General features: G+C 38.0%; 2 protein-coding genes across 14 annotated transcripts; one reads left to right on the top strand and one right to left on the bottom strand.

Moving 5' to 3' along the window:
- Positions 1 to 36,981: 36,981 nt before the first annotated feature.
- Positions 36,982 to 38,989, top strand: LOC104119581 (acyl carrier protein 1, chloroplastic-like). Of its 2 annotated transcripts, XR_011414297.1 has the most exons (5): positions 36,982 to 37,162; positions 37,554 to 37,667; positions 37,777 to 37,896; positions 38,152 to 38,390; positions 38,524 to 38,989. XR_011414297.1 is itself a non-coding variant. In XM_009631130.4 (4 exons), the coding sequence occupies exons 1-4, from the start codon at positions 37,061 to 37,063 to the stop codon at positions 38,275 to 38,277; spliced, it is 462 nt and encodes a 153-aa protein (XP_009629425.1). In that variant the 5' UTR covers positions 36,982 to 37,060; the 3' UTR covers positions 38,278 to 38,456. The 2 variants fall into 2 exon arrangements, 1 of the variants encoding a protein (XP_009629425.1); XM_009631130.4 differs by lacking the exon at positions 38,524 to 38,989 and having other exon boundaries at positions 38,152 to 38,456.
- A 94-nt stretch (positions 38,990 to 39,083) lies between these two features.
- LOC104119579 (protein transport protein SEC24 A-like) lies at positions 39,084 to 65,634 on the bottom strand. Of its 12 annotated transcripts, XR_004503267.2 has the most exons (17): positions 65,439 to 65,634; positions 64,785 to 64,831; positions 60,182 to 61,321; positions 59,942 to 60,080; positions 58,685 to 58,875; positions 57,622 to 57,729; positions 57,341 to 57,544; positions 56,950 to 57,181; positions 53,236 to 53,385; positions 52,997 to 53,153; positions 52,637 to 52,764; positions 52,213 to 52,535; positions 51,942 to 52,130; positions 46,892 to 46,994; positions 46,097 to 46,796; positions 45,891 to 46,009; positions 42,457 to 42,683 (listed from the first exon to the last, which is right to left on the bottom strand). XR_004503267.2 is itself a non-coding variant. In XM_018778812.3 (16 exons), exons 4-15 carry the CDS (start codon positions 61,301 to 61,303, stop codon positions 42,450 to 42,452), a joined length of 3,177 nt encoding a protein of 1,058 aa, XP_018634328.1. In that variant the 5' UTR covers positions 61,304 to 61,332; positions 64,478 to 64,592; positions 64,785 to 64,831; positions 65,439 to 65,633; the 3' UTR covers positions 39,084 to 39,713; positions 42,444 to 42,449. The 12 variants fall into 12 exon arrangements, 9 of the variants coding, with proteins under 9 accessions (XP_018634328.1, XP_033508270.1, XP_070052313.1 ...); XR_004503265.2 differs by lacking the exons at positions 45,891 to 46,009; positions 46,097 to 46,796; positions 46,892 to 46,994 and adding exons at positions 39,084 to 39,504; positions 39,595 to 39,713 and having other exon boundaries at positions 42,444 to 42,683; positions 65,439 to 65,633; XR_004503266.2 differs by lacking the exons at positions 45,891 to 46,009; positions 46,097 to 46,796; positions 46,892 to 46,994 and adding exons at positions 39,084 to 39,504; positions 39,595 to 39,680 and having other exon boundaries at positions 42,444 to 42,683; positions 65,439 to 65,633.
- Between the last annotated feature and the right edge of the window lie 6,455 nt (positions 65,635 to 72,089).

The following is a 72,089-nucleotide window of genomic DNA, read 5'->3' as shown; positions in this document are numbered from 1 at the left end:
ATTATTTTGCAAATAGATTACTAAAGGCAGTAACGAAGTCTTCTTTTAAATTTCAAATCCCATATCTCATCCTTATAAGTTATCAATCATTATATAATTATTACAACAAGAAAAAACATAAATCATAACCCGTCATTCTACATATGTGCGCAAAGGTCCATAACTAATTCCCTGTATATGTAATGTTCTAAGGGCGAAAATCATTTACCTCCCACAAGTTTACTTTAAAAATCAAACTCATCCTCCAACTTCGAACAATTATTATTTTCATCCTTTCATCCTACGCAATATCTATTTTAACCTTGATATTTTTAACTCTCCATATATGTAATATAAATTTTATATTATTTAGATATTTTTTTAATGCGGGTATTTATTCATAAGTTAAAAATATTATATCTTATTATATAATTTAATCTAAGTTCACTAACATTATACTCCCTCTGTTTCAAATTATGTGAATTCATTTGATTGGGTACGGAGTTTAAGAAAATAAAGAAGACTTTTGAACTTATGGTGTAAAATGAGGCACGTATATTTTGTGTGGCTATAAATCATTGCATAAAGGTAAATTATTTCCAAATAGGAAAATGGGTCATTATTTTTGGCACGGATTAAAAAGAAAATATGTTCACTTAAATTGAAATGGAGGGAGTATATAAAATAATTATATTATGAGTTTATTACAAAATGTATTGCTACGTTATTATTATTATTATTATTAGTTTAATATTATGTATATTAAAATGCATATAATGTATGTCGATGTGTGTGTGTGTGTGAGAGATTTTAAGTTCCATTATTCTTATTATTGTATATAAATTTTTGAGTTTTGATTGTTATTACTAGATTTTTTTAAAATTATAATTAAAGTTCATGTAAAGTGTAAATAGATAATTTTTGCAAATTTATTATAAAATTTACCTCTATTTTACGCCCATTATTTGTTTTATTACCTGCATTGTATAATTTATAAAATTTTCACTCTCTTTTATTCTCAATTTTGTAAATATATTGAGTTTTGATTGTTATTAATAAAATTATTGATACGAGTAAATTATTTATTGTAATATTTTATTTTTGTCATTTATTTCATTATTAAACATTATTAACTTATATGGTTGACTACTACTTCTCACTTTTTTTGGTTTCGGAAAAGTTTTTTTAATTTGTCTATAGGTAAGTCGATAACATAAATTAAAATAAAAAAAAATATTATTATATTAAAGAATAAAAATAAGAGATAAAAATTATAGAGGGTAAAATAGGTATTTTAAGGAGTCACCTTTGATATGAGGAGTAGAATGATAATTGTTCAAAGTTGAAGGATGTGTTTGATTTTTAAAGCAAACTAGAGGGATGTAAATAATTTTGTCCATATTAAATGGTAAGATTTCTTTTATTAAATTAAATATTCATTCTCAAGGCCTCATCAGTATGTCTGACATGCTCAGTTATTCCCCAATTCAATTCTTAATTCTACTATAAAATATAATAAATAATTCTTTCCTTACCAACTTCAAGGAATACATATATTGAGATGAACTATATAATGTACCTGAGTACTAACTTTTGAGTTGACGAACTGTCCACTTCTAGCTCTCGATCTGTTGCCTTTCTTTTCAATTGCAATCGACTGCGTATTAGCTAATGACCCAAAACCTCTTTACTGTTTCTCTTTAACCTAAATCTCCAATACGTGGGCCATCAGGAAAATAAATATGGGCCTAGACCACTTCTTCATAATTACTTATTGTCTGAATTATTTTATTGGGGAAACGATACAATTATCCATAAAAACAGAATTATTTACCATTACTTACCCATTTACATTTTTACCCATCAAACTAATTACCTTTTCTACCTATTATCTTTTTTCTCCTTTTCTTTTTTATTTCTCAGCTTCTTGTCTTTTTTCCTTTTCTTTTTTCTTTTTTTTTTCTTTTTTTGTTTATTTATTTTGGTCCAAATCATATTATTATTATTATTATTATTATTATTATTATTATTATTATTATTATTATTATTATTATTATTATTATTATCATAATTTAATTTCACACTCAAATTTTTTTTTTGCTTTTTTTTGTTTTTTATTTCTCGTTCCTTTTTTAATTTCATTTAACTTCTTTTTTTATATTATTTTTCTCTTCATAATCTAATTTCATTTACTGTTTTTATTATTTATTTATTTATATTTTTTTATTATACAATAAGAAAAAGTAACTGATATAGTAAATATTTGTTCACCTTTTTTTTTTTAATATAACTAGTATAATATACATTTTGTCTTTTTTTTATTTTTTTTATTCAATTATTAAACTGAAATAATATTAGTTGCCACTTGATCTAATTCACTGAATATCACACTTACTGCTACTGAGCACCATAAATTATATAATTAGATTCTAAGAATCAACACGTGATTGCCATGTAAACCTTGATCTCCTTCCCTACAAATATTAGTACACACTCTACTATTAGCAATAACACAACCCGTTATGGAGCAAGAAAACACAATCTACAGCCACCAAATCTCCATATATACTAGTTAAAATAGAAATGATAATAAAATATTGAAAAATACAATAAAAGTATAAGTAGGAAAAAAGACTTCTAGTACCATATGATACCAATATGGTATACATGTATACCAACAGAGTATATGATTGCTCTAGAATATTACTACAACTATCTGCGATTATACTACTATACCAAAATATTAAAGGATGCAATAAAAGTATGAGAAAATTACATGCTCGCATTGCAAGCTAAATATTCACAAAGCAACTTGCTCATTCCGTATATTAACAGGGTATATAGTTGTATGTGATCGTTCCAACAATTACTTATAACTATAAAAATTATTACATAATACACATAATCTATGTCCATCGGCATAAAAAAATTTCAGCACTGCAAATCATGTTCATATAAATAATTCCATAATAGAATTCACTTTAAAATGTGGCTAAAACAACCAAAATAATGTTCAAACTACCATATGATACCAATATGGCATATAACTATAACAACATGGTATACAATTTTACTGGTTAATTTTCGGCAACTATATGCCTATACTACTATTACATAACACACATGCATAAAGAGAAAAATAAAAATAAAAAAAGTATACCACATATTAATATAATAAAGTATTTTAAGATATTGTACTATATTGCTATTATTAAAAGAAAATCAAATAGTGTATCAATTAAATGTAGCTAATACAACCAAAAAAGGAATCAACTAGCATATGATACCAATATAGTATATAGCTACACTAATAGGGTATATAGTTGTACGGGTTCATTCCAACAACTGCATATAACTATAAAAACTATTACATAATACACAAAATCTATGTCCATAGGTATAAGAAAATCAAACACAGCAAAACATGATCATATAAATCATTTCAGAATAGAATTCACTTAAAAATGCAGCTAAAACAACCCAAAAAATATTTCAACTACCATATGATACCAATATGACATATAATTATACCAACAGGCTATACAGTTCTACTAATTAATTCCCGTATAACTATACTACTATTATATAATACACATGCATAAAGAGAAAAATCAAAAAATAGTGTACCACATATTAATATAATAATATATTTCAAGATATTGTACTATGATACTATTATATAAAACAAACGCATAAAAAAATTAAAATGATTACATAATTCACACGCATAAAGGATAATTAAAAAAAAATTAAAATACTATACTATTCTACTATTACTAAAGAAAAATCAAACAGTGTACTAATTAAATATAGTTAATACAATCAAAAAAGGTTCCAACTAACATATGATACCAGTATAGTATATAGCTATACCAACAGGGTATACAGTTGTACACAAAGAGTTTTAAAAAGATTTTTTTTAATTCAATTATTAAACTGAAATAATATCAGTTGTCATATAATCTAATTAACTCAATTTTGTGTGTCATCGATTATACTAAAATTTAGATATGTTATTTTGCCTTCAGCTTAATCACTTTCGTTGAATACGAGTTCTACTAAAAAGTTTGTGATGACAACTCCTTTTTTAGGCAGAGATAGATGGACGGGTAATTAATTTTGGTGGAATAGGTATGTATTGTAATTATTTTTAAAATGGGTATAAACGGGTAATCATTTTGACTTGAGTAGGTGTTAGTATAAATTGCTCAAAAATAAATAGATTAACTGGGTTTTGTAAATATATATAAAAATAAATTATTAAGTTTCCACTCTTTAAAGAGTTAACATAAGATACAGCTAATAAGGTATCACCCTTTCATGTATTAGCAATACTAGAATCATAGTTGATTCGTTATTGAAGTTTAAGAGATTTTTTATTTTTTGATTTAAGTTATATACATTAATAATAATATAAAAATATTTTATACTATTAGTATAGTATTTGTTTTTTTTATATAACTTATGTTTATTGTAATTTTATTAGGTTACTATTGATATTTATCATAAAAAATTATTTGCATAACTAATTTATAAATGTCGTGATTTTGCATATTATAGAAATAAACTTCTTTCAATTTAAAAAAATAAAAGATAAAATAAAATAGATACACTAAACTTCTTTTTTACAGGTAAATACTTGCATAATGAAAGAGAGAAGAGCTTGGCATTTACATCGAACCCTTTACTATTGAATCAAGGGGAAACGGGGGAAAGGGGAATGGGTAGGCGTGTAATAAATTTAGGCCCTATAGGTAAAAATTACAAATAGTTTAAAGATAGGCAAAAGCGGGTAAATAATTTATCTTTTGTAGGCATATAGTGTAGTTTCCCCTATTTTATTACCCATTTAACATATGTAATGATAAATTAAGCCCACTAACTACTTGTTTAGTACATTATCTTATAAATTATAATAATTTTTCTTCAACTACCTTTGACTAATAACTACAAATAAAAATTAATTCTTCAATTCCCCAATTAATAACTATATCAAAATATTTTGGGTTATTACATTCTCCCTCATTTAAAAGAACATTCGTCCTCGAATGTTAAGCGAGCTATACCCTAGAAAAGAGAGGTATGAATATTTCGTCGTTACACTCATCTTATCTTTTTATATTTACACCATATACGCCTCGTGTAACTCATTTGGAAACTTATTAACAACTACAACTATCCAAGAGTCAGAATCTCTACTCTAGTACCTTAAATCATAATTAGATATGTTGAACACTTTCTAATCATCTCATGTAAACTTTCGTATAAGGAACTTCCTCGCACATGTCAATCATGAATACCCTTCCGTGTTATTCTAAGACCATAACAAATAACAAATCTAATATCATTTACCTGACAATTGTGCATCACATAGCACAACACCAATCAGTCCATGCACATATTAACGTTAAAGTCAGACATCAACAACACTAATAGAGCGATTATGGTGTCCCATCCCTGAACAAATATCACACATTTTCTATATACTCTATCCACAAATAGGATCTCCTCACTAGGATCGTCACCACATATAGAACATTAGGAGTACTAAATATGACGAAACTCGTCAATCCATGCCCAAGTTCACTTAAATGTCAATATTACAAACCATAATAAATTCGCAACTATTTCTCTGCCCTAACTGTGATCCTACATGCCCTATAAACACAATCAATAATAGTAGGCTCTCCACTTGGGTAAAATTATACATTTTTGAGTTGTCACGTCATTTCGTCAATATTCAAGCTTTCTCAACCCATACATTACTAGATACAACACATATCATGATGATTGTCAGAATGGAATACTGAATTCGATAACATTCATGTTAATTCTTTTCAAGTATTTGAACTCTTCGAATTATCTATCGCTCTTTAATATGGTGCATGACAGTCTTCATACTGTACGTCTTACCCTTATTTTAATAATTAATCATGCCACTATTCGCTGAGTTTCATACTCAACCTTTTACTATATTGGTGCATTAAGTGTTATACTTAAGTCTTACTTTCTCTCACATATCAAAATTTATTAACGGACCCAAAGAAGTCAATGTTGTACACTTTACATTACATAGTGCCACTATCAAGGTCATACTCAACGCACTTAAATTAAAATAGTCATACCACAATTATACTTATAACATTACCATCACGATATCACTAGTAATATTGAATCACTTAAAAAGGAATTAAGCTTATAATCATACAAGCACCTTCCTCAGAATGTCTTTCACACCAAGCCTAACAGTCTAGTGGTGTTTAAGCTATTATTACCTTATACTTCTTACTTCTGCATTCAATTCTTTTATTCTCCAAATCAAACTCATAACATGGAGTTATTTTAAAATATCATGCTTATCTGGTTTAACTGTTGTACATAATCAGCTGACCTAGTCTTAAAGACTAGGTACCATCACAATGCCTATGGTGGGATTTTGGGTCGTGACAAGTTAGTATCAGAGATCTAGGTTCATAGGTTGTATGAGTCACAAGCAAGTTTAGTAGAGTCTTGCAGATCGATACGGAGACGCATGTACTTATCTTCGAGAGGCTATGGAAATATTCAGAAAATTCCACTTCTTTCATTCATATCGTGTGAGTTTGTTGATTTCAAAGTTTGAGCCTTTGTATCTCTATTCTCTTACATATGGTGAGGATACGCGCTACAAAATCAGCTGAGTAGACACTCGCGTCCCCTGCTAGAGCCGCGAGAGTCCAGGGCCAAGGTAGAGGCAGAGGAAGGATACGTGCCGCAGCTAGAGCACCTGTCAGAGCAGCAGCTGAGGAGCCACAAGTAGCTCTGATTGGGGGATAGGCACCGGAGGCGCCTATTACTACTCTCGGACTTCAGGAGACTTTAGCGCAGTTCTTGAGCATGTTTGGTATATTGGCTCAGGCGGGATTGATTCTGGTTGCACCAGCCACTTCACAGACTGGGGGATGAGCTCAAACTCCCATCGCCTATACTCCAGAGCAGCAAACTCATATTGGTCAGGTTCCGAGTGTTATGCTGGTACAGCCTGCTATTCCAGTTTAGCCTGATGTCAGGCCATGGGCATCAGAGGAGGAGTAGAAGAGGTGGATCAAAAAGTATGATCCACCTACATTTAGTGGCACAACTACCGAGGATGTACATGATTTTCTAGAAAAGTGTCAATGTATTCTCCGCACCATGGGTATTGTGGAGGTGAGCGGAGTCGCTTTTACTATATTTCAGCTATCAAGAGCAGTGTATCAATGGTGGCAGGCTTATGAGGAGGGTAGGCCAGCCGATGCAACATCACTCACTTAGGCTCAGTTTTCAAATATTCTTTTGAGGGAGTTTGTTCCCCAGACTCTCCGAGATGCGTGGAGCACAGAGTTAGAGTAGCTGCACCAGGGCACTATGACAGTGTCGGAGTACGCCATCAGGTTCAGCGAGCTATCCCGACATGCACCTGCTTTGGTTCCTACAGTCAGAGAGCGAGTCCGCAGATTTGTCGAGGGGCTCAGTTATGGTCTTAGATTGTCACGACCCAAAATCCACTAGTCGTGATGACACCTAACCCAACCCGCTAGGTAAGCCAATTAACAATAATCCAATTCAAATGAGATTTACTGAGAAATAAATGATCAAATAACTGAACTTTATACAACAACCAAAGGACTGGTAGTACAAATCATGAACTTCTAAGACTTAGATTTTACAAAGCTGGTATGAAATAAATACATCATCTGTTGCAAATATACATAAAAAGATTTATAAATCTAAAGCTACCAGAAACAAGAGACTATTTATAACCAGAACGCATGTACATCTTCAATTTCAACTCCCTCCATACACAGTAACATCAGCTCCAAAATATGCACGTAAGGTACATAAGTGTAGTATGAGTACAACTGACCCCATGTACTCAATTAGTAACAAACTTAACCTGAGGTTGAAAGCAGTGACGAGCTTGAAAAATAGTCAGAGTCCAACACCAATAGCCAAGAAAAACTTGTAACAATATAATGAAAGCAGTACAAGTAATAACTCAAAAGATATTATGTTCAGCTAGTTCACAGTTACGGAAAAATAGACTTGTTTTTCAAGTACAACAGTAAAACCCAAGTCTTTCACCGAAATCACCAAAATATGAGAGTATATCAAAAACTATGATTTTCCCAAACTTTCAATAACAAATAAGATATTTCATTATAAGATAACATGAGGAGAGTATATCTCTATGCTTACATGTCAATATGCATGACAAGTCATCAATTATCATATACCGTCTAGCATGAGGAATATACATCTTGGTGCCTACATATCAAATGTACCTGTCAATCATGAATGTTACAATACCGTATGGCATAAGAAAGATACATTTTTATGCCTACATGTCAATATGCTTGTCAAATGAATGGTTCCATGGTGATAATCCCAGATGCTCACACTCTTAGAGTACTCAATATGCCTGTCTCAAACTCCCACTCATCATAACAATCACTCAACATTGTACGATACCTGTGCTCACTGCTGGTGTGTCAGACTTCGGAGGGGCAGATCCTGCCCAAGCGCTAACATAAAGCTATTATGGCATGCTGTGGCATGCAGCCCGATCCCATAATAAGTCAATAACTCATGTTGCAACGTGTAGTACGATCCCATAAATGAGCAAATAAGGCCTTACTGCAGCATGCATCCCGATACCATAAATAAGCCAATTAGGCCTGCTGTGGCATGCAACCCGATCCCATAAATATCACTCACAATCCGGCTCTCAGGCCCCAACTCAGTCGTCAATCTCTCCAATCTCACGGGCTCACAAATGTCATACCACTCAGCCCAAATAATGATAACATAATATAACAGTAAAGGATAACAGAGATTGAGATGTGATATGCAAATGCATGAATATGACTGAGTACATAATTGCAACTTAAGCAAGTAACTCAACAACAAAGATGACCTCAGTGGGTCCAAACATGTAATGACCCGATCGGTCATTTTGAGCTTTAGCATATCATTCGGAGGTTTGAGGCCTTGAGTAGCTTCACTTGTACGTGTGGGCAGTTTCGATTTTCGGGAAGTTTGGAGTTGATTTGGAAAGAAAATTCTCAATCCGGAAGCTTTAAGTTAAAAGAGTTGACCAAGGTTTGACTTTTGAGTAAACGACCTAGGAATTGGGATTTGAAGGTTCCAATAGGTTCGTATAATGATTTTGGACTTGGGCATATGTTTGGGTTAAGTATCAGATGATTCGGGAGCATTTTGGCGCTTATTGTGGAAAGCTGGCATTTTGAAGTTTTTAGAATTTTCTAAGTTCGAGTTGAAGTGGGTTTTGGTGTTATTGATGTACGTTTGGGATTCTGATCATTGGAATAGGTTTGTATTGTGATTTGTGACTTGCACGCAAAATTTGGCGTCATTCCGAAATGTTTAAGTATTATTCGGACGCGTTCGGCGAAGGATGAAGATTTGAAAGTTAAGAGAGTTTAAGAAATTGAGTTTGATCTTTAATTCTTGGTTTCGATGTTGTAATTTATGTTCTGAGCCTCTAAACAAGTTTTTATAGGATATATAAACTTGTTAGAATGATTGGACGGGGTTCCTCGGACCTCGGGTGAGTTTTGGGGTGGTTTCAGACCACTTTTAGACCATTTTGAACTGTTGTTATCTGATGCCAGGGGTGCTCTTCGCGATCGTGGAGGTCTAGGTCGTGATCGCGAAGAGCAAAGTGCATTCCAGGCCTTTGTGAAACGCGATCGCGGAGGGTAGGCCGCGATCGCGTATAAGGATTTTCTGTTATCAGTAGTCTGACTTCGGGAACTTACATCTTGCAATATATAACGAATTTAGGGATTATCCAAAAGTGAAAGTTGTAGACCTTTGAATCTAGTTTTTTTAAAAACTAAACCATTTGTCATTTTGTATTTTGTACCAAAAGTTATGACCATTATATTGAAAGGTGTCTGTGAAGAAGAAAACATAATTTGTACATCACGATCGCGGGATTTTGGCCGCGATCGCGATGAAGGAAACGATGATGGAACTTTTGTTAACTATGATCGCATGGATAATGACCGAGATTTCAAAGAAGGAGGATTGCAGGTGTATTAAACATCTCAGTTCGGGATTTTGAGCTTATTTCTTCACTTTTAAGTTCTTGGAGCTCATGTGGGGCGATTTGGGGTGATTCTTGAAGATCTTTTTCACCATATATCATAAGGTAAGTCATTATTACTTGTTTCGAGTTAAATACATGGGTTATACATGAATTTTAACATGGACTTTGATAGAAATTGTGAAAGTTTTGGAAGAAAACTTAAAAATGGTATTTTTCAGATTTTGACCTCGAAATTGGACATGGAATTAGGAATAAATTATATATTTGAGTTCGTGATGTTATAGATAATGTTTATCTTCAAAAAAATTTGGAATCCGAGCGCGTGAGCCCGGGGGTTGATTTTGTTAACTTTTTGAGCGGAGTTGGAAATTGTTATGAATTGTTAAATTATGAGTATTGGAGTATATTTTTATTGGTTTGCATGTTGTTTGACAAGTTTTGGATCGATGAGCATCGGTATGGGGTGTTAGAGAGGCTTGGAGCCGGTTATAGAACTTCGAAGTGAGGTAAATCTCCTTTCTAACCTTGTGAGGGGTAATTTACCTCGTAGGTGTTATACTTATTACATGCTACATGTTATGGGGGCTACGCATGTATGAGGTGACGAGTGTCCGTGCGTATGCTATAGTTCCTGATTATATCCGGGTAGACTTAGATTCACGCCATGTTTTAATTGTATTAATTGAGTTATTCTTGCCTATTTAATTACTTTAATTCACATTATGACCTAAGACTAGACTCGCTATTTTAGATATTTGACGAGCTACTTGATTAGCCGTAAGAATTGTACTTCTCTTTCGGATTTTTCCCGCATTGTGCGTATTCATCGGAAAGTTTCTCTTGAATTCCATAACTCACGCGTATATTCGTGAGTTCATAGACCCATAAAAGCTTCACACTCTTATGGTATCGGGTCGTTCGCCTCGGTAGGATATTGTAACACACTCTTATGGGATCGGGTCGTTCGCCTCAGCAGGATATTATAACACACTCTTATAGGATCGGGTCATTCTCCTAGACAATATCACGTATCATATTCTTATGGGATCGGGCCGTTCACCTTGGTATAATTATGTATCACACTCTTATGGGATCGGGCCATTCGCCTCGTCAGTTCTATGAAATACTTTATGAGATCGGGCCACTCGCCTCGGCAGAATTGTGCGAAATACTTGATAAGGAGTCCGCGTACTCATGAGTTTCCTGACTTGAGATGTGACCGTTGATTTGGTATTGACCATTACGTATTCCATTTGAGGAGGTATCCGATAATTGAGGACTTTTGTGTTTATTGTTCAGCTGTAGACCGTATTATTTGCCTATATTTGTACTCATTATTTACTTACCATGTTTCATACTTGTCTACTTTATTATATTTGATTTAATGGACCACTAGTAAGTGTCAATGTCGACCCCTCGTCACTACCTCTTCGGGGTTATGCTAGATACTTACTAGGTATGCATTGATTTACGTACTCATGCTGCACTTCTGGAATAAATATGTAGGATCTGACAGGTTCATTTGGTGGTCATTTGGGAGCGTAGGCGCAGCTACTGAGGGGACTTTATGGTGAGCTACATTACATGCTACGATTCGCAGCACACAGTGTTTCCATCATAATTATTTACTTTATCCTGTCTATCTTGTATTCTAGACAGATGTTGTATTATTATTGTACCTCCTAGTAGATACTCATGCACTTGTGACACCGGGTTTTAGGGTGTTCTAGAATTTGTTTATGGTTTGATTTACATTGACACACTATTACTTTATATTGTAATTAAATTGTACGTATCTACGATTTTTAATGCATTGATCTCTCTATCTAATAAGATTCATGATTTCAAAAATAATAAAATGAATCAATAAAATAATATATTGAGATTTGGGTTGTGGCACAACAGAATAAGCACATAGCCTAAATATGGTTTCTAACATGAATCACAGCTCAATTAATCAAACAAGTAGGGAGAATATGGATGTAACAAGATATAATAGCAAAACAAGTCCGATCATAGTCTAATAGTGAACTAAAATCATGATTTCCCCCGTGCACGCCCATAGGCTCATCACCTAGCATGTGTGTCACCTCAATACATCTCTTATAACATAGTTCCCAGGGTTAAATACCCTCAAATTCAAGTTTAGATATGTTACTTACCTCGAACAAGAAAAATCCAATACCGAGCAAGCCAAACAATATTCTAAAAATGCCATCATGTGCATAACAACCTCTGAATGGCTCGAAACTAACCAAAAGCAACTCAAATACATCAAATAATGCCAAAGGAAACAATCCCAAATGATAAAGGTCGATTCTTTACATATTTACTAGAAGTCAACCAAAGAGTCAGATTCGATCCTGCACCTCGGAACCTGACAAAACTCACAAAATCCGACAACTCATTTAATTACGAGTCCAACCATACTAATTTTACTCAAATCTAACTCCGAATCAATGTTCAAAACTGAAAAATTCACTTTAGGAAAGTTTAGACAAAACGAAGATGGAATCACGAAATATAATCAAAACCGAGTATAAGACACTTACCTCGATCCATGTGGTAAAAATTGCCTCAATCTGATCTCCATAGCTCAAAATATGCTAAAATGTTTGAAACCTTCAAAAATAGAGTACTTATAATCACTGGACAGATGTATATGTCACGATCGCAGAAATACCATCGCGATCGCGAAGAACAAAAATTGCACTGCCCTGAAACACTCTACGTGTTCATGAGCCTACCCATGCGAACGCGATTCCCACATATGCCAACTCTCCCCGAACGTGTCACGCCTCGAACTTGGGGGGCGAGACCGGCACCGGGTGCCTTACCTATCCTGCATACCAACTTGCGACTAAGGGATTCTGAACATATAATGTCATACTTTCGCCATGGGCCACATTGCAAGACAATTTGCGAAGCAAAATATAAAACTGAATGTATACCAAAGCTGACTAAACATCAATATAAAGCTGGGCGGGCAAGGCCGTCATAACTACTACAGCTAACAAACCAACAAAATATACATACAAGGCCTACAAGCCCAACATACTGCACTAACTGACAGGATATGTCTACAAGCCTCTATTGATGGATGTACCGTAATCGGAACAGGGCACCGACCTACTCATAACCTATATACATATATACACAAGATGTACACAAAACTCCTAGACCCGGCAACTCCGAAGGACGTGGAGCTTACCGATAAAGCTGAACTCGGGCAACACCTACTGAGGAGGTCTACCCGCCTGCCTGTCTGAACCTGCATGCATGAAATGCAGCGTCCCTAGAGAAAGGGACGTCAGTATGAAATAATATACCGAGTATGTAAGGAAACAGAATAACTGAAACTGAAACTGAAACTGAACTGATAATATAATAACTGAAAGTAAGTGGGAGTTAAAGATAATCTGAAGATATGCTTACCTCCTGATACTGACTCAACTCTCTCAATATAGTAAGTAAAATAGTTGTCCGTCCCTATAAGGCTCGGTATATATACAACTGCTCTGCCGTAGTAGGCTCGCTCATAGGCGCTCGGCCATACTAGGCTCTGTATCTCGGCCAACTGGGCTTGCTCATAGGCGCTCGGCCACAGTAGGCTCAGTATATAACTTACCATCTGATTAGAGGTTGCCCAATAGGGGCCTGCCCATCGATTATAGCTCGATGGTGGTGAAAATACTGTAATACTGTATATATAGGCTCTCTGCTCTCTTGACTGGAAGAAGACAATACTCAATTAAATATGAAGTCCCGATAAGGAGAATACTGTAATTTATGAGACTAGGATAATGTATATAAATTCGGGAGTATGAACTTCTCTTTATGCCTCGTTATCAAACACATGTAATTATGAGATCATGCCAAAATGAAGGAAGGACTTAGCCTTAACATACCTGAAGTAGGGAAAAGTCCGTATGATATTCTTGAGAAGGATTGCATCGTACTCCCTTAAAATTGTAAAATCTCACGTTGCTTAAGATGCTATGAAATCTTTGTTTGAATTATTGAAGATCCGTACCTTACTTGTTGAAGATCACGTTGTTTCAGATCGCACCATACTTAGAGTCTTTGCTATTTTTGAATTGTTGAAAGATATGTATCTTTCTTTCAATTAAAAAGGCCTTATGTTTGAATTGGTGTGGGGCCCACTCCATGTGGTGGATTAACCACACCCCTTAATCATTGATTTTTGCCGCATAACCCATAATGACTAAGAGTCATATATTTTGGTGGTGGCTTGCTGCCTCGTGGAGGTGGGGGAGGTTTTAATCTTTATCCCATAATTCATTAGTTAATTAGATAATATTCTGTTACCCAATAATTAACCAATTACCGCATAATTAAGAATTATCTCAACTTACTTAAAATACTACTCACTTTTAATATACCTTGTACACCTTATTATTATGGTCATATAGTACCTTGTATGGCACTAGTCCATAAATACCGGGTATTATGGCTCGTACCGTATTTTATCCCAAATCAACAACCTTCAACGAAACTCATTTTCTTTGATTCGTTTACCCTTTATCTTTCACGGTACTTACTTATTGCTTGTTATAAATAGCATAAATGCTTATAACCTTAAGAAAATCACACCCCTGAGTCTACGTCAATTAACTGAAGACGAAACTTTAACGCACGAAAACGCGAGATGTAACATCCTTCCCCCCTTAGAAATATTCGTCCTCGAATGTTTACTCTTAGAGACTTTGGAAAAATTTTGCTAGTCTCCTCCGTGCACTAGACTAAAACCAACCTGTACGCAGCCAGAAAACATACTATACATGCCACACATGGCCAATGTCTATAATTAGCAACACTTGGCTTCACACAGTTGTCCATTATAAATTCTGAAAGTCAAAAATAAGAGCTTACCTGATGACCTACTGGCCTGAATAGAGCTGTGCTAAGGTATCCCACCTCGAGCCATATCTTTAGTTTGAAATAGGTGGGGGTATTTAGACTTCATTTCTTCCTCCGCTTCCCACGTCATCTCTTCCACATTCCTGCTTCTCCATAAAACCTTCACGGAGGCTACCTCCTTATTCCGTAGCTTGCGGATTTGTCGGTCTAGGATTTCAACCGGAATTTCCTCATATGACAAGTCCTCCGTAATCTGTACATCATCTGTGGGCACCACTCGGGTAGAATCGCCAATGCACTTTCGCAGCACAGACGTAGAAAACGGGATGGATAGACTCCAATTCTGAGGGTAATTCTAACTCATATGCTACTTGGCCCACTCTCCGAATGATCCTATAAGGCCCAATATACCGTGAACTGATCTTGCCTTTCTTGCCAAACCTCATCACCCCCTTCATGGGTGACACCTTTAAGAATACCCAGTCATTAACCCCGAACTCTAAGTCTCATTGCCACACGTCAGAATATGATTTCTGATGACTCTGGACTGTCAACAGTCGCTCCCGGATAAGCTTTACTTTCTCTACGGCGTGTTGAACCAGGTCTGGCCCATGTAACCCAGATTCTCCAACGTCAAACCACCCTATAGGAGATCTGCGCTTATGCCCATACAAAGCCTCGTACGGAGCTATCTGGATACTGGAGTGGTAACTATTAATATATGCAAACTCGATAAGAGGTAGATGTTCATCCCAATTTCTTTTAAAATCCAACACACATGCTCGTAACATATCCTCGAGCGTTTGAATTGTGCGCTCGGATTGTCTATCAGTTTGTGGATGAAAAGTTGTGCTGAGATTCACCTAACTCCCTAGACCTTTCTGAAATGACCTCCAAAAATGTGCTGTAAATTGGGCCCCACGGTCAGATATAATAGATACTGGTACTCTGTGTAGCCGCACTATCTCCTTAATATATAACTTTGCATAGTCTTCTGCTGTATATGTAGATCTGACCGGTAGAAAATGAGCTGATTTCATGAGCCTATCGACTATCACCCATATGGAATCGAACTTACGATGAGAACGAGGTAAACCCGTGATAAAGTCCATGTTTATCGCCTCCCATTTTTACGTCGGGATCTCTAAAGTCTGCATTAGCCCTCCGAGCTTCTGGTGCTCTACCTTAACCTGCTGGCAACTAGGACAGTGCGCGACAAACTCAGAAATGTTCTTCTTCATATCGTTCCACCAGTACACATCCTTAATGTCATGATACATCTTCGTCGACCCAGGATAAATGGAGTACCACGAATAATGTGCCTCTAACATAATCCTGTCTCGTAGCCCTGCTACATCTGGAACACACAAACAACCCCTATATCTGATAATCCCATCTCCCTTGAGCTCTAACAACAGCTTCTTCTGCTGCAAAACTCGCTCTCTCAACTCGACCAACTCTGGGTCCTCGCACTGCCTCTCCTTTACTTCAGCTATGAGAGATGATTTTGCAGTATTTTGGAGTACAACTCTACCATCGCCAGAGTCTACTAACCGAACCCCCAAATAAGTCAATTGATGAATCTCTCTAGTTAATTGTCTTTTCTCGGCCTCTACATGTGCTAAACTACCCATAGATCGGCGACTTAAGGCATCTGCTACAACATTAGCTTTCCCTGGATGATAGAGAATGTTAACATCGTAATCTTTCAATAACTCAAGCCATCGCCTCTGTTGCAAATTCAACTCTTTTTTCTTGAAGATATATTGTAGGTTTTTATGATATGTGAATACATCAACATGAACACCATATAAATAATGCCGCCATATCTTAAGGGCATGGACAACCGCAGCTAACTCGAGGTTGTGGGTCAGATAATTCTGCTCGTGCTTCCTTAACTGCCTTGAAGCATATGCAATTACTTTCCCATGTTGCATCAGGACATATCCTAACCCGACACCTGAGGCATCATAATATATGGCATAACCATCTGGACCCTCTGGAAGTGCTAGAACTGGCGCTGAGGTCAACCTGTTCTTAAGCTCATGGAAACTCTGCTCGCAAGCCTCCGTCCACTGAAACTTAGTTGCTTTCTGCGTCAACTTCGTTAATGGTGCCGAAAGGGAAGAAAAACCCTCTACAAACCTTCGGTAGTATCCTGCTAAGCCTAGAAAGCTACGAACCTCTATCGGAGTGGTAGGCCTAAGCTAGGATTTCACAGCCTCAATCTTCTGAGTGTCTACCTTTATACCTCCATCGGATACAATGTGTCCCAAGAATGCTACAGACTTCAACAAGAACTCACATTTAGAAAACTTAGCATACAATTTACTATCACGGAGGGTTTGGAGTACCGCTCGTAGGTGGTCTTCATGCTCATCCTCTGAACGTGAATAAACCAAAATATCATCAATAAATACTATCACGAACAGATCTAAAAATGGCCGGAATAGGCTATTCATCAAGTCCATAAATACGACAGGTGCATTCGTCAACCCGAAGGACATGACAAGGAACTCGAAGTGGCCATATCGGATCCTGAAGGTTGTCTTGGGAATATCTTTCTCCCGAACTTTGATCTGGTGGTACCCCGACCTCAAATCTATCTTTGAAAAGCATCTAGCTCCCTACAACTGATCAAACAAGTCATCTATCCTTGGAAGTGGATACTTATTCTTAATAGTTACCATGTTCAGTTGCCTATAATCGATACACATCCTCAGCGAGCCATCTTTCTTCCTTACAAACAGTACTGGTGCACCCCAAAGTGAGGTACTGGGCCTGATGAAACCTTTCTCCAGCAAATCTTTTAACTGCTCCTTCAACTTCTTCAATTCGGTAGGTGCCATTCTATACGGAGGTATGGATATTGGTTGAGTTCCCGGAAGCAAATCGATGCCAAAATCAATCTCTCGCTCTGGAGGAATACCTGGAAGTTCATCTGGAAATACATCTGTGTACTCTTTGACTACTGGAATAGATTGAAATATAGGTATCTCAACATCTGCATCTCTAACTCGCACAATATGATAAATGCACCCTTTTGCGATCATTTTCCTCGCCTTCAGATAGCAAGTAAACCTACCTTTGGGTGTCGCTGTATTACCTACCCATTCAAGGACTGGCTCACCTGGAAAATGAAATCTGGATGTCTTTGCTTGACAATCAACTGTGGCATAGCAAGCGGCCAACCAGTCCATGCCCATGGTAGCATCAAAATCCAACATCTTTAGCTCAAATAGGTCGGCTGAGGTCTAACTACCACAAACTATCACCGTACAACCTCGGTAAACCCGTCTAGCAATAATCGATTCTCTGACCGATGTAGATACCGCAAAAGGATCATTTAGTATTTTAGGCACTATACCAAACTTCCCCACGACAAATGGGGTAATATGCGATAAAGTAGATCCTGGGTCTATCAAGGCATAAGCATTGTGAGAGCAAATGGTCAACATACCTGTCACAACGTCTCGTGAAGTCTCTTGGTCCTGTCGACCCGCTAAAGCATAGCTACGATTTTGGTTACCACCTGAACTGAAACCTCTACCTCAGCCTCGACCTCTACCAGCCGAAGACTGAGACCCATGCCCTGAAGGATGTATAGACATAGATGATCCTGTTGCTGAATTCGCTGGTTATGCCATACCCCCAGAATCTCTGTTTGGGAAATCTCGCATCATATGCCCCAGACGTCCATATGTATAACAAGCATCGGAACCGACTTGGCATTGGCCCAAGTGTCCTCTACCACAGATGTCACACCGCGGCAAAAATGGCCATGTCTACCCTGAACCTCATTGTCACTGTAAACCCGACGCTTGGGAGCTTTCACCTGGTCCTGACCGAGTATAGCAGTCATAACTGTAACCGTGTAACTGAGGTGGCGGAGGCCTAGGTGGCTGTTCGAAGTACTGGGGCCTATAACTACCTTGAGACTGCTCCTGAGACCTGGCAAATCTCATCCTCTTATGATGTCCTGACTCAGTCCTCTCTGTACCATGCTGCCAATGCCTACCTCTTTCTATATTCTAGGCGAATGCCTAAATCTGGGAGATATCCATACTATCCTGCAATGCAGCGGTGGCACATGCCTCAGTCAACTCTGGGGCCAATCATGCTATAAACCTGTGAATCCTGTCCCGCATAGTAGTAACTATGGATGGTGCATATCTGGCCAATGAGTCAAAATGGAGACTTTATTCTCGAACACTCATATTGCCCTGCTTGAGGGCTAGAAACTGATCGACTCGAGCCTGTCGGATCTCCCGCGGTAAGTACTGGTCAAGGAAGGCATCCGAAAAATTCTCCCAAATAGCTAGAGGTGCATCACGTCCCCTGAACCTCTCCCATCCATCATACCAAAGGATGGCTATATCTCAGAGTCAAAAAGCTGCTAGCTCAACTTCCTCTTTCTTCGTGGCATGCATAACCCGAAAGATCCTGTGAAGCTGGTCTATGAAATCCTACGGGTCCTCCCTCTTATCTGTCCCCATTAACTCTAGGGGAGTCAAAGAAATAAACTCTCGGACCCTTGAACTCCCAGACCCCTCAGAAGATCCTGCACTAGCGGATGCCCTAGCCTATTGTTGGGTAGCTACCAACTGTGTCAAGAAATGCACCGCACTCCTCAAGTCCTGATCTGATGGAAGCGGAGGGGGAACTGGATGTGTGGTCTCCCTAGGAATCTCCTCAGGTGGTGGAGGAACCGGTAATGGCTGAGTACGGGTCTCTCCCTGGGCCTCAGATTGGGCCCCATCTACTTGGGGTACCCTGTTAGTCCCCTCACCTACTGTTGTATCTCTCCTCTGGCTAGCCGTAGTCTTCCTAGTCACCGTCATCTGTGCATACAAATGCCAGCACGTAAGTTTAACTCAAATTTCCTATAACTAAAATCTACAGCACGATTTAGAATTGAAAGAAGGGTAACCAACTCCTAAATGCCCTGTAGTCCCCTGCTTATATAGTGTGGTGCACCACACATATATAAACAAGACCCTACTAGACACGGCTTGTAGACTCCCTAGGATAGAACTGCTCTGATACCACTTTTGTCAAGCCCCGAACCTGGGGGGCGAGACCGGCACCCGGTGCCTCACCTATCCTTGCGTACCAATTTGCGACTAAGAGAATCTGAACATATAATGTCATACTTAGGCCATGGGCTACATTGCAAGACAATTTGCGAAGCAAAATATAAAAATGAATGGATACCAAAGCTGACTAAACATCAATACAAAGTTGGGCCGGCAAGGCCATCATAACTACTACAGCTGACAAACCAACAAAATACATACAAGGCCTACAAGCCCAACATACTGCACTAACTGATAGGATATGTCTACAAGCCTCTACTGATGGATGTATCGTGATCAGAACAGGGCCCCGACCTACTCATAACCTATATATATATATACAAGATGTACACAAAACTCCTAGACCCGATAACTCCGAAGGACGTGGAGCTTACCGATAAAGCTGAACTCGGGCAACACCTACTGAGGAGGTCTACCCGCCTGTCTGTCTGAACCTGCATGCATGAAATGCAACGTCCTTAGAGAAAGGGACGTCAGTATGAAATAATGTATCGAGTATGTAAGGCAACAGAATAACTAAAAACTGAAACTCAACTGATAATATAATAACTGAAAGTAACTGGGAGTCAAAGATAATCTGAAGATATGCTTACCTCCTGATACTGACTCTACTCTCTCAATATAGTAAGTAAAATAGCTGTCCGGCCTTATAAGGCTCGGTATATATACAACTGCTCTGCCGTAGTAGGCCAGCTCATAGGCGTTCGGCCATACTAGGCTCTGTATCTTGGCCAACTGGGCTCGCTCATAGGCGCTCGGCCACAGTAGGCTCAGTATATAACTTACCATCTGATCAGAGGTTGCCCAATAGGGGCCTGCCCATCGATTATAGCTCGATGGTGATGAAAATACTGTAATACTGTATATATAGGCTCTCTGCTCTCTTGACTGGAAGAAGATAATACTCAATTAAATATGAAGTCCCGATAAGGAGAATACTGTAATTTATGAGACTGGGATAATGTATATAAATCCGGGAGTATGAACTTCTCTTTATGCCTCGTTATCAAACACATGTAATTACGAGATCATGCCAAAATGAAGGAAAGACTTAGCCTTCACATACCTGGAGTAGGAGAAAATTCGTATGATATTCTTGAGAAGGATTGCACTGTACTCCCTTAAAATTACAAAATCTCACATTGCTTAAGATGCTATGAAATCTTTGTTTGAATCATTGAAGATCTGTACCTTACTTGTTGAAGATCACGTTGTTTCAGATCGCACCATACTTAGAGTCTTTGCTATTTTTGAATTGTTGAAAGATATGTATCTTTCTTTGAAGTAAAAAGGACTTATGTTTGAATTGGTGTGGGGCCCACTCCATGTGGTGGATTAACCACACCCTTTAATCATTGATTTTTGCCACATAACCCATAATGACTAAGAGTCATATATTTTGGTGGTGGCTTGCTTCCACGTGGGGGTGGGGGGGGGGGGTTTAATCTTTATCCCACAATTCATTAGTTAATTAGATAATATCTCGTTACCCAATAATTAACCAATTACTCACATAATTAAAAATTATCTCAACTTACTTAAAATACTATTCACTTTTAACATACCTTGTATACCTTACTATTATGGTCATGTAGTACCTTGTATGGCACTAGTCCATAAATACCAGGTATTATGGCTCATACCGTATTTTATCCCAAATCAACAACCTTCAACGAAACTCATTTTCTTTGATTCGTTTACCCTTTATCTTTCACGGCACTTACTTATTGCTTGTTATAAATAGCATAAATGCTTATAACCTCAAGAAAATCACACCCCCGAGTCTACGTCAATTAACTGAAGACGAAACTTTAACGTACGAAAATGCGAGATGTAACAGAACGCGGACAACCCCACGCGAACGCGATAGAGAAATCACCAGCTCCCAACTCTCAGCTCAGCTCTATGCGAATGCGCTGCACTATATGCAAATGTGAACAATAACCAGACCAAACCTCTGCGAACGTGTACTATATGTCGCGTCCACGATGAACAAACCACCAGTGGCCAAAATACACTTCTCAATCGCGGCTCGAACTTCGCGATTAACACCAGAAGCAACATGTAATAGTAGAAAACCAACAATATCAACATAGCCCAAAGTAGTCTGAAACACGTCCGAAACTCACCCGAGCCCCTTGGGACCCAAAACACAACACGAACCTAATCGAGGCCTTAAATAACGTATAACAACATCAAATCCATGAATCCCACCTCAAATCAACTTAATAAACTTTTGAACTTTCAACTTACAAAACTTATGCCGAACCATATCAAATCAACTCAGAATGACCTCAATTTTGCACACAAGTCCCAAATGACATAACAAAGCTATTCCAATTCACGGAACCACAATCCGAACTCGATATCATCAAATTCAACTCCCGATCAAACATATGAACATTCCAAACATTCAAATTGTCAACTTTTGCCAATTTATGCCGAAACCTTCTAGAAACATCCAAATGCAAATCCGGACATACGTCCAAGTCCAAAATCACCATCCAAACCTAACGGAATAATCAAAACTCCGATCCAGGGTTAAATACACAAAAGTCAAACTTGATCAACTCTTCCAACTTAAAGCTTTCTAGTTGAGAATCATTCTTCCAGATCAATTCCGAAACACCTGAAAATCAAAATCGATAATTCACACACAAGTTATAATATATCATATGAAGCTACTAAAGACTTCAAATAGTTAAATATAATGTAAATGCTCAAAACGACTGGATGGGTTATTACATAGATTCAGCATGGCTTGGGAGTTGGAGACTGATACTCCATTTCAGTAGGTTATGGAGATTGCCAAGAGGTTAGAGCGTATTCAGGGTGAGAAGAGGGATAATAAAGAGGCCAAGAGGTCTCAAGGTTCTGTAGGATCCATTGGATTCTACTCTTCAACTACGACTCATCATGGCGGAGGCTCAAGCAGTCGGCCAGTCCAGTCCGCACTTTAAGCTACGCCAGGGATCTCACGGTACATATGGGGCAGTTGTCTTTTAGTGCACCACCTGCATGGGGTTCCTACAATAGTTACCCCGGTCATCCCGCACAGACTCAGTACCAGCATCCATGCTCGTAGATAGGTTATTATGAGTGTGGCGATACTAGACACACCATGAGAGATTATCCCAGATTCGGGAGAGGTGGATTTCGTCAGGGCACTCAGGCTATGGGCTCCATTCCAGTTGCTACTCCACCTGCACAGCCTGCTAGAGGTGGAGGACACGCGGGTAGAGAGAATCCTAGAGGGGGAGGCCCGACCCGTTGATATGATTTCCAAGGTAAGGCTGAGGCCGCTGTACTAGATAGTATCATTACAGGTATGATTTTGATTTTTCATAGAGGAGTATCAGTCTTATTTTGATTTGGTCCCATTTATCGGTGTGATTACTCCTATCTTGCTTCATATATGGATGTATTTCGTGATTGTTGTACTCTGCTTATGTGTTTACCCCTGTTGAGAAATTCTATAGTGGTAGCCTATGTCTATCATTTTGGTCTGCTCACTATTGAGAGTTATATGATTAGGATGAACTTTTTGATACTTAATACAGTAGGTTTTGATGTGATTACTGGATGGTTTCTCTACGACTTGTGATTTAGGTTCTTTACTGGTATGGGAAGTCTGTTATGTGTTGTCATTTTGTTTTGCAAAATTGAGTTAGTGAAGGGTTTTCAGTTGGTATGATGTCTATTCTACTTGTGATTTAGAGCTGAGGATGGGATCCTCGTGTTTTCATATAGATTGATATGTTTGGACTGGGTTACGTGTCGTGGTGGAGTTATATTAGTATGAGATCTTTGTGATTAGTTCATATGTTTTGTTTCTCCCTTGAAGATTAGATTCATAGTAGGATACCAATGGGGAGTTTTGCCTGTTGGATTTGTTTGATAGTTCTCTCATGAGTTTCTCTTTCCATAATCGAGTTGTGTTTGTGAGTTTAGATTGAGAGGTATGTGCCCAGGTGGCGTTGGGTGTGACTTGTTGATTGGGTGAGTGGTTATGAGATCTTCATGTTTCCTATATCATTAGAAGTATTGGGAAGGTTTGGGGACATGGTTCTAGCTGATATGAGGTTGTTTATCGGTACTAGATTTGGTAATAGATAGTTATTGCGGTGTGTTGTTGCTATGGGTATGTGGATGATGTGTTACATTATGTGGTTATACCTTATGGGTCTATGCTTGTGCTGTTGAAGCTAGGTGAGGTTGATACCATGTGTTTATATTGGAATCCAGTCTTTGGGGGATGATCGAATATTGAAAATTTTAGTTCTAAGGCTTATCGGCATGGGTGGAAGGAACAGTTTTCAGTTGAGATGGTGTTGTCGGGCTTATGTGGACTGGGGTGACGTGGGATCAACCGCGAGTATATATATGGTAACTTCATTCAGTGATTTCATGGCTTCGAAATGGTTCTTGGCACGTTCAAGGACGAACTTGTTTAAGAGGGGGAGAATGTAATGACCCGACCGATTGTTTTGAGCTTTAGCATTCCGTTCGATGGTTTAAGGTCTTGAGAAGCTTCGTATTATGTATAAGGACTTGCGTGTATGGCCGGTTGCGGTTTTCGTGCGTTTCGGAATTAATTTGGAAGAATGATTCATGTTTTAGAAGCTTAAGTGGTAAGAGTTGATCGGAGTTTGACTTTTGTGTAGATGACTCTAGAATAGTATTTTGATGATTCCAATAGCTTCGTATGGTGATTTTAAACTTAGGCGTATATCCGAATTTGGATTTGGAGGTCCGTAGGCTGATTTGATGTATTTTGGTAAAAGTTGCAAAGTTAAAGGTTTGGAAGGTTGAAAGGTTTGACCGGGAGTTTACTTTGTTGATATCGGGTTCAGATTATGATTCCGAGAGTTTGTATAGCTCCTTGCGTCATTTGGGACTTGCATACAGAATTTGAGGTCATTCCGGGTTGGATTGATATGTTTCGACATTAGTCTTAGAAGTTGGAAGTTCATTAGTTCATTAGGCTTGAATTAAGGTGTGATTCATATTTTTGATGGTGTTTGATGTGATTTGAGGCCTCGAGCAGGTCTGTGTTATGTTATGGAACTTGTTGGTATATTCAGACGGGGTCTCGGGGGCCTTGGGTGTGTTTTGGATAGGCTACGGGCCATTTCCTCCTACTTTGGATTACTGATCTGATACCTGGTGCCTTCTTATTTACGATCGCGAGTCGAGTATCACGATCACGTAAGGTAATTTGATGGTAGGCAATATTTGTTCTTCGCGTTCGCGAATATTTGTTCTTCGCGATCGCGAAAGGATCTTCATGTTCGTGTAGTGGGAGAGACCGTTTAGGTACCAGGCATTTTAGGCTTCGCGTTCGCGTGATCGAGGTCACGTCCACGTAGGCACAGTGAGGCAAGTCTTCGCGTTCACGTATGATATTCCACGTTCACGTAGCACGTTTTTGGCAGCTGATATTTTTGTTCTTCGTGATCGCGTAGGAGTTTTCGCGATCGCGATGTATGTTACCTGGGCAGAATATAAAAGTACTATATTTTGATGGCAGCTGATGATGATTTGAAGGCCGATTTGATGTCGGAATTGGATAATTTTGGTACGGTTGGACTCGTATCGAAATGGATGTTTGGATTTTGTAAGTTTTATCGGGTTCCAAGGTGCAAGCCTGGGGTTGACTTTTTGGTTTTCATTAAAGATCGAAGCTTTATTATCCAGAATTGTTTCCTATGGCTTTTATTTATGATAATAAGTTATTTTGGCTAGATTCGAGTTGTCCGAAGGTTGTTTCACATAGGAAGGTCCTTTTAGAGTATTGATTTAGCTTCTTTGAGGTAAGTATAATGTTGTTGAAGTTTAGAGAATTTCGAAGAAGGTGAAGGCTCAAGATATGAGCCATGAAAAGGTCCTAACTTTGTGTGGAGGAACTATTCGGTAGGATTGAGCTTAATTGTACTATTTGGATTATGTGGAAGACGTGTACATGAGGTGATGAGTGTGTACACGGTCTTATATGTGGAAATTGACCGGATTAGACTCTTAGTCTTCTTATATGCTTTTAGTTGAATTTGTCATTTCATGTTCTATATTCCACTGCAAGTTTATTCTTATATGTTTTATTTGAAGTTGCTAGCACATGTTCTTCTTTTTTTGTCAAGTTTACTCTTATATGCTTTACTTTAAATTGTTACCTTGTTATTCTCATGTTACCTCTTTCATTATTGAATTACTCTTATGTAAAGTTGCTATTACATGATATCTCTTCGTTGTCAAGTTATTGTCATGCATTTGGACGTAGTTGCTAATCCATGCCATCTCTTGTATTGTTAGCTCATGTCATACACTAGAATTCGAAGATGTCATTTTATGGAAATACCTTCATTATTGAGTTTATTCTTAAGAAATTAATTGTAGTTCAAGTTACCGAAAGTCATTAACCCATTTTAGTTGAAGTTGTTGTTTAATGGGGTATTGTTCATTGTTGATTTATTTTCCCCGTTATAGTTTTGTTGTTATTGAGATTTTTTGCACACATCGTGTTTGAGCCGTTATGTATTGTGGTGATATTGGTATTGTTGTTGTGAAGATGTTGTGGCCTATGGGCACTTGTGGTGCGAGTTAATAAGTCATGTTGTTGTGATGTTAACACATGTCGATTGGTTGTGTGGATTAATTATTGTTATGTGAAGTGTAAGGGTGGCATCTCATTGTTGTTGATTGTGCGGAGTGATACGGGTGGCTATTGATATATGTCTGGACGGAGTGATATGGGTGGCTATTGTGTTAATGTCTGGGCGGAGTGATACGGGAGGCTATTATACAGAGTGATACGGGTGGCTATTGTGATGTATTGTCTTGGCGAAGCGATAAGGGTAGCTATTATGATATTGTCAATGCGGAGACATAAGGATGGCTATGTCAGAGATGATATGTGATGGCCTGGGGGCATAATGTTGATGTTATTCGTGTGATGGTGTGATTTTTCCTTGTGTATGTCATGCACCTTACGTGACTTGTTGTGTTGTTTCCAATGAGCTACTTGAAGTATTTTATATTACTTGTTGGCTTGGACTATAATAGTACACTCGCACAAGCATATACCGTAGCATGTTGTTTATACCGGTTCAGGAGAATGAAACTTGATATTCATTGATCATGCACATTTATTCTTGTATTACCTGCTTCTATTGTGGTATTAAGCATGTGATCACGCCGGGCGGATTGTGATTGTGAGCTTGTGACCATGCCGGGCGGATTGAAATATTGGCACGTGAGTTGTCCGTGTGGTTGTGATTAATAAGGTGGGCACAAGGTGCCATGAGTATATGGATTTTGAAGTGAGACTCGTGACTTGTGTTATAGGATGAGGTATCTCGGAGAAAAGTTGTGGTGAAACTTGTGTTAGAACAATTTGATTATTCAGTTGCCATTTGTTTTCCTTAATTGGTTTCACTGGTATTTTAACGATGTTCAGATTATTTGCTGTTTATATTACATGTTATTCCTTGTTGCCAATTTCTAATTCTTGTTTTCATTATTAGCTTTATACTTATATACTGCATAGGTTTTATGGCTAGTAGGTGTCTTAGCTCATTCCTCGTCACTATTCCACCGAGGTTAGTCTTGATACTTACTGGGTACCGACCGTGGTGTACTCATACTACACTTTTGTACATTTTTGTGCAGAACCAGGTAATGGAGATATCGGACTCAGGCAGAGTTAGCTTCTTGATCGCGAGGATTCAAGATAGAGCTGTTTGGTCGCCGCAGTCCCTTGGAGTCCTTTTCCTTCTGATTATACTGTTAATTCGTTATCCGAGCAGTATTGTATTTTATTTTTGAGATATTTCTATGTATTCAGGTAGAGTTTGTGACTCTGTATTACCTAGTCTTGGGAGGATTGTTATGGATTTTTTCGCATAGGCTTGTATCACCTTTATTTCAGTATTTATATTAAACTCTATTTTAAAATATCATGCTTAACTGGTTTAACTGTTGTACATAATCGGCTTACCTAGTCTTAGAGACTAGGTGCCATCACGATGTATATGGTGGAATTTTAGGCCATGACATAATCTTATCTTTGTTCTCATTTACTTATCGTTTTTGGGTCAAATCGATTCCCTTGTCTATAAATCATGCTATAAATTTAACTGTAACGTTTTACTAGTAAACTGTTTGGTGTCCACCGAGGGCATAGACAACTGTGTAATTGCTTTGATCCATTCATTTGTTACTAACAAGTTTTGACTTTTTCTTTAGTAAAAATCTGATGTGGCAGCTAATGATGTCAACAACGTGTACAATGTTGGAGCACACGATGAACGAGAAGATGTGTTCCAGCATGATGATTCAACCAGCAAAACTCTCAACGAAGGGGATGAAGCAACCTCGGTTTGCGAAGGACAATATCCTCGGCATGTGCACGACCCGACTCCTGATGATCCAGAGGATGAGCATGTTGTCGAAACGGACAAAATCTTGAGAGAACAACAAAAGGAAATTATGGATCACCTTTTAAGGTAAAATCATGTGATTATGGAATTGAAGCAGGAGTTATCGGGTGCTTCCATTAACGCTAATGAAAGTGCTCGTGTTCCTCCCAGCGTTCCCGCAAATCAAAGTTCATGCTGAAGCAAGAAATGTCCAGGCTAGAAAGGCGGATATATTCAGAATTTTGCAAGGAAAATCCGAGTTGCTGCATGAATTCGTGATCCGGTTCCAAAAAGAATGAATGTTGTTACCAGCGGTTCCGGACGAGTGGGAAGCGGAGGCATTCATAAATGGCCTCAATCTGTTGAGTTCTGATGCCTCCCAGAAATTAAAGGAGAGCTTGCTCTCTCGAGTTTCAGGCTACATGGGCGGATGTTCACAATCGCTACGAGTCGAAGATAAGGATAGAAGATGATCAATTTGGCTCTTCGGTGTCCTTCAAGGGACGGAGTCGTGATAGGAATCAAGATAAGTTTAAAACTGACTTTGATGCATATCAGAGGCCTCCAAAGGTCATTTCTACCTTACGAGAGGACCAATGGGAATATTAGTAAAGGATTCAAGTCATCAGATAGGCTAGCTTTCGATAGAAGGATGGATCATGGCCGAAATAACAGATCGTTGCAAGAAAGAGGTGCCAAGGTCCTGAGATCCCACATATCCTAGGTTATCAGATTACAACTTTAATATTAGCCTAGTAGAGTTGGTGTCGGCAATGAGGAATATTAAAGAAGCTCGATTCCCAAAACTGATCCGATCGGATCCCAGCCAAAGGGATCCCAATCTGTGGTGTGAATTCCATGGGACTCACGGCCATAGGACTAGGGGCTGCCGATATCTTCATGAAGAGGTAGCGACATTGTTGAAGAAAAGCGACAGCGCCAAGAACAACTATGATAGAAACTGGGACAATACGACGCCATCGAATCCGAAAGCAGGGTCACCTCGGATGACAATCAACATGATCTTCGGAGGGGACGAAGTCAATGGGGTGACATTTTCAGCAATAAAGAAGATGAAGATATTAGTGACTTATGGAAAGAGGATCCGGGAAGTCTCGAAAGATGAAATCACCTTCACAGAAGAAGATGCTGATGGACTTCTTCTACCTCACAATGACGCACTGGTAATTTCATTTAATGTTTTAGATATCAAAATTAAGCATGTTTTGGTTGATCCAGGGAGTTCGGCCAACATCATACAATCGAGAGTTTTGGAGCAAGCAAAGTTAACCGGGAACATCACTAGGTGACAAAACTTCTGACTGGCTCCAACATAACAAGTATGACTACCCGAGGAGAAATTTTGCTACCCACACATGCCGAAAGAGTAACAAATACCACCATGTTCGAAGTGGTAGATGGTGACATGGGCTATAATGTGATCCTCGGAAGGCCGTGGATACACGAGATGAAGGTTGTGCCCTCGACCTATCACTGTTGAAGTTTTCAACACCAGAAGGGATCAAACAGATACGAGGAGACCAACTGGTGGCAATGGAGATTAATGTTGTAACCATTTCCAGCAGCAAGGATAGAGAAACCAGCAAATAGCAATTACAGGAACCGGTGCCTTCTCCCATCCCAATCGAAGATGATAAGAATGAGGAGTCATCGGATTTATATTAGGTACCGAGATCTTTTCAGGTACCGGAGAAGACGGATGCAACCAAATCAACCGTAGAAGAGCTCGAACAAGTGGCTTTGTTTGAAGAATTTTTGGAAAGGAAATTTCACTTAGGAGCGAGGTTGAGTCCCGAACTCAAGTTAAAACTTATAGATTTTCTTAAAGCTAATGTTGACTGCTTTGCATGGTCGCATTCAGATATGACAGTTATTCCATTGGAGGTAGTGGTCTATAAACTGAGTCTAGATCCAAACTTCTCACCAGTAAGGCAAAAGAAACGCATGATAGTAGAGGCCAGAAACAAGTTTGTTAAGGAAGATGTAACCCGATTACTTAACATCGCTTCGATTCGAGTGGTAAAATACCCGGAGTGGCTAGCTAACATAGTAGTAGTACCTAAAACGAATTACAAATTTAGGATGTGTGTAGACTATAAGGATTTAAATAAGGCATGCCCCAAAGACTCATTCCCGTTGCCAAACATCGATCAAATGATTGATGATATGGTTGTGCACGAGCTAATGAGTTTTCTTGATGCTTATTTTGGGTATAATCAAATTAGGATAAACCCAGAAGATCAAGAGAATACCTCTTTCATCACAAACTTTGGCATATATTGCTATAATGTAATGCCTTTTGGGCTTTAAAATGCCGGAGCCACTTATTAGAGGCTCGTTAATAAGATGTTCAAAAACCATATAGGTAAGACAATGGAAGTCTATATTGACGACATGTTAGTTAAGTCTCTTAACATAGGTGATCATCTGGAACACCTCCAAGAGACATTTAACATTCTGAGAAAGTACAACATCTCAACCCGGAGAAGTGTGCCTTCAGAGTTGGCTCCGGTAAATTCTTGGGGTTTCTGGTCTCATAAAGAGGGATCAAAGTGAACCCCGACAAAATCAAAGCCAACGAGGATATCCCGGACCATCTAACAAGTGTGAAAGAGGTATAAAGATTGACCGGTAGGTTGGTGGCTCTAAGAAGGTTCATATCGAGTCCTCAGAGAAGTGCCACCACTTCTTTTCACTTTTGAAAAAGAAGAAAGACTTCGTGTGGACTCCGAAATGCCAACATGCACTGAAGGACCTAAAAAGGCACTTTTCCATCCCTCCGTTGTTGTAAATATCGGGGAAGGTGAGCAACTGCTAATTTACCTAGCGGTCTCGGAAGTAGCGGTAAGCTCCGTCTTGGTTCGAGAAGAAGAAGGTACGCAATTTCCTATTTATCACATTAGTAAAATATTATCAGGAGCGGAGACACGATATCCGCAGCTCAAAAAACTAGTCTTAGCTCTCGTAGTTTCCTCTCTAAAGCTTAGGCCTTATTTTCAATATCATCCAACTGTCGTTATGACAACCTTTCTCTTAAGGAATGTCCTTCACAAGCCCGAGTTGTCGGGTCGATTGGCTAAATGGGCAGTCGAAGTTAGTAATTTTTTCATAAAATACAAGCCCAGGACTGCAATCAAGTCTCAAGTATTGGCCGACTTCGTGACCGATTTCAGTCCGGGATTAATTCCTTTGGCTGCTAAAGAAGCAATGCTGGTATCGGGAATAGTATCGGTAGTTTGGACCTTGTTTACTGATGGAGCCTCCAATGTAAAATGGTCCGGTCTCAGGGTAGTTCTAGTCACTCCCTCAGGGGAAATCCTAAGACAGGCCATTAGAACTATACTGTTAACTAACAATGAATCTGAGTACGAGGCTTTGGTTGCAAGACTTGAATTAGCTCGGGGACTGGGTTCCGAGGTCATCGAGATAAAGTGCGACTCCCATCTGGTGGTAAACCAAGTGTATGGAATTTTTAACACAAAGGAGGAGCGCATGCAACAGTACTTGAACAAAGTTCAAGCATTACTTACACTCAGTCATCCACATTTCGAGGGAGGAAAATGTGGAGGCAGATGCATTGGCTAATTTGGGTTCGTCCATAGAGATGAAAGAATCTGATTCCCGTGTGATCGTCCAGTTGCTGCATTCGATATTGGATGTGGATGGATACTGTTAAATTAATTCAACCAACTTAATTTGGGACTGGAGGAACGAGTTCATTGAATATCTCAGACATGGTAAATTACCTGAGGACCCAAAAGCGTCTCGGGTACTATGGACCAAAACGGCTCATTACTATCTTGTTGATGGACAGTTATACAGAAGGTCATTCCAAGGACCATTGGCTCGATGTCTAGGGGCCTCGGAGGCTGACTACGTGATGAAGGAGGTCCATGAAGGGGTTTGCGGAAACCATTCTGGTGCAAACTCGTTGGTTCTCAAGTTGGTCAGGGTCGGCTACTATTTGCCCCGGATGGAACATGACGCAAAGACATTCGTACAAAAATGCAACAAGTGTCAATGCCATGCACAGTTAGTTCACCAACCAGCGGAACTTCTGCATTCGGTAGCATCACCGTGGCCGTTCATGAAATAGGGGATAGACATAGTCGGTCCCTTACCACAAGGGCCCGAGAAGGTAAGATTTCTTTTGGTTTTAACTGATTATTTTACTAAATAGATTGAAGGTAGGTCCTTACCAAAAGATCGAAGAACGTGAAGTGGTTGATTTCATATAGGACCACATAATCTGCCGATTTGGAATACCAAAGGAGATTGCTTGTGACAACGGGCCACAGTTCGTGGGTTCTAAAGTCACAAAGTTTTTGGAAGGATTAAAGATCAAATGAATTATGTCTTCTCCATACCACACGAGTGCTAATGGAAAGGTGGAATAAACCAACAAGGTAATTATCCAAAACCTTAAGAAGAAGTTAGAAGATGCTAAGGGCAAGTGGATAGATGAGCTACCGCATGTTTTATAGGCTTATCGGACCAAAGCAAATCCAAGCACGGGAGAGACACACTTTTTTCTCGTGTACGATTCGGAAGCTTTGATATCAGTATAAGTGGCGGAACTGACCCTAAGGTTTTCCTGATAAAATAAAGAGGCAAACAATGAAGAGTTGCTAGCCAAGCTAGATTTTCTTGTAGAACACCGAGATCTGGCATGTGTGAGGATGGTGACACAAAAACAAAGGATGGAAAGATATTACAACCAAATCTCAGATATTTCAAAGTAGGGGATTTGGTTCTAAGGAAAGTCATTCAAAGCACCCGAGAATTCAATGCAGGAAGCTGAGATCGACATAGGAATGACCTTACCGGGTTTCAGCTATAACCGGTAAAGGCTCATACAAATTGAAAAATCAAGATGGAGTTAAATTGCCAAGTAATTGGAACGAGACTCACCTCAAAAGGTATTATTGTTATAGATCCTTGCTGGTACTGAAAGTATGTGCTGCAATATTTTTTCTTCGACCAGTTTTTGTTCCAATTGGGTATTTTCGGCAAGGTTTTTAATGAGGCAGTAATGTAAAGCATACTACAAAAGAAGGGTCATCGGTAAGCTGGTGAATCAAACAACCAAAAACTCTATGTGGATCAACCCGTATGGCAATCAACTCGTGGATGGTTAAATAATCTTTGGCCCGACAGCATAACTCGTCTCCCAAGACTCTCATCGGCCTCCGATAACAGATTGTTTACCCATTCACAAGCTGTTTCTATTAACGAGGAAGCAACGAAAAGGCTCGCTATGAAAGGAGTGTCATCGGCGAATGCAAAACCTCTAGTGTTCGAATCCTCATGCTTAGTATCCGAACACTGGGGGGATAATACATGACAAGACACTAAAAGTGTTACGAATATCGGGAACTGTTAGAACCGGAATCAATGTCTTTTCAGAACTGGTCAACCCTCGGAGGCAAGAAGGTTAGCCTAAAAAGGGGATAGAACCAAAATTATTACTTCAAATATAAAGTGAAAGAAGATAGAAGGAAGTGAGATTGTTATTTGCGTCGAGCAATGCATGTTGTTATTATTAAGCACTCCCCAGAAAAGGATTCCATATTTTTCCAATCCTTTGTAGAGGCCAACGGCTTCAAATAGTTGGCGAATTCTACTGGCTTGGAAAGCAGATGGCACCCACTTGAAATCGAGAGAACAATATTTCTTCTTTTGTGGGGGTCTTGAGGTGGTGCCAAATAAGTACTTCCCAAATTTCTGTGATCGAGAGATCGTGGGGGAGAGACATTCCCTTCTTGTTCGAATGATGCCGGTGGAGCAGAAACAATTGATACTGCTGGAAAAGGAGAAGCTGGTGCGGATGGAGAAGAAATAGCTGGTGTAGAAGGAGTGACAGTTATGGCTTGCTCAGTAGTCAGTGACAGAGGAAGGTCAGGGGTCTAACTCCTCAGATCAGAGACATCGACAGCGATCGAAAAGCAAGAATCAACATTTTTAACCAAACTCATTTTCCCCCAGAGTGCCTGAACTTCCTCTGACGATGGATTTTGAGGCTCTACCAGTTGAGCACTCGGTTGAGCCGATGAAGACCTTTTTCTTCTTTGAAGAGGGACGTCTTCATCATTAGCCCATTCTTCATCATTAATGACCACCGTGACCGGCTTGGTTGATGATCTTCTCACTCTCTTCTTCTGAGTCGCAGTCGATGAGATACGCTTCCTCTTCCGTTTCTTATTTTTAGATTGGGGACTCCGGGAGGAGGCGCCCTCACTGGAGGCATGAGCAGATATGCGAGCCCTACTCCGGCTAAGGGCACTCTGCAATATCCGTTCGGCCTCTTAGGGGTCATGAGAGCCTCGACGTCGGGACACATGATGAAACCCTTTGGAAGTCCTATGTGGAACAAAAGGACAGTTAACAAATTGTTCCAAAGTTGTTAAAATTGAAATAAAGAAGAATTTTTGCTTACCATGGTTCTTGGCTTTCCACCCATACTTGGGAGCCATCTCTTTCCACTGTCGGGATTCTGGCGTAGTTATATCCATAATTTTCTGTACCCATCGGTCTAGGTCTAGAGCTTGTGGTGGTTCCCAGTGAGTAGCTGGAACGAAGGAAATAAAGTGTCAGCTAATAAGAAAGTTTTTTCACGAAGAAAAGAAACAAATACACGAAGACTTACGGAAAAGGTTCCATGATTCGGGAAAAGTTGGCGATGTGGCCGGGATGATGTCTCTGGTAGCAATAATAATAAATCGTTACATCCATCCATGGTCGTTGTCGTCATCAACGCTGGTAAGAAGGGTGTGATGACACACTTGCTAAGATTTAGTACACCCCCACGAAAAATCTTGAGGGAGTTAAAACTCATCATATGCGCGAGAGTTAGGGTCTCCTAGTTTCTGCACATAATTGGCGGAGACAGGCCACCGTACGCCATATGGAGGTACTACCTATGCCAATCAAACTTGGTGCCGGTGGAAAAATTCCAAGATTATTGGGTCAATTCCTTCACCCACTCCCAAGGTGAAAGGACCCAAAGTGAAGGGGTATGTACATGAACCCTGACCTGGCGTAGGTAACTCGTTCTATCACATCTAGGGTGAGGATTTCGACATTACCCCAGTTACACTCCTCCTTCACAATAGTCATGCTAGAAGGACGAATGGAAGAGGGGTATCTGCGAATATGCCAGAACCTGTCACTTTTAGAATTTCCAGGTGGTTTATGCTCTTGAAGGTCAGATGTCGTGCTAAGATGAAGTGGAATAATGGTGTTTACAGTTGGAGGTTCAGACTCGACGTCAACCTCCTTGGTTTGTTCTTCTTTGGACCTCCGCCAAAAAGAAGGCCAAGGTTTCCAGGGACAACAGTGTTTGAAGACATGTTTATGAAGAAAAAAGTTGTTTGCTGAGAATGTTGAATACTGTAGAAGAACACTAATGAGATTCAAGGAAGAAGAAGAAGGAGTTGTAAAAGTAAAGAGTGAAATGATGAGTAGTGGAGAAGTTATAGACGGCAACAATCGTGGTCATGATTACCTCGAAAACTGGCAAAAATATTTGCTAAATCACAGGGCAACACGTGTTCGGGTCATTCATTGCGAGAAGACATGCGTCCTTTCAAATGTCAAAGACCATTTAGAAGCTTTCCCGCCAAGAAAAGGAATTCTTATCTACTTCCCGATAATGCTAAGTTGTGTCACTGAAAAGTAAGGAGACTATCTGTATGGGGTAAAATTGGTTAATGACAGCTGGGCAAATGACGGAATGACACGTGGAACTGTAGACAAGTGGATGTGAGTCAGCAAATAGCTGGTACCGGGTACAAGCGTGCAATCAGTGCTGAAAAGTACCGAAGACAGAGCAACCGGTAACAAAGATTCAAAGCATTGTCATCGGTTAACATTCAATTGGCGGCCGTTACAGAGAATCTCTGCATTTACAGCCAACTGTTATGCACCCATCAATGACGATTTTAGTCTCATTCAAGAGGAGCTTGATTTGAGGATCTTGTCTCCCTTAATAGGGTTATAAATAGAAAAATTAACATCCATTGTACACACGAGTACACAAAAAGCTATAATGTATTGTCTTATTACTCTCAATTTGCGCACTTGAACATTGCATTCAATCTTGTCATCAGAAAGGTTAAGTTCCTAGTCATGCTTGTTATCTCCTTTAATTTCATTTGATAATCTTATCTTTGTTTTCATTTAGTTATTACTTTTGGGTCAAATCGATTCGCTTATTTATAAACCACATTATAAATTTAACTGTACTTTTTTACGGGTAAACACTTATATGCCCACAAGCGAAAAAAATTAGAATCCGGTCTGGTATGTTGTTTTGGAGATTACTAGCACTCAAAAACAAGAAGCATAGTGTGGACCGCCACTTTAACTGGCAAAAACGCTAAAAGTTTTGTTAAGATCGCCATCCAATTCAAGTAGTGCCAAAGACCCCAGTACAAAACAGGTATATATATGATGCAAGTTTTCCGTTTTCAGTATATAAATTTGGAACAAACTAAAGCAGTTCGGTCACAAGCAAATATAATAGAAATTAAATCTCTTTTATAGTTTTTTTTTCCTTTAACCCAATATCTCTTCACATGGCTTCCCTTGTTTCTACATCAGCAGGTCCTTCTGCCACCCTTCTTTACAGTTCTACTAAAACACAATGCCACGTTAGGCAATTCAACCTTGGCAAAAATGTAAGTCCACCTAATTTTGTGCTCTCTATTTTCATCCATTTTTACTTAAAATGGATTTAACTAATTATATATACTGATATTGTAAAGAAAAATATTATTGTTGCTTTTTAACAGGGTATAGCATGGAAGTTTTACTATTACTTTTCAAGTTACTAATCTTATCCCCCTAAAGAATAATGATGTAGTAGTATTTCGCACCCACTGATTAAATTTTAAATCCATTATTATATCAAAACCTACTCTTCCTTAATTTTTATAGCTTAGAAATCCCTCCCCAAAATAATCTATTATGGTCGAGCGGGTCGGTCGAACCAAAGATGACCCCTATTTATCCTATTACTCCTAAGAATTGCCAGTACCTTTTTATTTTTATTTTTAAATAACCTCGCAGTTTGGTTCAAAAGTAAGTGGGCTTAGACTTGTGCCAAGCATTCAAATCTCCGGAGCAGCAACAAAATCACCCAAATTCTCCCATGGTTTCAAGAATCAAATTTCATGCTCAATTGTAAGACACTGAGTTTATTTTCTGCGAAACGAATTTCTTTAGCTTTTCAGTTTTCTCTAACACTAAACAATTAAAAGAAATGGTATTTCGCATGCATCATTTCCAACAGGCTCAACCTGAAACTTTGGATATTGTCCAAAGCACAATTGCCAAGCAGCTTTCCATTGATGAGAGCACAGTGACTCCTCAAACTAAGTTTGCTGATTTGGGTGCTGATTCCCTTGACACTGTACGTATGTTCTACAAGTTTAATATAGAGTTTCACTTTTATATTCTGACGGTGTAAAAGAATTTTTATTATATTATCAGATCATTAAAAGAGCTATACATAAAGAGTGGGATTATCAGTAATATGGAGAATAAAGTAGATTACCCTACTACAACATATCCACATTGACAGTAGATTTACTTTACATAAGTTAGTTGCTTTTACTTAACGTACAATGTCGCTAATCTAATGTTAAGTTACTCTAAAATTGAATAGGTCGAAATAATGATGGCTTTAGAAGAGAAATTTGAAGTGTCAATTGGAGAAGAGGGAGCTCAGAACATTGCCACTGTCCAAGATGCTGCTGATTTGATCGAGAAAGTGAAGGCAGCTCAAAATTGATATGCTTCAGCCACAACAGTCTGAAATTTGTCCAATTCGATACAAGACATACTTGGACAAAACTCATTTCCTAGTTGTAAATTAAAGTGGGAGTTTCTATCCATCCTTTTAAGGTTTGCTGTATCATTTATCAATAACAAGCAAATAAAAATGTTTCCTTTGACTCTTTTCCGAAGTAATATCGTCGGTTCAAGATTTGTGACAAAGTTAGTCTTGATCTAATTGAGTGTTCCTTTTTTTCTTTAGGGTAGGGAAAACATGAGTCATGCAAAGTTCTCTTTTCTTGCTTTGTCGTCTGTCACTTCTCTTCGTCGTACTCTCAATTTGGTAGCAGCCAGCGGAATGGTCTTCGTTACAAGGGATCTGTTCATGAAAATGGGAATCTATTATTTTTCGTCTTCAGCTTATGATACCACCTTGATCATCTTTTCTACTAATAATCTGGCATACAAGCAAGGAGTCCTAAGTTCCTCTATAATATATAGCCTTTTCTTTAAAGGTTTGTAAACTTGCAGGAGAAATTTCTGATGTTGTGAAAGAGGTTTTATTATGAAGATAGCATCGTTTATGTTGGCATTAATGCCTGTACTGATAACGCTTTTGATAGGTCTGTTGCCAACACCAAATCAACTTTTGCTCAAACAGTGTATTAAATAAATTCATTATACATGTACACATATTAAATTTAGATCTCAGTCATTAACACTTGAAATCATGCTTCTAAATTTCAGAACCCACAAAGTTCAAATCTTAGCTCCGCCTCAGTATATTGGCTTAATCCTCATTCCAGCAAGTATAACCCAAAATAATAAACAAATTTCATGGCATTTTGAATATCGTAACGTGTTCTTCCTTACAGAAGTTTCCTGGCGCTACTCGCTTAAGCAAATACAAAATTGTTCCTGGGCAGGAAAATCTTGGGTTACCCCAACTAAGATGCGATGTACAAAACCTCATACCTACCTACATCTAAGTAAAAAGGTCCCAGGAACGCATGCAAACTCACGTTCTATCCCACCCAAAAAGAAAAGGAAAGACGACCAACTCCACAAATGTTCAATTTAATAATATTCTGGACCAAGAAACCAACAAATTAAAAGACCTTCATGCTCAGGCAGTAGAGCTAGGAAATGGGGTCTCCCTTCTTCCAATATTTCGAAAATGCTCCAACACGGGTCCTCAGGTCCAGGCATATTTTCGAAATGATTCCAACTTGAGAAGCAAGCTCTAGTAGTTCATCGAGTTAATGTTACATCATAAATCAGGTAAATGAAGCAATCAGCAGTGTCAAGGCATACTAATAGCAGAGTTTCTTACATGAAAGCTTTAGCTCATCCGGCAGACCATATATAATGATCACTTCTAATGTCCTCGGAGAACAACAGCTCAGCGGACCAAGAAAACTGGAAATAAAGAATACTGATAAAATTGAGGATCTGCAACCAGAAAAGTAACCAGGAATTGATGGTGCAACTTGCAAGCACATAAGAAACTGTGTACGAAGAAGTTATTCGTCATTCATGTCAAACTGAAAGCAGTAAATGTCAATTCAACCTTATTGGCTTGTTATTTAGTAACTTGTACTTCATAGAATCACTAGATATAATGTTTAATAATTGGCATGTAAAAATAGGTCATAACACCTCATCAATTAATGAAAAACCAAGTAAAAGTTATAATAAGGTTCACTCTCCATAAGTTACCGCATTAAGTTATTTCGTTAGAAATGAAAAAGATGAACAAGTTTGTTAATTCTCTGAAATCCCCGTCATAGGAAGTAAACTGTACAGTTTTAAATATGCAGTTAGAAGTATTTTATCTATCCTGTTCTTAAGTACTTTACCTATGTTGCTCTTCATTTTCCACATTATACTTGTGCAATAAACACCAAAAGCAGCCACAAAATAAAGAGCTCAAACTACTACCACTCTAAAGATGAGAGTTTTTGGCCAATATTGTCCCTTATCTTTGAGGGTAGGTCTATTTTGGTCTCTCAAATATAGTCCTGGGCATATTTAGTCCCTTAAGCACAATGTGTTCAAAAACTAACGGTGTTACCCAACTCTGATTCATGAAGCTTGCTTCTGCTCACCTTTTTATTAGTTAACGCAAATTATCACTTTAATTACTCATTTTTAGATAATGTCTTCTAAAATTTTGACCTTGAAAATATCCCCTTCTGTGCCAGTTTTCAATGAGAAAAAATGACATTGTATAGCCGTTGTAAAAATAATAGCCGAAAAAATGTATAAAATTTGTATATGTTTTTGAGATGGAAAAATTTGTATATTTTTTGTATATATATATATATATACATTTTGTATGTTAATATACAAAAATTATACAAATTTTAAATACTTTTTCCGCTATCAGATGTAAATAGTTTCAGGCACGGGCTAAAAGTGATAATACAACCAGGTTATTCGTTTGCTTCAATAATATGCCCATAAGTGATCTTGACAGCTCTATTTTTTTCGAATTTTAACTTTTCTTTTTGGAAAAATCAACCGAAATTTTTAAATGTATATATATACAAAAAAATATACAAATTTTATATATTTTTTCAGCTATTATTTTTACAACGGCTATACAGTGTCATTTTTTCATTGAAAACTGGCACAGAAGGGGATATTTTCAAGGTCAAAATTTTAAAAGACGTTATCTAAAAATGAGGAATTAAAGTGATAATTTGTGTTATCCAATAAAAGGAGAGTAAACGTTTTGCTTCAGAGCAGAAGATTTGCTTCATGAATCAGAGAGTTAGGTAACACCGTTAGTTTTTGAACATATTGTGTCAGTGAGACTAAAGGTGCTCCACTTTAGCATACTTAAGGGACTAAATATGCTCAGGGTTATATTTGAGGGACCAAAATAGACCTACCCTCAAAGATAAGGGACAATATTGATCAAAAACTCCTAAAGATGACATTAAATGTAATGCAACTAAAACTGAAATATAACAAGGGAAAAGGGACAGGAGACAGAAAACTATAGAATGTCAATTTGTGCTTTCTGATGCAGGAGAAATCAACAAATAACACTAGCACCGCATGACACAGACCAAAAGGATATTCCCTTGTAGTTAGCAGAACTCAAGATGTTTCTATGTGCATATATCTATATCACCCTTTTATAAAAGTTACCTCCATTCAGTAGAGCGCCTTTCATATTTCTTGACCTAGTGCATTTGAACACAACAAAAAAACTGAGTGGAATCCCACAAGCAGTGTTGTGAAAAGCGCTCGCTTCAGCGCTTTAAGCGTGAAGCGAAGCGAGACGGCCACTGTGTCGCTTCTGTAGGGTGAAGCGTAGCAGGTAGGTTGAAGCGTCCGCTTTTGCCAAAAAAGCGAGAAGCGACGGAAGCGCTGGCATCAGCGAGCAGCAGAGCAAGAAGCGACTAGGGTTTCAATTTTCAAGCCCAGGTTTCTTCTTCTTCAGTGCTTAAAATAGCAGCGAAATGCTGCCAAATATTTTTCCCCTTCAGTTCTTTTTCTCATTCTCTTCTTCTTCTTATTTTCGTTTCAGTCCTTAAAACTGCAGCGAAATGCTGCCAATTTTTTTTTTTCCTTCAGTTTTTCATCTTTTGTTCTTAGTCTCACTGCCAATTGTTTTAGTATTGGCAGTTGCATGTGTTGTATGCAGTTACATGTGTAACATGTGTTGTCTATGCAGTATTTATTTTAATATTTTTCTTAATTCCGCTTCACTTCAAAAAACCGAGCGCTTCGCTTCTCGCTTCACGCTTTAAGCGAAAAGGAGATTGTCGCTTTTCCTCGCTTCACGCTCTTCACAACACTGCCCACAAGTGGAGTCTGAACACAAACATGAAAATAAATAAATAAATAAATAAAGAAGAGAGCACTTTCTTTTTTCAAGACTATTGGTCTATGACAGACACGTCATATTATGTAATGATCCTAGTTAAGATGCGACGGAGCTGGCTTACTAGATTGTTGGTGATAGCTTTCAAGTGTTGATGGATCAGAATTAGGAACTACCAAACTCTATCAAATTTTTGGTAGAACCCTACGGAACATAGAGGTATAAGAAACTGAAAATGCAACATGCAAGTGTTGGTTCACTTAGATTAACATAGAGTGAGCAATCTGTTCAGATGTCATTTCCAAGAACACATAAAATACTAGCAAATGGCCCCTTGTTATTACCTTAAATTATGCATTTTGCTGGACTTGCCGGTGAAGTTGCATAATCCAATCAAGATAACCATTTGCACCAGCAACTGCATCCTCAATTAGATTTGCAAGCAGGAAGTATCCTTCTCTAGGCTGTTCACCTTGTCTCACAAGATAACTTAATTGATAATATGATCTGTCACTTTCCCTGTACTTGTTAAGCAAGCCCAACAATTTTCTTGACATTTCATTATCTAGTTCTCGAAGACAAACCTGGTTCTCAATGACAAAGAAGAATAACCACATTAGAGAATACTTGATAAGCAGATTGCAAGATTTATCTCAAATTATCGACAAAATGAAGGCCATTAAAGAAAAAGACAAATAAGAGAGGCCATTCGGTTTAAATAACCCAGGTTGTCAAGCTATGTTAAAGCTATTAAGAAGCCAAACTCAGATTTTCTATAAGCACAACAACAAACAAGGATTTACAAATTCTAAGTAAGCAACATATTTCTGTTAATAGACATCAGTTAACACAAAAGTAAGTTCCCCAAGGGATATATAAGATCCATCTCCATAAGAACTTGACGTTTTGGTTCTTTATTTTCATTTATGGGGAATTTATCAAGAGAAATGTTAACTGTTAGAATATGCCAAATATGGTAGCTAGATCATCGATTATCAATTCCTGGATGCATCGTCCAAAGAAATTCTTCAACATTCAATAGAGTTTATCCAGTGAAATTTACAATAAATCCAAATCTACGGATTATAGAAGAGAAACTACAAGGATATAAGTAATAGGACCTGGAATACTAATCTGAAACTAATAAAGAAAGGATGACACTCTAGTTGTTTTTTTTATTTTTGAGAAGGTAACAAGTTTTATAAAATAAGTAGAAAAACCTTTAGCATAAAGATTATGCTATAACTATAGGTTACAGATAGTTACAAGACCCCCGAAAAATAACAAAATGCAAACCCAAACTTGTGATAGTTACAAAGACCCAATAATATCCACCATATACTCTACATCCTCCACCAGAGCTTCTTTACACCAAAAGTGAAACAAAAATATACAATTCGTCTTGATCTTCTGTTCAGTGTTAGCTCTATCTTCAAAGCACCTTGAATTTCTCTCCAACCAAATTGTCTCCGCCAATGCTTCTGCCTCAGTAGAATACCTTGGTCATTCCAGCAAGCTAACATTTCTGCAATTGTCCTAGGTATTTGCCCATTTCACACCTTTCATACTCATGAAAAGATACCACAGCCTACTAGTTACTTTGCAATGTAAAAAGAGGTGACTATTTGTTTCAATCTCTTTTCCAAGAAACATTTGGAACACATAAGCATTCCTCTCCTCATTAAACAGTCATGAGTTAGAACAGCCTCTTTGACGACAGGCCAACAAAAGCAAGCCACTTTAAAAGGGATTTTCACCTTCCAGATGTGCTTCCAGTGCCATGTCCCATTGTTCATGTGGCCAGAACTATTCAAAATTCCATATGCTGACTTTACAGTATATATTCCTCCGCTGTTTCTTTCCCATATAAGCCTATCCTCTACTTCTGTGGTGCCCTTAAAACCATCCAACATTTTGTAGAATTCAATCAGTCTCGTAACCTCCAAGTCATTGAGGAACCTTCCAAACGTAACATTCCATCCCCGTATACTCTATACCTCAGCCACAGTAGCTTGGGGTTGCTGCACTATAGTGAACAAATCTGGAAAAGCCTCTTTAAAAGGTCCATTACCAATCCAATCATCATTCCAGAAGTTTTATTGTCATTCCCCACTTTGATACTGACATTGCTAATAAGTCCTGGCCATAAATTTCTGATTTAGTTCCATACACTTACACCATAGGATCCTGAAGCTCCTGCTGTACACCACCTTCCATCTGCCCCATATTTTTCACGGATAACCTTCCTCCATAAAGCTTGATCTTCCAGAGAAAATCTCCATAGCCACTTCATAAGCAAACTCTTGTTATGTTGTCTCAAATTTCTAATTCCCAAACCTCTATCCCTCTTACTTTTAAGCAAAGTGCTCCATTTTACCAAATTGTAGGCCTTTTTCTCCTTATTCACTTGCCATATGAATTTCCTCCTTAAAGCATCCACCCTTTTCTCAACTTTAACAGGAAGTGGGAAAAGAGACATCATGTAAGTAGGAAAAGCATCTAGCACACTATTGACTAAAGTAATCCTCCCTCCCAAAGAGATATAATTACCTTTCCATATAGCAAGTTTCTTTTCAAACCTCTCCAGTACCTCATTCCATAACTCTAGAGATCTATTTTTTGCTCCTAAGGGCATCCCCAAATATGTTGTTGGGAGATTTCCCACTTGATAACCTAGCACCCCTGTCAATCTTTGAATGTTGGTGACCTCATTAACTGTGTACACCTGTGACTTACTCCAGTTGACATGTAACCCTGAGACAGCTTCAAAGACAGATAAGATCAACCTCAGATGTCTAACTTGCTCTTCATTAGCATCACAGAACACCAAAGAATCATCGGCATAAAGCAAAAGAGTAATCTCCAGATTGCTACTGACATTATTCACTACTTTGAAACCCCTTATCCACCTCTCCTGGTTTGCCTTCTTAATCATACCATTCAGACCTTTCATTACAATTATAAAAAGGAATGGAGACAAAGGGTCCCCTTGCCTTAGCCTAGTGTTATGGACAGCGTGCGGCGACAAATAGCGACGAGGGCCCGCTTCACTGAGGCGAGAGGCGTGCAGCGAAGCGCTCGCCTTTTTTATGTGAAGCGACAATTTATACAAAAACATAAAATATTATATATATATATATATATATATATATATATATATATATATATATATATATAAAACTAAACTTAATAACAATAATATATTAATAAATATATCAATTCAAAAATTAAAAACTTAATAGATAGTCATAGTAGATTCATAAACTAAAGTCTAAAACAAGCAACATCTATTCTTCTTCAAGATTTTCAAATTCTAGAACTTCATGAATGGTAGCATTATATTGGCTATCATCTTCTTCATCCTCGGAGTCTTCATCAATTAGGGACCGGCTTGAACTTGCTACTCCCTTTCCCTTGTAATTTGAACTTGAAGAACTCCCTCTAAGACCATAGATATTCTCCTCTACTCCGGCCGCCATAGAAACAGTACCCCAATCAAGATCATCTCCTATGTACACTTGTTCATCTTCATGATTTTGGGGGGCTCCAGTTAACCATTTATTTGCCTCGTCAATGTTATCCAACAAAATTGGATCACTGGTATCGCAAGCTTCATAACGTCGCCTCAACGTTCTATTGTATTTAATATACACTAGATCACTGAGACGCGATAGCTCAAGCCTATTCCTTTTTTGGAGTGAATTTGCGCATAAATTGTTTAGATTAATTAATAGATACTAATAATAATAATACAATATAAAATATATTAATACAATAAATATGCTTCTTACATGCTCAAATACGCTCCAATTTCTCTCGCATCCAGATGCACTACAAGTTAGGCTTAATACTTTGATGGCAAACTTTTGCAAGTTTGGAGTTTGATGTCCAAATTGCATCCACCATTCAACTATAGAAAAATATTTTAAAAGTTAATAAGTATAAATCAAAAAAATTAAATTAAAGCTATAAGGATATCTATATTAAAGTTAGTTACCTCGCGACCTCATGTCACTTGCTTTAATGGCCGCCTGTAAACCAAATAGGCTATCTGTTTGTGAGTACCTACCAAACTCCTCCCCTATTTGATCTACCATCGCTGAATCGGGGACCAACTTCTCAAGACATTAATGGTATCCAACCCCCACCTCTGAATCCAAAGTGTCATCTCTAGTGTTCTTGTAAAATAATTCCGGGTTCAGAAGATGGCATGTTGCATACAAAGGTCGATGGAGTTGATTCGACCACCTGCTATCAATAATCTCAAAAACTTTCTCATATTTCCTAACATCTCCCTCAAATGACGTTTCAATAGTCTCTTTGACTCTATTCATAGCTTCATAAAGATAGCCCGTTGGTGGTTCTCTCTCCATCCACCATACGAAGCACCCTAATCAAAGGACCACCAACTTTAAGAGCCCGAACGATGTCATTCCAGAATGATGGAGAAATAAGAACTTTGGCAGTTTCTTTCCCCGCAGCTTCCTTTGCATATCTATTATCTTTCCATTCATTTGAAAGAACTAGCTTTCACAAGTTTTTCTTTTGCAAGTAAAAACTATGCAAAGTTAAGAAAGTCGTTGCAAATCTAGTCTTAGCCGGTCTCACCAAATTTCTTTCATTTGTGAATTTCCTCATCAAATTCAACAACGGTCTCTGACTGATGTAAGAATATATCTTGACGGCCTTAGTGAAAACTGGAAAAGTAACAATAACAATTTTATAGTTAATACTTAATAGGACATAAGTATAAATAAAGTTAAAGCTTTAAAGATAACTATATTAAAGTTACCTGAAGCATATGGGTTTTCCTTGAATATGTCACCAAACATCAAGTTGATAGGCAGCACATGGAGTCTAATAAATGTGTGGATACATAGCTTCCATCATCTTACCTGCACTAACATTCTCACTAGCATTATCGGTAACAACTTGTACAACATTTTCCTTTCCAATTTTATCAATAGTCTTTCTAAACAAGTTGTACATTTTGCTTCCATCCGTAAAAGAGTTGCTAGCATCGTAAGATTCAAGAAAAACACTCCCTCTTGGAGAGTTCACCAACAAATTTATGATCATTTTCCCATTCTGTGCTGTCCATTTATCCATCATAATGGAACATCCAAACTTGTTCCATTCCACTTTATGCTCTTCAATAATTTTATCTATCTTCTTCACCTCTTTTTTAAGATGAGTTACTCTAACTTCATGATAGATAGGAGGCTTCATTCCTGGGCCATATTGTCCTACGGCCTCAATGAATTTATCAAAAATTTTGTAGTTAACACATCGTACATCCATGCTACAAAGGCACTTACGGCGCGATCCCTCAAAATCTTTTTGGCTTCTAAACATGAACTAGAATCACATTTTCCCTTTTTTTGTTGTTTTGCTGAGAAATAAAGATTGAGAGGACATTTTGTCACCGTACGTGCCGTGGATGACCAACTAGAACTATTTGAAGATATCTTTTGAGTTTTTTTTTTTTTGGGGGGGGGAGGGGCGGAGGTCCAATTTTATCATCTTCATCCATTCATCATCTTCATCAATTAGATTCACCGATGCTTCATAATTCATTTGAGTTTTTGTCACATTTTTCTTCTCAACAAATGCTTTTACTTCCTCCCTAACCTCGGGCGGACAAAGAGGACATTGTACTCTATAAGTCTATAACTGAAAAAACAGAGCAAAAAAACAGAGCCTAAAAAGAAACTCTACTGCCTCTGCTGTTGGTCGAAAAACAGAACCTGAAAAATATTCATCAAATCTTCTTTCACCACATCCCAGCATTGAATAATGCACAAGCCTTCAATCCCTCAATGATTTCTTGCTCTTCAAACTCCCTCTGTAGCCATTGCTCCTCTGCCTCACTAATTCTAGGACAATCTGGAGAATTGAACTCTAGCCTACATGCTTCAGATTCAGTGTATAAGTGCTGATAAAAGGCTAAGATCTCACCCTTTATAACTTCCATATCATCCACTTGTATCTCATTAATTTGTCAATGTTGTTGAACCTTCATGGGCATTTGCAATCCTCTGAAAATATTTAGTATTTCGATCCCTTTGTTTTAACCATTGAACTCTTGATTTCTGCCTCCAAATTAACTCCTCATTTTTGGCAATCTCTTCCAACTCCATGAATAGGCTAGCCTTTTGCACCAACTCATCTTCATAAAGATACCTGAATTCTTGAACCACATCTAGTACAAGAATTTTGTTCAAACAGATAGTTTTCAAAAGCTCCAAATTTCCCCCTTGACTTGTCCTCCATTCTTTCAGCTTATCTTTCAACAACCTGAGTTTTTTTGCTAGAACAAAATCAGGTCTGCCCTATACTTCGAAAGAAACCCACCAGGAAGCTATTTTATCCATGAACCCCTCTGTCCCCAACCACCAATTTTCAAACTTAAAATATGATTTTGTGTTCTCCCAAACCCCACATTGCAGAGAAATAGGAGCATGATCTGAGGAAACTTTTGGAAGAATAACTTGTTTGATATTCCTAAAGTTTTCATCCCAGTCAGCAAAGAACAGAAACCTATCCAATCTCGAAGCTATACGAGAATTAACTCCCCTACTCCATGTGTAAATTCCCCCTACAAGTGGTGGATCAATAAGCTCTAAATCCTCTACAAAATTAATGAACTCTCTCATAGCTCTTGAGATTCTCTTACACCCCCTCCATTCCTCAATAAATCTTGTAATGTTAAAATCCCCACAAATAACCCAAGGCCCTTCAAAAACTCTCCTAGAAGCAGCTAACTCCCACCAAACATTCTCCCTTTCTATTCTACAATGAGGCCTATATACCCCAGACAAATGCCACGAGAAATTTTGATATATAGAAAAGAAACTACAGGTTATGGAGTAGCTCCCAACATTGACTACTTCCCCCCTCCATACTCTGCTATCCCATAATACCAAAATGCCCTCCCTTGTACCGCTAGCCTCTAGATACCCAAATTTTACCTATCTATAACCCCATATCTGTTTCACATACTCCTGTACATCCCCTTCAAGCTTGGATTCTTGAAGACAATAAATGTCTGCCTTCCAATTCTCAATTAGTAGCTTCACCACTCTTCTTTTGTTGACACAATTTAATCCCCTAACATTCCAAGAGATAATATTGACCTTCATTGATACACATTGCTAATAGATTTCCCCCTATTCCTAGAGCTTGACTCCGGAAAATTCATATTGAACACCAAATTCTGAACCTCCAAACTCCTTTTTTTCCTTTTTGGAGTCGTGCACGTCTTCATTGTTGACGCTTCCTTCAACTCTTGTCTACGCCTATCAATTTTGAGAAACAGTGATAGAGCTTCCCTTTCACAGCCCTGAAAATTTACCCCGTGTCTTGCTCAATTTTAGAACGTTTTTATGAACCCACAAAGAAGCCTCCATCTCTGCCTCGATAAATTGCACATCTAGAGGTTCTGCATCATCCACGGATGACGGATAATGTCTCGTGGTCTTCTTCATCCATCAATTGGTTTATTCCTGAAGAAAGAAGAAAATGGAATAATTTCTCTGTGAGAGCAAGTTGCTCCAACCACCTGCTCCCCACCTTGCATGTTCATTACTTCTGTTGGTTCCTCATGTACTACTACATCTTGCAGTTTGTTTGTGACAGAAATAAGAGATGAAAAGGGAGTAGTTTCTCTTTCAGGACATGTTGTTCTAACCACTTCCTCAAACCTTTGCACGTTCATTAGTTCTGTTGATTCTGTGTTGCAGATCTGTTCTTCTCTCTCCAACAGTGCAATCATAGAAAGCGATTCCCTTGTGCTAATGTTCCCTAATAACTCTGTTTCCATCGGGTCGGGCTTATTAAAAGAACCCAGAACCGAAAATCTATTTTTAATTCCCAGATCTGGACTCGTTAATGACCCACAATTGGGCCCAGAAATTAGAAAAACCCCTTGGCCCATACCCTGTGGCCCAGTTGAATACTTCCCAGCTGGCACCTCCTTATCCACTGGGCCATGATTCAAATTCAAACTGCAGTTACCCTTAGTCACGTGACCCATCCCATCACCCCTTTTAACCCCTACGTCATAGTTACTGTTTGTGTCTCCTCTGTTCACCGTCGAAACCTCTGAAAAAGATTTCCATATCACCGGCGCCTCACACCAAATCGGAATTGTGAAGATAATTCCATTTTTTTCTACCTCAATGCTACTGGGAACTGCTGCTACTGGGCCCTTAACTTTCAGACGAGCCCATTTAAGATGGTTACGCAGAGAAGTTTCTTCCTCTGTTTCAATCCAACCACCACATCTATCACCGATCTCCTTGAAAATTCTTTGTGACCATAGATGGAGTGGTAATCCCAATACTCTTCTCCACACCCACTCGAGATTGGCAGTGGCCGGGAAACACTCTGCAACCGGAGACCACCACTCAAGACTCATTAAATTATTTCTCCAACTCCATTCCCAGTGTGTTCAGCTAATTTTCTGGAAGGAAACTCAAATAAGAATTTTGGCCCATGTAACTCATACATCTGGACCCCCGGAATTGCATTCCATTTGTTGCTAGTCCATCTCCGGATATCAGAAAGAGTAGGCAACTCGTTGCTGATTGCGAAGCTCCCGATCACACACCTGCTCAACACGTCTTCATCACCTATAACTGGACCATTCATCACTATGCGTTGTACTGTCGACCGGTTCTCCGACGATGATGTAGAGGCTCCTTTTGCTTCCCACTTGTCGGACCTGAAAGCACCTCTGTACTAAAGATTCGCAACTGGAACTACAGTAGGTTGTCTCTGTGTAGCTGGAGGCTCCCTATTAATGAACCTTTCTATCTTTAAAGCAAGTACCTTCCACCCTGCATTGAATGAAACTTCTGGATGGATAATAACTGCTCTACGTACCCCTTGCACTGCAACCACACTTATGAACCTGCCATGGTCATTGAACTTCTTGGCACAGTAAAAACTGAAGACATGATCCCGGGTCCTCCATCTCCTGAACTCATTCCCTTTCCCATCTGAAGCAATATGCATAAGCTTACATAACCACAGCATAACCTTCCAACTCAAAGTCATCTTTCTCATGAAATTTGACTTCCTCTCCACCCATTCATACCAAACCTCTGCTCTATCTTTATTTTCTGTAATATCAAAAGACTTGCCACCAGCGTTAAAATAGATTCTGTTTTCCATGATTAAAAGAGAACTAAGTTTTTAACACAATCACTAAGGAATGATTGAAGAAAAAACTAAGTTGGTCTAAACACAAACTAACATCAGACAGTAGACACACTCGCCGGAAAGTGTTTATGACTCTTTCCTAGGGACTCGTGCCTGGGAGCATTAGAACAACAAGAGTTGCTGTCCTAGTTGTTTGTTAGGATAGAGAAAAATGAAGACTAATGCTAATAAAGAAACAGAAAGAGAATATGGCCATATGTAAATAGAAGAACAGCATCCGCAGATGCAGATGCGTTCACTAGATGGGCTTCACAGATGAAACCACTAAAACAAATAGACAGAATATTTTTTTCATTTTCAACAATTTATACTTTAATCAGTTATTAGAAAGTTGCCCAGATTCTAACATTTAACCTACCAAAATTAAAATTGAAGTTGCCAGTGGGAGTTGGATAGAAATTCGCAAAGCTTGCTTTTTGGTTCATTCTGTACTATGAGGAACCTTGCCAACATGGTATAATGAAGACAAAAAAACGATGTTTTACATGGTCAAAGAATGTTTTGTTAAAACAAATGCAGCCCTTTTTCTTTCAGCCATCAAACTCATCCTTAGTATTATAACAATTAGATAGAAGAACTTCAACATTTTCAACAGCTATGGTGGTCAATAAATTTACCTTAGAGAAGTCAGCAGCAAAGTTTTCCCCAAGCAAATTGTTAAGTATATCAGGTGAAAGCATCCTACCGAACCACAAGACAAACCGAAAACCATCATCATAGAGATAGAGACCTTGAGGATCTAAACTCCCTGCAGCAAGTGGAAGTCCATTCCATATGTCTATAGAATCCTCAGCCAAAGATGGTTTCTGGAAAAAGGTGATGCAGATTAGGTTTTAGAAATTCTTAAATATGACTAGATATAATGCAAAAGGGTATACAGAAACATACCTTTAGAAGGTATTCATCTACACGAATCAACTGAGAATAAAGAAGTTTCAACAATGTTTTAACAGGCAAAGCCATCATGGTATATCCAGCAGTGCAGCGTTCATCAAGCCGAGCATCAGCATGCCCATCACGGAAGGCTATCGATTTACATAATGCTAATCCATACAAGGGCAAGCACTTTAAAGATTCTGGATATATCATCCTTCCTCCTAGGCGGTGTTGGACAGCATGGAGATCTCGATATTCTCTAAGAGCTTTCACAATCCTGAGTTGAATAAAACTTCGAGCCTCCTCCAATTTAGAGGCCAGAGCTTTCTCAATAGCTGCAGATAAGATAACCTCATACATTAGACACTTAAAACTACTAAAAACACAGGTATTAAAGTCAAAGAACCAAATGCAGGAAAATATTAGCTTATTGTACCCAGCCTCGTAAAAAGAGAAACAATGGCACCCGTATCAGCCAGGCGATACATTTCTCCTAAGTCTGAGACCACAGGTGCTGCTGTTGTGTGCACCCTAATGCGCCTTTCTCCAGAAGATGAAGTGTATCTTTTTTATTTACTAAGAATTGTTTCATGGAACCAAGAGGAAAGATAAATTCTCTTAAGGCAAGTTACTTTGTTTTCTAAAACATATACAAGATGTAGGAAAAGAATGCTTTCACTATTTATATATCTTTTTTTTATAAAAATAAAAATAAAAGAGTGCTAACAGGAAATCTAGAATTGGGTTCAAATTCTCTGAAGAATGATGCAGAAGCTGTTATTATGCTAAAGGATACAATAGGGCTACTTGGAAATAGACCGTCTGGGATGTAAGCAGTGTCTCCTCAAGCGATAACTGCATCGCATATGCTTTATCACAGTCAACAGCTGGAAGTGCCATTAGATCAGTAGATCTCAGCATGAAGTTCCCATGATACGTAGTGGAACGAACACCTGAAAGCACAAGGAAAGAACACCTTAGTGTCCAATGATGGAACCTGTGTGTCTAGTTGGTGGAGTACTATAATAAGATAACCTTTTCCACATCTTATACGCATGACAGACTCCCAAGCAGTCTCCCTTGTAAGATCTCTGGCTAACTCATGACGTAATTTATCTTTGTGAACAGCAGCTTGGAAACCTGGATAGTAATATACCTGACCACCTGTATACTTCGCAAGAGTCCCTAGACAACGTAATTGGAAATCAATATATGCCAATATCTCATAAAGGGTCACATCAAACAAAAGAGTATCAAAGACTACAAATTACAGAGATGTAAGTTATTGTCAAAGAAGTTAATGAAGCTAAACCAATCACAGAAACAGGAGAGGTTTCAGTAAACTAAAAAGTACGACATGACATTTAAACACCGAAGCTTTTTTACGATGTCTTTATTATAGAGATATTGTCTTGCTACTTACACTTATAACAACAACAACAACCCAGTATAATCCCACAAGTGGGGTATGGGGAGGGTAGAGTGTACGCAGACCTTACCCCTACCCCAGAGGGGTAGAGAGGCTGTTTCCGAAAGAGCCTCGGCTCGAGAAGAAGAAAAATAAACAATAGACAATAGATCAGTGACAGCAATAGAAGATAAAAAAATATTAACAGCATCGTAAGAAATAGAAAAATAGATGTAAAAGCAATAACTATAAACAACAATACTACTATAGAAAATAGTAGGAAACTACATAAACCACTAACAACCCACAGCGAAACAACAACAGGCCAGCCCCGCCCCCGGAACAACCCTACCTACAACCCTAATGCTCGACCTCCACCCCTTCCTATCCAGAACCCTGTCCTCGGAGATCTGAAGTCGCGCCATGTCTTGCCTGATCACCTCACCCCAATACTTCTTAGGTCGTCCTCTATCTCTCCTCGTACCTGCCAATACTAACGTCTCACACCTCCTAACCGGGGCATCTATGCTTTTCCTCCGTACGTGCCCGAACCATCTAAGTCTCGTTTCCCGCATTTTGTCGTCCATGGGAGCCACGCCCACCTTCTCCCGAATATCTACATTCCTAATCTTATCCAGCCTAGTGTGTCCGCACATCCACCTCAACATCCTCATTTCTGCCACTTTCATCTTCTGGGTATGGGAATTCTTGGTTGCCCAACACTTAGCTCCATACAACATGGTCGGTCTAACCACCGCTCTATAGAACTTGCCTTTGAGTTTCGGTGGCACTTTCTTGTCACACAGGACTCCAGATGCTAACCTCCATTTCATCCACCCCACTCTTATACGGTGCGTGACATCCTCGTCTATCTCCCCATCCCCGTGAATAATTGATCCAAGGTACTTGAAACTCCCTCTCTTAGGGATGACTTGAGAGTCAAGCCTCACATCCATGTCCGCTTCTCCCGACTCATCGCTGAACTTACACTCCAGATATTCTGTCTTAGTCCTCAACTTAAAACCTTAACCTCAAGGGTCTGTCTCCAAATCTCGAGCCTCTCATTAACGCCGCTTCGCGTCTCATCAATCAGTACTATATCATCAGCGAACAACATACACCATGGCACCTCCCCTTGAATATGGTGTGTTAGCGCATCCATCACTAGGGCAAATAAGAACGGGCTGAGCGCAGACCCTTGGTGCAACCCCATAACAACAGGAAAGTGCTCCGAGTCACCTCCCACAGTCCAAACCCGAATCTTAGCTCCCTCATACATGTTCTTTAATACCCTAATGTAAGCTACCGGCACACCTTTCCCGTCCAGTCATCTCCAAAGAACCTCCCTAGGAACCTTGTCATACGCTTTCTCTAGGTCAATAAACACCATGTGCAAATCCTTTTTCCTATCCCTGTACTATTCCACCAACCTCCTAATAAGGTGGACAGCTTCTGCAGTGGACCGACCCGGCTGCCCTCCTCACCCTTCCTTCCACCACCCTCTCCAAAACTTTCATGGTATGACTTAGTAACTTGATGCCCCTATAGTTGTTACAATTCTGGATGTCACCTTTGTTCTTGAACAGCGGTATCATCGTACTCCACCTCCATTCATCTGGCATACTCTTCGTCCTGAATATAACATTAAATAGCGCAGTCAACCATTTCAAGCCTGCTCTACCCACACACCTCCACAATTCCACCGAAATTTCGTCTGGCCCAGTCGCTTGGCCCCTACTCATCTTGCGCATAGCTCCTACGACCTCCTCAACCTTAATACGCCTACAATACCTAAAGTCTTGGTGACTCCCAGAGTGACCCAATTCCCCTAGTACAATGTCTTTGTCCCCGTCTTCATTCATAAGCCGATAGAAGTGATCATGCCATCTCCGCTTAATCTAGGCATCTTTCGTCAATACTCTGCCTTCCTCGTCCTTGATGCACCTCACTTGATCCAGATCACGAGCCTTCCACTCTCTAGCCTTGGCCAGCCGAAATAGCTTCTTCTCCCCTCCTTTGTCCCCCAACTCCTCGTACAGACGACCAAACGCTGCATCCTTAGCCTCCGTGACCGCTAACTTCGCCTCCTTCCTGGCTTCCATATATCTTCCTCTATTCACTCTCCTCTTTTCCTCGTTTGTGCTCTTCACTAACCTAAGATACGCTGCTTTCTTTGCTTCCACTTTACCTTGTACCACATCATTCCACCACCAGTCGCCTTGGTGCCAGCCATAGTAACCCTTCGAGACCCCTAGCACCTCTCTCGCTGCCTTTCTTATACAGTCCGCCGTAGCTGTCCACATCTCGCTAGCGTCCCTGCTACTCCTCCAGGCGCCCATAGCCATCAACCTCCCCTCCAACTCCTGAGCTTTATCCCTCGTCAAGGCTCCCCACCTGATCCTCAATTGACCCTGGACAAACCTCTTCTTCCTCCTTAATAATATACCGACGTCCATCACCAAGAGCCTATGTTGTGTCGCGAGAGTCTCACTCGGGATAACCTTGCAATCCACACACAGCCGCCTATCACATCTCCTGAGGAGAAGGTAATCAATCTGAGTCTTAGCCACCGTACTCCGGAAAGTAACCAAATGCTCCTCCCTCTTCGGAAAACTAGAGTTCGCGATCACCAACTCAAAAGCTCTAGCAAAATCCAACAGTGAGATACCTCCTCCGTTCCTATCCCCAAAGCCGAAGCCACCATGCACCTCGCCATATCCATCAGCAGCAGACGACCCTATATGCCCATTGAAATCCCCTCCTACGAATAACTTCTCCGCAAGCGGCACACCACGCACCATCTCGTCCGGCCCCTCCCAGAAGTTTCTTTTAACCTCCTCATCTAAGCCCGCTTGCGGCGCATATGCACTAATAACATTCAGAGCTACTTACACTTATATAAAACTTAAAAGTAAAAGCACAGTTTATTGAAATTATCAAGGCGGTTGCCAAATCAGCCTTCTGCGCCGAACATCTCTTTGAGGTCTCTTTATAGAGACCAGATTTAGTTTGGCTAATTAAAAGGCCTCACATACATCGGCAAGTGAATTTAAACATTTGGAAAATCATAAGGCGCAAAAACTAATGATTCGTATCTTAAAATTATTAAACTGTTTGTGTCTGGAATAGATGGTATATCTGAGTTCTAGGCAACGACACAGAAATATCAATCAAACAAGTAGAGACAAGTCGAGAAAGAAAGCTAGTTGGACGACATCATAGAAGGCAGGCCGTAAGAAGTTTTGCTTTTCCATTCTAGTTTTTTAGATGTTAGTTATAGTGGACGTTCAATTACGTAATATAGATATATCAATATGTTGTTACAGTGAAAGATCAACTACCTAATGTAGCTATATCAGTATATTTGTCGCTGAAACCGTATACATTAACTGCTACTTGATACTTGGTGAAATCGGCAGCCATCTGTTTATAGAAAGGATCTTCTGGAGTTCTCAATGTATGCTCCTTGTCAGTTCCATAAACACGAAGATCATCTCCTCGCAGTCTTAAGCGGCCAACACCTAATGATGGAAGAGTGTGCTGAAAGATCAGCAATTTACCACCAAGTTGACTCTGGAAGCAGAGAAGCAAGATTAGTCAGTGTGGAGTCAACATATGGCAAAAAAGGTGATTTTACGATTGACTAAATTTGGACAGCAAACTTCTCTGATACCAAGGACATAACTCAATCAACAAATCATGTACAGAGATGGTAGAAAGAAGTCCACGCACCATAACCATGAAGGCTGCTTTAAGAGCTGGACCAAAAGCTGATTCCACATTTACATTCTCCTGGAACATTGAAGGCAAGCTATCTAAAAATGCATCTACCACAGTTCTTGATTCCGACAAATTGACAAGGAGATCATCTGGCAACGGAATAAATACATCGTCCAGATCTGACATGACGATCATTTGTGGCTGAGTCAAGGATGACTGGCAGAAGAGCAAAAGAACCTTATAATTTATACACTAGAAGGATATTAAAAGTACGCCCACATCAAATCACTTGCCTTCATATTATAAAAGTGTAATGTACTGTCATAAGTTATAAACCCGATCTGTGTTCTGGGAAAGCCAGGCAAATTGTCCAAACAACTCTTGATCGTTTGTGATACAACCTGAAAAAGATTTGTAAACTGGTAAAGAAAGAGACTAAAGTAGAAGTGTGCTCTCAATGCGTCGCTTTTTGGTCTCATCCATAGTATTGTTCAAGCCATGAGTTCCTTTGATCAAATTTTGATCTCTCATGTTCATTGAGAAACAAGCTTCTCAGTTCTCAGTAGATTTACAGTCTCACTTCGCTTACTATTTCGGCCCTGGTGTCCAATTTCTTGCTGAACCTCCTATGGCTTAGGCTTCTGGCAGATTCAAGACTCCATAGGAGTCTCTTATATAGTTGTATGCATAGGTTGTTGTTTTCAAGGGTTCATGCCCACCTTTTCTTACCCAAAAAAAAAGAAAGAAAGAGAATAAAGTAAATATGTCTATGAAGCTTTAATGGTTTAACCTGGAGAAATTGCATCCAGTAGCCTATCAAAGAGAAATTTGTAGAGATTGAGATTCAAGCCTTGCAGTTACAACACCACTTTGCCTCACCTAGGTATAGGGTTCTTCCTTTTTTTTAATAAGTACTTAGGTATAGGGTTCTAATCCCACCAAAGGCCTTTCCTCTTCTACCTTCCCCAACCCAGTTATTCAAAGGGCCAACCCTACCCCAAAAAATTTAGAAAAGAAAAGTGTAAGAATTAGCTGACCTCAAGAATAACTAGGCATTGAAAATTAAGCAAAAATTAATTAACCAAGAAAAGAATAGAGAAGGCCCTGTGACTAAACCTATATGGTTTCAGGTTCATATTTTCCTCTGCTTCCGGGAAAGCATTCCAATATTTATTGGGTATTATAATGGGCAAAGTAGAGGTCCTATCAAAAAATGGACAATATGAGGAGCATCAGTTAGTGAGCAAAATGTATACAAGGAGGATAAGTTGTCATAAGTAAATTAAAGTCTGGATTGACATGCTTTTCAGTTAGATGCAAATTGCAAAGCTTGATAACTACAACACAAATGCATACCTCGAGCATTCCACTCTTCACAGCAGATACAGATACATCGATGAGGAAAAAGTAAAGTGGAGGCATTGGAGGCCGGACCATGTAATCAGTGGGAGCAATGAACTCCACGCTCCCCTTGGTAAGTTCAGGCCTTTGATCCAAATCGATTCTTCTGCCACTGGCATCCAAATAGGCAAAATATTCGCCAGGAACTGGACATAAAGAGAATGATGAGCCAATGCACCTCAAAATAGGACAAGTGAATCTACTCGTATATATGTTACGGTAGCAAAGAGAGAAATCTGCAAGTTTAAAAATATAAATAAAAACACAACTGCTACCCAGCTGGAAGGTTTGACATGGAATGGAACATCAATATGAACATACACTGAGATGTTAACCTAACAAATTAACCATATCAGGCCATGACAACTTCAGCAGTCACAAATAGAGAGAGGGCATTGGTTGAGTTTTAAAATATTATTAGCAGCATTTTCAATAAAAGGTGAGTGAAAAGCTGAAGAAAGACTAACAAAAGATGCAAATAAGGGAAAAGGCCTACTTAGAATATGTAAGGCAACATCATGAAAAAAAAGCCTCTTAGTTTAACTAGTTTTAAATTTATCTCTGAATTCGCTCCATAGATCTGAGAGTATCTACAGTTACTTAATCAAGGTCATCTTGCGACATTGCAACCCTTGCATTCCCATAATCCCATGTACACAAAGTCATAAGTGTAGAAGGGTGTGACGCTTCATTCCCATTAACCCCACTTCTCTCTCACTCTCTTTCACTCCCCACTCCTTCCATCCTACCTAACATTGGAAAGCCGATAAGTACAAACAGAAGTTCGCTTAGAAATGTTACTCCCTCCGATTCAAAAAGAATGAACCTATTACTATCTGGGGACTCAAAGTGTCAAACAAAATTTCTTTGACCGTATTTTTTGCAAATATTTTTTAAATATTTTGAATTGTTAACTATTGTGGCTTATAGTACTTTTTATGTAGTTTCTAAATATGTGAATTTTATTTCAAACAACTTAAAGAATCTATGTCCGAATTCACACTGAAATTAGGCAATTTGACCCTCGTACTCCGAAAAGGTTCAAACAAATTGAAACGGAGGGAGTATAAAATATTGGTGGACTTGACCTGTTTTCGCTACACAATATTAGCACTTTTAAGCACACCAAAATCAGATGATACGGCTTCAAAAAAATGTAATAGAGAAGAGATTTAAGAGCAGAATCAATACTGAGGAGTTGACAATACTTACCATCATTAAGCAATGCACATAAGTTACATCGCCACTTTCTTCCACTGTCTGTAAACGTCACATAGGGATTTACATAAATCCGGCACCTTTTACACCGTATGATGCCAGTTCGGGCAAAATTAACTACTGGAACTTCTTCCTGGATAAAGAAATTTTGCGGATAGAGCAATAAGAGATTTGCACAACGAAATAAAGCTTTCAGTATCAAATATGTAACTGTTACATTTCATGGATACAAACCCCATTAGGAGCTTCAGCAAGAGGAGAAACAACTGCTCCAAGAGTTAAGTGCCACCTTGAAGCCAAGGACTGAGAATTTGGTATACCACTAGTCGTTAGCCTCAAATATCTTAAACTACAGTTCATCGGATACATCTCGGACAAAGTGTTCCGTTCCAGGTCACCTTCCAATGGCCTTGGTAGAACTTTAGAATCAAGCCCCGGATCAAATGATCCTGGAACAGACCCAATAGAGAAGGAACTGAAATCTTCTTCTAAACCCTGCATAACTGCCGTAGGAGGTGTAGACCCGGGATGCTGCATTTGTTCCCTTGAGTTACCCAGTTGAGATGCTACTGATGGTGGAGCTGCATAGCCTCCTTGTTGGGCAAGATAGGGGCTAGATGTTGCTGGCATTGTCGGAACATAACCACCTTGCTGAGAAGGAAAGGCTAAAGATTGTCTTGGTTGAACCTGTGCACCCGCTGTATTTTGATAACTTATATACCCTGGAAAAGCAGATTGAAACCCGGGTCTGGCAGCAGGATAAGCTGGACCTGCTGGTGGTGAAGATGGATGCATGGTCGCCCTGGCAGCAGAAAACTGGGAATCTACGGGTGACCGAGGAACAACTGGACCGGGTTGCACCATGCTCGCACTTTGAGGGGGGAATCCCATAGGAACATGAGGAGGTTGGATTTGGGGATTAAGGGAAACATGAGATGTTGAGAAGGGACCTGAAACGGGTCTAACTGGTGGTTGTAAAACAGGTTGGCCTGCAAGTGAAGAGCGTGGTGGAGGTACCCCAGCTGTAGAAGAAAACTGTGGTGCTGGAAAGCGTTGGTAAGGCCCAGCAGCTGGTGGTCCATATGGAGATGGAGATGTTGGAGGTGGCCTAGCTGCATCATTAGGCATACCTGATGGCATTGTTCTAAAAGCAGAGGCCTCAGTTCCAACCATGGCGCCAGATGCAGAGGAAAGAGACGTAATCTGGGAAGAACTAGGAGAAGCATGCCGAAATGCAGAAGCTTCGGATCCAACCACTGGACCAGATGATTGAAAGGGTGTTGAACTTTGTGGAACACTAAAGGGAGAAACAGGCCTCGAGGGAATGGCAGGACCATTAGGATATTCAGTGCCCATGTTTTCAAAGAACTGTTCCTGTTAAAATACTAGCAGCAACAAACAGAGATGTCACAGAAAAAGTAAAACTAGACTTGTACATTAGCTAAAGAGCAGGTGTTCCAAGATCCCAAGACTGGAAAGGGAAAAAAAGTATACCAAAAAAAAACAAGAAGCTATTGTTTAAACAATAACACATTAACATAAGAGCTAAAAGCATATAAGAGCGAGAAGACCCGTTGAACTTTAAGCAAAAAGTGAAGGGCAAGCTTCTTCAAAGTGAAACATAAATTTTCAGAAAATACAAGAAAAGCATCTTGCATATATAAAAGGGCAAAGGTCCAAATATGCCCTTGTACTATACGAAATTGAGCACATTTACCCTTCGTTAATACTTTAGCTCAAATATGCCCTTACCGTCATATAGTTGGTCCATATATACCCTTAGAGTTACACAGTTGGCCCATATATGCCCTTTTCGAAACGGAATTCACTCAAACTAATTAGCTCTTTCGTTAATTGTATTAAAGTGTATTACAAACACTATTTCCTTTTTATTAGTATTTTTTTTTTCTTTACCTTTCTCTTTTCTTTCTTCTCTTTTTTTTCCTTTTTCTTTCTCCCTTATCCGATTTCCTCCATTACTAATGTCTTTTCCATTTTCGTCACCAATTTCACTTGACAAAACTCATGAATTCCAATTACTAAGAAAATTCTCCCATAAGGTAATCAAATTCCAATTTCACTGGCCCTCCAAATAAACGAAATTAAATTGTTCCAACAATTATGGTTTAAACTTTAAAATAATAAAAACATCTCAACCTTTAACAATACTCAAAAGACCAAAATATTTAAATTGTTTCCAGAAAGATAATTTAATGATTAAAAGCCTAGAGTTCATGTTGTAGTGTTATAAATTTGAGTTGTTAGTCTTTTTTCATCTTTTTTTCAGCAGGACATTTTCTATTTTTTTTATTAACTATGTAAATTAGGGGTGTACATGGAACGGGTTGATTAAAAACCGAACCAAACCAATTATATCGGTTTGGATTGTTCAGTTTTGTTGGATTTTTCGGGTGTTTTGTTACATAAATATTATTTCAATCTTACTTTGTTAAATTTTTTAGAACTAAATATATGTTCAGTAAAAATTAAAAAATTGACAAACATATGATCTATAAAAATATTCTTATGGGAGAATTTTCTTATTAATTGGAATTCATGAGTTTTGTCAAGTGAAATTGGTGACGAAAATGGAGAAGACATCAGTAATGGAGGAAATCGGATAAGGGAGAAAGAAAGAGGGAAAAAAAAGAAGAAAAGAAAAAAAAAGAAAGAAAAGAGAAAGGTAAAGAAAAAAAAGTACTAATAAAAAGGAAATAGTGTTTGTAATACACTTTAATACAATTAACGAAAGAGCTAATTAGTTTGGGTGGATTCCGTTTCGAAAAGGACATATACGGGCCAACTATGTAACTCTAAGGGCATATATGGACCAACTATGTGACGGTAAGGGCATATTTGAGCTAAAGTATTAACGAAGGACAAATGTTCTCAATTTCGTATAGTACAAGGGCATATTTGGACATTTTCCGTATGTAAAATTCGTATGCTTATTCATAATGGAAATCAGAAATACTCATATTTTTCTGACTGCAGGTCGCTGCTGAATGAACTCCGAATGCTGGAAATTTGCCACACCTACAGAGAGGGTAATGGTGTGGCTGATTTACTGACAAGATTAGGATAGACATTAGCCTATGAAAATAGGCAGGATTTCGGTAATCTTTTATCTCCCTCCAAACTTTACTTCATCGCACTTAGAACAAGACTCTTAAGGAACTATAACTTTTCATTCAGTTCCATGTTGTAATAACTACCTTCACTTTTCAATAAAATGTCTTCTTTTAGCAACAAAAAAAAATTGTACTTAACCATTAACATCGCAATTAGGAGTGGCAAACGGACGGGGCGGGGCGGATATGGTTCGGATCGAAAACGGGTAATGAAAAAACGGATAAATTGTCCGACCCGACCCATATTTAATACGGATAAAAAACGAGTTAACCGGCGGATAATATGGGTAACCATATTATCCATGACTTCTTGCATATGATCACTTTTGAGAGAATTCTTAGTCTCCCTAACCTGAGTAACCCCCAATTTGAGGCTTTACAAATGTAAAAGTTAGACCCATTGGTCATCCATTGGTTATTCATTTTCTAAATTGATAATATGGTTCTTATCCATATTTGATCCGTTTTTAAAAAATTCATTATCCAACCCATTTTTAGTGGATAATATGGGTGGTTAACTGTTTTCTTTTAACCATTTTGCCACCCCTAATCGCAATTAACACCACTAATCTCAGCATCAACATAAAGTAATAACATTAATTTCAACAACTCAAATTTAACATCACTCCACACAAAGTAAACTTTAACTGCAAAACTTATTTTCAATATTCAATTAACTAGACATAAAAGAATTACTTGTATCTTTAATTTCATAATTTGATTACTTTAGTAACTCTACAAATAATCAGCTTTAGCAAGAGTCGCCTTTTATTTTCCAAGCAATCCATTTATAAAATCAATAATTGGAGAATAGAAAACAAAGCAGAAAGCAGAAAGAAAAGGAGAAAAAGAACTATAGCATGAGATAGTATAAGAGAGGGAAAAAAGCTAAGGTAATATTTCATCGATGTTTTGGGGTAATGAAACCCTGTATACAAGTAGTACATCAGAAAGTAAAGAATCTACACCAAAATATGGATTTCTACAAAAGACAATCAATCGTCTACACAAATTGAGATCTCGTGGGTGCACTAAAAACTTATCAAAAACAAAAGAGATGTCTTAATCTTTGCAAGATCATATTCCATCCCTTCAAAGTTCATTTGTTCCTTTCCCTCCAAAGCACCCACATAAGTGCTAGTGAGTCTACATTCCACGCTCTACATTCTCTTCTTCTAAAATCAAACCAAGAGAAGCGAAGAAATTACAGAGGTAGAAAAGGAGTCATCTCAAAATTAGAGCAGAATAAGAAGTGGGGGATGAGAATACTTAAGTGTAAGGAGAAGACTCCTATCACTCATATATCAAAGAGCTTTGCTTTTCTAATATTCTATCTCTTTTATTTTCATCTTTTAAATTCATCCAAAGAAAAACATCCTTCTCTTTTCAAGTGTATTACCTTGCGCCTCATAATTTCTAAGGAGGTCTGGTTGACAAAGCTTGGTTTTTATTTCTTGAGTCAAGAGTAAATATTCCCCGCAGCATGCTAATCTGTGGTTACTTGTGATTCCAACCTGAAATGCATTGCCCTCTATAAAATCTTATCACTGCACCTACGATAAATGATGGTTTTGCATTGCTCTTTAGCTTAGGCGGAGCGGAGCGATCACTTTAAATAACTGTTTTCAGTTTTTCCCATTACAGTTAATTTGCATAGAAAATAATGAATTGTTTTGAGATAGAGAGAACACGGGTGAATGCTTAACTGTGAAGGCGATGCTAAAAGATCCATTCATTTCATTTAGCTGGTGCTCTGCGAAGAAGAAAATTCATAAGTTGCCTATAGCAGCTAAATCTCACAGGGAAACACTCGAACGCATTGATCAGTGGGACAGTATGAGCGGTGTGATTAGAGGAAGATATCACACCGCTCATACTGTCCCACTGATCAATATCCAAGATATTAGACCAAGTATACAACAAGAACAATTACCACTACTACTATGTCTGAATCCCGAATAGTTGAGGTTAGCTCTATGAACCCTCAATATCCATTCTTTTCATTCTAATACCCAATAATTTCTCTTCTAGTACAAAAATCATAGTGTCTCAACATTTTCTACTAATAACTTTTATTTCACAAAGTTATTCATTCCAATTAATAGAAATTAAACTAATACTAGCATCAACACCTGAATAAATTGCCAAAACATATGTATTTTAACTAAACGCAGTAATCAAGCGAATCACCAAATTCAAATATTCAGCAATATGGTTAAAGGAAAATCACAATTAGCCTACAACTAACATTCAACAAGTTTGACTGAAATAAAATCTCATTCGCAAAATTAAAAGAAAATCCGATTTTTATTTTATTTTTTAAAAACAGTGCATAATTGAAGCAAATAAAACTGGCATACCTATGAAAGAATTTGGAGTGCAGGTTGAATTAACGTGATTAAAGATCTCGCCGTGAAGTCACCGGGAAAATGTGGAATCGGAGTTGAGAGATTCGGCGATCAGCTTCAGCGAGATCGAAGTAGCGGTCAAGTCTCCAATAGTTAACAGTTAAAATTTGGGCAGCAAACATTTTGGCTAAACTTATAAGCATTAACTATTTGAGGCATGTAAATTCTCTATTCATTCCCATATTTGTATCTATATCTATATGATTATGTATTAATCTTTTAACTGTACGTAATAAATGAGGGCATATCAAATTTTTGGTATATTAATTTCAAAGTGTTGTGCTGACGAAGACAGTATTTCTCTTCAAATATTTTATCTTATTTAGGTTTATTTTTTTATTGAGAAACTTTCGTCAATTTATTAATTATTATAACTTATGATTATATGCTTATCGTAAAATAAATTATATTTATCATAAAAAGTATCTTATCTAATCACAGTTGTATTTAAAATATAATGACAAATAGAATATTTTGTATTTGAATCAATCCGTAATCTAAAACTTTGAAGAAATTATGCCATTATAAGTGTAAATAGTTCTAAGGTTATTCAAGTCATTTTAACAGGAAAAAGAGCTTATCGGCACTTTTTTATCAAATATTGCAGCAGTTTATTATCAATTTCAGCACTTGTATCCAAACATATAACTGCTTATTTGTTAAATCAGTTTCAGCACTTAAAAGTGCTTTTCAGCACCTAATGTTTATCAGCTATTTCAAATCAGCTAATCCAAACGGGCTCATTATTCTTTACCCTAGTTTTAGTGAGTGTTTGGACATAAGAATTGTAAAATTTCAAAATAGGTGTAAAAATATTTTCAAGTGAAAATGGTATTTGAAATTTAGAGTTGTGTTTGGACATGAATATAATTTTGGTTTATTTTTGAAGTTTTGTGAATGATTTGAGGAAATATTTTGAGGAAAAGTTTTGAAAAATAATTTTTTGGAGTTTTTCAAATTTTCGAAAATTTTCAAAATGTATCTTCAAATGAAAATTGAAAATTTTATGAACAAACGCTGATTTCGAGAAAAAAAAAAGTGAAATTTTTTTGGAAAAAAAGAAAAAAATCCCTATGTCCAAACGGGCTCTTAGTGTACATGTTTCCACCTCAATAAGTAATTGTTTTGTAAAAAAATTACATATATTTTTTTTTAAATCTTATTTGAGTTATAAAATAAAGTGTAAGCTTATAAAATTGATAAACTCAATAAAGGAACAAAAGTGTTCATAAAAGTCTTATGTCATTCACCTTAAATAATGTCCCATTTATAATTTTATCAGTTCAATTTCACAAGTTCTTGTGCTTCTTTTTTAGTTTCTTAAAAAATACATAGGCCTTAATGATTTTAGATTTTCTGAAATTTTCTTCAAATTATATTCTCAAGTTCATTCGAAAAGAAATAATAAGGTATAGACTTTTATTACGATTCTTTAAAGATTCGTCAAATAACATAAATTAAAATTTTGAGTCTTATGTTTTCTCATTATCTCCCTTCAAAGGTTTTAATATTATTCATTTACTAAGATTTTAGCTGTTGAAATAAAAAGAAAAAAAATTATAAATTCATAACTTTGTTGAAACGTGCATCGACAAAGAAATCATTACTAAAACATGAAAATTAAATAGGACGAATAAGTTACTATGAAAAGCTATTGAATTCATGAGTGTGTACATACATATTAAGTTAGACATTTTTTTATATATTATTCATTTTAAAGTCTTAAATATTTGGACTTTTTACATAGTTCAAATAAGAAATAATTTAGTAAGTAAAATTTTAATTATTTTTAAAGTCCTAAATATTAGTAAAATATTTATATTATATTTTTATTCAATATGAAATTTACTTTTCAAGGTAAAAAATTCAATCAATATTTCGTATAGAGATTACGTGCTTTTATAACATTGATTTAGGCTTGTATGATTTTGTATGATTAAATATGGTATCAAAATAAGTTTTTTGGGTTCCTAATCGAATTTGATTAATTATTTTGTATGACTGAAAGGAGAATTTTGCAAATAAATATTTAATTATTTTTCATTGAAATAATATTAGTTTAGATGTTATTGTATTAAATAATTTTAATTTAATATGCAATTTTATGTCCCCATATTACAATTTTATTAGAAATCATTCAAGTCGCCGTATTAGTTCTTATCTTGATTCTATAAGACTGCACAAAGAAGTTATTTTAGATTAGTACAAATTATAAAAGCTAAAAGATTTATTAATTTTAAATTCCTAAATATTAGGAATTCTTACCTAGCTTGATAAGGAAAGATTTAATATGCAAAATTTTAATTGATTTTATAAAGTCCTAAATATTAGAAAAATAATTTAAATTACAAGTTTTCCGTTGTAAAGGCTGTTATTAAAGGATAAAAAAAGGCGAACAACATTTCGCTAAGGGCCTTCGTGCTTTTAATATAACTAGTTTCCGGGTACGTGTGTTACACGTGTAAGCCGCGTCTGTTTGTAAGAAAATTATATATCACATGAATGAACTATGTGTAATAGTAATTGATGTAGAAATGGATTGAACATGAAACTGAAATGATAAGAAGAGTGTCATTACATTGATTTAATAGGTGAATTCAAATATGATTAATATCTTCTTAACCTGAAAATGTCAACACTACAATTAGTTAAGGTCGTGATATGTGTAGGATTTGTAATTATACATAAATATATTGTATGAGTAAATAACATGTTATGTTGTTGTATCTTACCTAATATCTCTTTGTAGACAATATTCTTGGTGTATGTGCCCCTTCGTCTCTTTGGTTGCTCTGTCATGACCAAAACTCTTCTTGTTGACATCGATACACCTCTTGATAGTGCGACATATAGTTGTCCATGTGAAAAAATATGTTGTGGTAAGTACAATCCAACGTTGGGTATTGTTTGACCCCGTGCTTTGTTTATTGTTATTGAAAAACATAAATGTACTGAAAATTATTTTCTGACGAATTTAAATGGGTATCCTTCATTTTCTGGCGGCGAAAGTTAAATTCTCGGAATAAACACATGTTTGGAAGCATTTTGTCCCATCATTATTTCTGCATGTATAATGTTATTGTCAAAACTTCTGCATATCATTCTTGTACCATTGCATAAGCCGTTTGAAGGATCCAAATTTCTTAGTAGCATGATTGGTGCATTTTTCTTCAACACTAACTTGTATAGCAATATAAATTAATTATTTGTATGTAATTGAATAAAAACAAAATAGAGTTATAAATAGTAGACAAAGGATCTTTCGTTTTATAATTTTCAGAAGTCCGTGTCTTTAGTCTAGTATTATAATCTTTTAGATTTTTTATAGTCCTTTCATTCTTTTGCGAAACATTATTATGAGAACTTGAATTGGATTGTTAACTATTTTGACATGGCATAAATAATTTCAACCACATCTTTTTCTTATATTATTCCTCAACTATGGATGAAAGAAGAACTGCAACATACATGTTTTATTTAATATGTATAGTTTTTGTTACTGTCTTAAAGTACATACAGTGGTATTGAAAATCAGAAAGTATCAAATGTAAATTTCACTAAGGGAAACTGGAGAAAGTTAAAACTAATGGAGAAATTTAAATAATAAATATAGTTAAATAGCTTAAATAATTTTGGCAAATGTAATCCATTAATTTTACTTACCAACAAACTGTTTGAAGTGTAAGAAAGCACTGCGAAAAAATGATGATTCGAACGAAAAGAGAGAGCACGACAGTTCAATTTGTACAAAAATTCCAAAAAACCAGTGTGACGGCGTACCTCTGTGGTGGAAGATTATTTGGTGTTAAAGTATTTAGGCACTCTTCCTCGTAATAGTTGTTTGTTAAAGTATTTAGGTACTCTTCCTGATAATAATTATTTGTATCATCCTTAGCAGAGTCGAAACTAATAAACGTCATACTCTTACCAAGAAACTTAAAAATTAACATCTTATTTAGTTGATCGACATATTCATTTTCGCTCGCTAAAATAGCTCTTTCTGTCATGTATTTGGAGCAACTTGCATTTTCATCTAATGACGAAAATATTTCTCTTATTAAGCAATCTTCGGCAATACTATTACCAATATGTTTGACAACTAATTCTTCTGGAAGTTGTACCAAATCATCTCTTATGGTTGGTTCCTCCCCGTCACCGATGCATAGTAGAAAATCACGGAATACAGGATCTGTTCTTGCTCTCATATTTTTTGTCAACTTAATCTTTTCCATTTTATGCCACAAGTATGATTTTACTAAGCTTGCATTTATTGTTTCAGCTCTCGTAGATTTTTGTAACGACCCGACTTGTCGTTTTGAACATTTACGATCCTTCCAACTGTCACGACCCAAAACTAACCGTTGTCGTGATGACGCCTATCGTGGAACTAGGCAAGCCGAATCATTTCCAAAACAAACCGATATTTTCATTTTAAAGATAATTTCAAGGTTATTTAACATAAAACCTCCAATTAAAGAGTTCAAATCAAAGAAAAACAGAAGTGCGGAAAAGAAAAGCCCGGCATCGGGGTGTCACTAGTCATGATCATCTACTACAATCTGTTTAACAATATCAAGGCTAACTCAGCCTGGAATATAGCTAAATATAACTAGAGGAAGATACGAGGGAGAAGAGCAGGGGCTGCGATCGCCAAACAGCTACCTTGCTATCTCCAAGAAAATCTGCAATCAGAACACTCAATAATCGCTACCGTGTCTAGCTACACCTGAATCTGCACACAAGGTGCAGGGAGTAATGTGAGTACGCCAACTCAGTAAGTAACAACAATAAATAAAGATTGAGCAGTAGTGACGAGCAATAAAGCATATAACATTCATATCATGAAATCTCAGTAAAGTACAACATGCTTTAAAATCAGTGTTTGAATCAAATCATATCGTTTAAACCCGGTTCCAGCAAAAATCATTTAAAGATATTTTTCCAACAGTTTTTCAAATAAAGGCTCAATGCAAAGGTGAGCAAAAATGAAGAAATCATAAACAGCCCCTCGGGCAAACCTCACAGTCACTCGTGCCACTCGGGCATACCTCACAATCACTCTTGCCACTCGGGCATACCTCACAATCACTCTTGCCTCCCAGTCACTCGGCACTCGCACTCAATAGGTACCTGCACTCACTGGGGGTGTGTACAGACTCCGGAGGGGCTCCTTAAACCCAAGCTCTATAATCTGCACGGACAACTCACGTGCTATAATAATAAAGTGTGTTGCAGGCGGGAAGCCCCGATCCACACTCATCCTTACAAATCAGGCCCTCGGCCTCACTCAGTCATAAATATGCTGCAGGCGGGCAGCCCCGATCCACACTCATCCTCACAAATCAGGCCCTCGGCCTCACTCAGTCATAAACCTCTCAAGCCACTCGGGCATTTTAGTAAAGCAGGGCATTCGGCCCAAAACATTTATATGCATCAAAGAAGAGTCATAAAATTGAGTTATGCGGTAAACAAGTATAAACATGATTGAGTATAGATTTTCAATCGAAAACAATGAGAGGATGGTAAGAAATAGCCCCTAAGGGTCCAAACAGCATTGGCGTAAGGCCCAAACATGGCATTCGGCCCAATTTACAGAAATTCTTTCTAAAACATATAAGTATCAAATAGTTTCAACATAGTATGCAACTTTACAGTTGCTACGGGACGAACCAAGTCACAAATCCCCAACAGTGCACGCCCACACGCCCGCCACATAGCATGTGCGTCACTTCAAAATAGTAGAATGATACGAAATCCGGGGTTTCATACCCTCAGGACTAGATTTACAATCGTCACTTACCTCAAACCGCGAAATTCTTATTCTGCAATGCCCTTTCCTCGTGAATTGGTCTCCAAACGCCTCGAATCTGGTCATAAATAATTCGTTTCAGTCAATAAAATTCATTGGAATTAATCCCATAAGAAAATAATGATTTTCCATAAAAATCCAAAAATTAGCTCAAAAATCATTAGTAGGGCCCACGTCTCAGAACTCGACAAAAGTTACAAAATCCGGAAAACCATTCAACCACGAGTCTAACCATACTAATTTTACAAAAATCCGACCCCAACTCGACCCTCAAATCTTCGATTTAAACCAAGAGGGTTTTCAAATTTTTCCAACTCAATTCACCAATTAAATAATAAAAACAATCATGAATTCGGGTAATTTAACCAATATTGAGTTAAGAACACTTACCCCGTTGTTTCCTCTGAAAATTACCCAAAATCACCTCACTTCCGAGCTCCAAATCGCCAAAAACGTCGTCCCATTTTCAGAACTTAAACTCACTGCCCAGACTTTTCTTCTTCGCGAACGCGGTCAGTGCCTCGTGTTCGCGAAGCACAAAATAGCTCCCGTCCAAATTCCTCTTTCGCGAACGCGACATCACCCTCGCGTTCGCGAAGCACAAAATGCCTTTGCCTCAATGCCTTCTACGTGAATGCATTCGAGCCATCACGAACGCGATGCTTCTTTCCCCCTCACTACGCGAACGCGACACCCCATACGCGAACGCGTAGACCAATTGCCTGGGGTCTTTGGTTGCTTCCTCTCTTCTTCATGAATGAGTAACACCTCTCGCGTTCACGATGCACACCCAC

This window comes from Nicotiana tomentosiformis, chromosome 2 (assembly GCF_000390325.3).
Source record: "Nicotiana tomentosiformis chromosome 2, ASM39032v3, whole genome shotgun sequence".
Classification (NCBI taxonomy): Eukaryota; Viridiplantae; Streptophyta; class Magnoliopsida; order Solanales; family Solanaceae; genus Nicotiana; species Nicotiana tomentosiformis.
The sequence above is the reverse complement of the archived record's forward strand: the minus strand, read 5'-3'. Positions and strand labels throughout refer to the sequence as shown.

Excerpts from the sequence above, each read along its gene's own strand:
- LOC104119581 (XM_009631130.4), top strand. The coding sequence starts at position 37,061 with ATGGCTTCCCTTGTTTCTACATCAGCAGGTCCTTCTGCCACCCTTCTT. Across the intron at positions 37,668-37,776 it reads ATCAAATTTCATGCTCAATT|GCTCAACCTGAAACTTTGGA; the intron begins GTAAGACACTGA and ends CATTTCCAACAG. Across the intron at positions 37,897-38,151 it reads GTGCTGATTCCCTTGACACT|GTCGAAATAATGATGGCTTT; the intron begins GTACGTATGTTC and ends AAAATTGAATAG.
- LOC104119579 (XM_033652377.2), bottom strand. The coding sequence starts at position 64,814 with ATGAATGGATCTTTTAGCATCGCCTTCACA. Across the intron at positions 61,322-64,784 it reads CTTTTAGCATCGCCTTCACA|GAACAGTTCTTTGAAAACAT; the intron begins GTTAAGCATTCA and ends GTATTTTAACAG. Across the intron at positions 57,545-57,621 it reads TACACTTTTATAATATGAAG|TCATCCTTGACTCAGCCACA; the intron begins GCAAGTGATTTG and ends CTCTTCTGCCAG.